The sequence below is a fragment of the Molothrus aeneus genome, chromosome 11, assembly GCF_037042795.1.
Source record: "Molothrus aeneus isolate 106 chromosome 11, BPBGC_Maene_1.0, whole genome shotgun sequence".
Taxonomy (NCBI): domain Eukaryota; kingdom Metazoa; phylum Chordata; class Aves; order Passeriformes; family Icteridae; genus Molothrus; species Molothrus aeneus.
Window position 1 is genome coordinate 3,270,389 of NC_089656.1, and position 51,905 is coordinate 3,322,293.

Genomic DNA, 51,905 nt, shown 5'->3' on the forward strand with positions numbered 1-51,905 from the left:
ACTGATCCACCTGCACCTGGGCTTGATTTAGAGTTACCTGTTGGGACTCATCCACATCAAAGTAGAAAGGTTTCCCATGAGTCCCTCCCACTGATGTCACTTTCCAATAATGGGTGGCCTTCTCCTGTTTGTGTTCTTCTTTAATCCTAATGCTCCACAAGTTTCAGTCCTGCTCCAGAAGTGTGATGAAACACAGAGTACCAGAATCCCTTTGCAGTGGGAGGCCAAAGGCCCAAACCAGCCATCAGCTGCAGGGGTGGCACATCCTAACCAAGCCCTCTAACATGCACTCGGGCAGGGCACATCCAGAGGACAGCTGAGATCAGTCTCCCACATTCTGTATGAGCCTCCCACAGACACAACGTGGAAAACCTTATTCACAAGTTTATTAGCAATTAACAAACAATCCCATTAGTCTCCACATTTCCTTTTGCTAAGCCAGCCAGCCCACTGTTTTATTTAACAATATACAACAAACAGGTTATTCTTCCCAGTAACTGTTTCCCAGCTGCTGTTCATGGAGCCCATTAAGTTCAAAGTTGAATTATGTTTTAATAACTCTTGTAAGTTTTGGTTTTGTAAGGTTGGTTATATTTTAGGGAAAAAAAAATTGTGTAAATAGATACAAAAATGGAGTGAGACTGGGAAGACTACCTGCTATCATGGGGAATCTTGATATTTCTTTAAGCTTGCTTTCTTTCCATATATCAAAGATCACATTCATTTGAAAACACAGTCACAGCATCCCTTCACAATAGCATATTAAATTTCCTTTTTTTCTTCCCAAAATACAAAACTCAAATTGCATTTTTTGCTTCTCTTTTTTTTAGAGCATAAGTAGCAATGAATGAAATAACTCATTCCAACAACTTCAAGAATTTCTGTACATTTCAGAACATGAAGAAAATAAGGACAAAAATAGCAACAAAGGAGAATACATGCAAGCTTCACTGCATCCTCTCTATGCAGTTGCTATGCAGCAATTGCCTTCCGACAAAGAACTTTGGCTTTTTTGCTTTCTAACGTTTTGTCACTCAAGTAGATACAGTATGTTCAAATCCAAAACAATTTAAATGAGCTTTCTGCTCCAAGAGTTGCCTCAGATAACTACTAATTAGAACCTGCATGCCCTCTGACTTGCTCATTTTGAAACTATATTAACAATAGGACAAAATACACAATCTAAATAAGCCAACAGCACCACAAACAGAGAAAAGTCCTCTCTTCACCCTCATGCAAAAACCACAGTGTAGCAGGCAGGCACTCAGCCTGAAAAAAAATAGGAAGAAAATAAAGAAAGAGCGTTTTTTGGCAGTTAATGTGGGCAAACTTTGTCACTGCTGTCTTTTCCAACAGGTCTCTGGCTCACTGCTGTTTTACACTCCAGTGTTCTGCTATGGATGTGGGCATATTGAAAACTTGTGTTGTAAACAGCCACCTGCTCAATCCTTCACCAGTACTAAAACACTTAAAACTTTGAAAAGGAAAGTAAATTATTATGCACAGCCTGGGAAAAGAATCAGTAAATCAGTGTTCTTTATATGGATTTAGGGAAAGAACTTGTCATGGGACAAATGAGAAAAATTAAGCTCTCTACAGTGGTCCAGGAGTACAATCCTAAATTAAGTGACTAGCACAGATTTCTTGGCTGCAGCCCTTGCCCTTTAATCCATAGATGAAATCAGTCTCATGTGGCAGGGAGGGACTGTGCTGCAGCTGCACAGCCACCATCCTCCTCCATCACCACCACAGCTGCACCCAGGCTACACTGCCCACAGGGTTCTACCTGCATTGGGCAGGACATTCTGGCAGAGATGCCACAGAGGAGCACCTATGAAATTAATGCTAAGCTTCTTGAGAAAAAGGCAAGTGTATGCCTTATTCTGCTGCTTTTATAGAAAGGCTTACTGATTTTCAGAGGCTGAGGTTTCCTAAGTTGATCTACTGCTCTGTTTCTGAATGAACTGCCTCACTAACCACTTCTAAAATGTCCTTTTATTGAATGACTATGTGATTTTTATAAGAAGGTTTACAAGAAGAGTTATTTTTGGACTATATAAACAGTATCACTGTTCTCCTTTTAAAGACCATGAAATATATACAAAGACTGGGCAAAGTCCCAGGGCAAGGTCCCCTCAAATGGACATTTTTAAGGTCCCTGCATGGGCAGGTAGCTGAGTGTTGGGTCTGGTGTGTCAGAAGCCCCTGGAAGTACCCCCTGCCCAGCCACAAAGGCTGCCTGATCCTCCTGGGAGCAGCCCCACACAAAGGAAGGGGCACAGTGCTGCCCTCAGGGATCAAACTCACAATCCAGGCTCTGGTGCTGAATTGTAAGGTGGAATAGACAATATCCTGCCATCTAAGCTACACTGAGACGTGGCAACTCATTCATGGTTTGGCTGCAAAAGGTTTCACTGGGATGAAGCTGGGATTTCACCCCATGGTTCTCCAGGGCCAGCTCTTTTAGCCTTGTTCAAAAGGCACCCGAGGTGAATCTGGATAGCAAGACAAGATGCTTTAAGGTTCCTCTGCTTTTCACAGCTTTAATGGTTTGTTGAGTGCCTTTCCTAAGGAGACATTTCTGGTACCTTTCTGTTAGGTTTTTCCTTATTATTACCTGTTAAATTGGTATAGTCACTTAGTTGTTCTTCTTGGCTTTCAGTAAGGAAGAACAACTACAAACCAAAATATTCCTATCAGCAGGCAGAGTATACACAGGTACAAATGTCTAGCATTTTCCCTGGCAAAGCCCTATAAACTGGCCAGAATACTTTTTTTAAAAATCCTGCAGCTACTGATCAGTTGATTTGAAGATTATTAGAGTTAATTGAATTTTAGTATTCATTTCCATCATCCCATAGCCAGCAGGCTCTGTTGCTCACTAATCAGTAGAAGAGGGCTGACTGGGATTTCCATCTTCCTCACAAACCACAAAGATAATACACATATTTCAGAGCAAACCAGCACTTTTACCACAGCCAAAGAAAACAAGTGCAGTGTTATACTTCTAAGTGTCATTCATATGATCGCGTGGGTTTTTTTGTAAAGGTTAATTAAGCCTAAATTTCATTAAGTTCTTGAAACTCAGTACAGTTAGAAACACCATTCATTCACATATTTCTTGACTTTTGTACTTTTAAAAATGACATTCAAACTATTTTTTTTAGATTTTATAAAAGAAATAGGCTATCATAGAAAACTTTCCCAAAATATATTATTTTATCTATATAAGTCTAGCATGTAGAGACTTTCAGAGGTACCTACTAGACTATACATGAGTTTCTAAGAAACAAAGCTATGAAGCAATCAATTAGGGCAGCTAGAAGAAACAACTAATACATCAGGTTACTTTTGAATACCTGAAACTTTGTTTCCAGTCTTTGTATATATTTCATGGTCTTTAAAAGGAGAACAGTAGTAATGTTTATATAGTCCAAAAAGTAACTCTTCTTGTAAACCTTCTTATAAAAATCACATAGTCATTCAATAAAAGGACATTTTAGAAGTGGTTAGTGAGGCAGTTCATTCAGAAACAGAGCAGTAGATCAACTTAGGAAACAAATCTCAGCCTCTGAAAATCAGTAAGCCTTTCTATAAAAGCAGCAGAATGAAGCAGCAGTATAAAGTAAAATCACTTACAATTATCAGTTTTCTAAGAGTAATCCACGGATTTTCTCAAAAGGCTTACCAGTTGTCAGGTCATACTTTTCATTGTGAAGACAAAGAAAATCAGATTGGTGTCACCACAGAAACCTCCCAACTTCCTTCACTGAGGTGAAAAACCAGACATTGCCTGTCCCACCCCCAGTTTCCACTGGTTGTTTGTCCCACCCCGCCACAACCAGCGTCCACTGCCTCGCTGTTTGCCCCACTGACGCACGTTGTCAGTTACCACAAAGTCTTCAGAGGAAATGTTTCTAACCTGTGCACTTTCAGAATAGGTCACCTACACGGGGGTCTTCTCTGAAATGGCCTCAGGAAGGTATCTTCATCTTATAAACATCTTATAAACAAGGTATCATCTTAGAAACAAGTAACGAAATGGGCATTCCCATCAATAAACCCTTGGCTGTTACAACTTGAGGGAAGAGCCCAGGTGTCCAAGCTACGATTCAGCTTTTTGATACCACATGAGAGCAAACTTCATTCACTGATATTCTTGTGAAGGCAGTTTGTTCACAGAGCAAAGATTTGCCGAACGCAGATCCCAATATTTAAGCTCCATCCTCTGTGTGAGGAAAGAAAACATTTCTTTCCTTACGTTCCCCGGCAGATAACCCAGCTGTAGCTCGTCAGCAGCCGCTGCCGGCCCGGCGAGCCCCGCGGGGCTGTGAGGGACACGGGAGGGAGCCATGGCAGCCCCTGAGCCCCGCGGGGCTGTGAGGGACACGGGAGGGAGCCATGGCAGCCCCTGAGCCCCGCGGGGCTGTGAGGGACACGGGAGGGAGCCATGGCAGCCCCTGAGCCCCGCGGGGCTGTGAGGGACACGGGAGGGAGCCATGGCAGCCCCTGAGCCCCGCGGGTGTGAAGGAGCCGGTGTAGGGTCCCTTCAGAAGTGTCAAACAACGTAGGAGGAAAGAGCGGAGAAACTTAAGTAAAAAGTACGGAAACCAGCCAATCTTGGGCATTGCGGTCTTAGGTTTAACTCTGGCGGTCCCGATGAAAAGCAATAAAACGTTTGTTCTGTACGTTATCGCACCGCCTCAACTAACAGAGCCCAAGAGGAGGCGGTGGCCCCGGAGCCCGCGCGGGGCGGCTCTGCCAGGGGGCCCGGGCACGGCGCCAGGCTGGCTCGTGGCGCCGGGCAGGACCCGCTGCCCGACACGCCGAATGTCCGAGCGCAGCGCTCGGCGCTGAGCCCTCGCTGCACAGCGCTGGCTCTGCTGTCCCCGCGGCCCCTCGGGGACGCACTGGCAGGTGCGGAGGGCGGCCGCGCCCCGAGTGACCGCAGCCCTCAGGGGTCCCGCGGCCCCCCCGTCCCGGCCCGGCCCGCGGGGCGGCGCATGCGCGCGGGGCCGCGGGGCAGAGCAGCGCGGGCAGCGATGGCCGGCGGGGAGCAGCGCTTGCCCGGCGGCCCCGAGCGGGTGGCGCTGAAGAAGGAGATCGGGCTGGTGAGCGCCTGTGCCATCATCATCGGTAAGGGCACCGCTGACAACCCTGACACGGGGCTGTGCTGCCGCTGCGGCGGGGGCTCGGCACCGGCCGGCGCGGGGACAGGCGATGCGCGGCTCCGCGGGCAGGTGTGCGGCACCGGCCGGGGGACAGCGCGCCGCTGCTCCGTGCGGCTCGGCCCGCGGCGAGATGGACGGCGAGTGGCTGTAACACACGGTCCGTGCTGAGGTGCCAGCCGGACTGAGCCCCCTGTGCCCAGCCGTTCAGCGAACGCCAAATCGCGAGGTGTGCTAAAGTCTGTCCTGATGCCCGGTGACCTGCTCAGGCTTCTGCGGCGCTCGCTTATCAGGCTAAACCAGTTGATTATCTGAGATCGGGGCTCTGCAAAGTGCAGGTGGCAGCGTCGGCTCTCGGAAGGCAGCGCTGGGCTGTCCCGGAGCCGCGGTGGCGGCAGCGCCAGCTGGCAGCGGTGCTGTCCCGCAGCAGCAACCGTGGCTGGCAGCGGTGCTGTCCCTCAGCTGGCAGCGGTGCTGTCCCTCAGCAGACAGCGGTGCTGTCCCGCAGCAGCAGCCGTGGCTGGCAGCGGTGCTGTCCCTCAGCAGACAGCGGTGCTGTCCCTCAGCAGCAGCCGTGGCTGGCAGCGGTGCTGTCCCTCAGCAGACAGCGGTGCTGTCCCTCAGCAGCAGCCGTGGCTGGCAGCGGTGCTGTCCCTCAGCAGCAGCCGTGGCTGGCAGCGGTGCTGTCCCTCAGCTGGCAGCGGTGCTGTCCCTCAGCAGACAGCGGTGCTGTCCCGCAGCTGGCAGCGGTGCTGTCCCGCAGCTGGCAGCGGTGCTGTCCCTCAGCCGACAGCGGTGCTGTCCCTCAGCTGGCAGCGGTGCTGTCCTGTCCCGCAGCTGGCAGCGGTGCTGTCCCTCAGCAGCAGCCGTGGCTGGCAGCGGTGCTGTCCCTCAGCTGGCAGCGGTGCTGTCGCCAGCAGCCGTGGCTGGCAGCGGTGCTGTCCCTCAGCTGGCAGCGGTGCTGTCGCCAGCAGCCGTGGCTGGCACAGCGGTCAGCAGCAGGACTGAGCTGCTGCTCCCATAACAGATGAAAACTGGGAAATTGGGGCAGGGTGTGCTCAGCTCTGACCCTCCGTGTGCTCCATCACTGCTGGGGATGTGAGGGCAAGCATGGGGCAGGAAGATTCGCCCAGGTCAATAAAAGCAGCCCATACTAACGCAGTCAGCCTCAAAACCCCGCAGGAAGACCCAGCCGTTCTGTCACCAGGACCCGGGGACAAGGCTGGCAGTGACAGCTGTGTCAAGGTGCAGGGCAGCACAGGGAGGGAACAGCGGGCACAACAGGACCTGCCACATCCATGGGGATGCACTGCTCAGTGGCAGAACTGCCTGGGACACCCCCATGTGTCTCTGATTGATGTCACCAAGCTTGAGGAAGAGGACTTCACTGCATGCTTCCTATAGGTGATCATAATGCCCTGCTGCAATTTTATGCTCTTAGTCATGTATGCCTCTATGTCCAATGTAGGTGGATATGGTCTTGCAAAAAAAAAAAAAAAAATCAGTGCCATTGAACAGGATCATTGTGAGCAAGGCTGTTATATGAAAGGAAAATATTTCAGTCCATTCCCCTAGTGAAACACTGAAATCTGTATCTGCAGTTTTTGGGGAGATTTGTTCTACTTATCCAAAAATACCTTTATTTTGAATCCCTCAGTAAATTTAAGGGGGAAATCTCGGTTCTGGATCTCAGTGGAGCTCAGATGACCTTGTGTTAGAGGGAAGTTTTGAGTGCTGCACTTTGCTGTAGGTAAGGCACTTCCAGGATTAGGAATTCCCTGAGTTGCTATTGGCCCCAGGGAAGATTTATGGCATCTCTGTCATTTATTAGGTATGACAGAATGGTACCTTGAGACTGCTACCCTTCTCTCCTAGTCAACCTTTCATCAACCTTATTTGCAATATCCTGCAAGCAGAATTCATATATGTCATGCCTGTCCAAAATAAATCTTGTGAAATAGCCTCTCGTCTAATCAGGGACATTTGAGCAAGGAAAAGCACTGACATTCTTGATAAAGTGTAGTACTCTCAAGTGGTCTAAGTGTTAGAGAAGGTTATCTGCTTTGCCACATAAAGCATGAAAATTCTTTTGCAAATTTCCCCATATTTTCATAGAAGACATTTGAAACACAACCATAGGATCCTATTTTTTAGTTTGATTTGTTTGTCTGCAGATGCATGAAATTACATCACGTATCAAAGACTTCTGTAGCAAAGTGGTATGTAGAAGGCATAGACTGGCTTTGTAGGTTTCATTGCATAAAACATGACAGCTTCAAATCAGAGGACACTGTGAATTACACCAGATAGGCTTGCAAGCCATTACTGGAGTTAACTAAATGAAATGTTATTTAAGACTCCTTTATAAAAAAAATAAACTAGTTGATCCAAGTTGTTATTAGGCAACCAATTAATTCACAAATTTTCTGTTTAATAGAATTTAACCTAGGTGGAAGATTTATTTCCAAGTGATTGAATAGCATGGAAAAAACAGATGCAGTCAGTGTGTCAGAGCCTGTGGAACAGACCGAAGGACAGACCAGGACTTTTATGTCAGCCATCATATTGGATTGCCTGGTTTTGAGTGAAGGAGGGAAACCCATTTCAAGGGTTTAGACATCAGATTCTGATGCATCCCACAGCAAAGTCATACTGAGAACACCAAGAAAATCAGAAATCACTTTTGAAAAAACCTCATCTTGCTCTGTATGGACATAAGGATTATGCTTTCTTATTTTTCTTTAAATGTTCTTGCAGGTACAGAAAATATATGAGCATATTTTTATATTATCAAATAGAAATTTGATGCTGTGATCTGCCAGCATTACACTAAATGTTCTGGTTTAGCTGACTGTTCTACAATTCTAATCAGCTGCAGGATGGATATAGAGAATTATAAACTTCTAGTAATTAGGAGGAGGAAACATGAGGCAGTATTTGAAAAATACTGTAAATATGAATTTATAAATACATGATTAATAAGTTTGTGGTTGCCTTCTGTACACTAACTCTGCTTGTTTAAAATAAGGTAATCGATGAGTTGCAGAGCTGGGGAGTCAGTGCTAGGGAGGAATCAGCAGGCAATGACATGGAGTGAAAGAGAAGGCTTGGGGGTGGAGCACACTGTGTTTGAGAATATTTCAATAATGGCAGGATGCAGACTGCAGAATTTGCAGTCTGCTAGCAGAGACTCCATCAGAGTTGCAACCAGGAGAATAAAAGCAGCCTCTGTGGGGACAGCAGGTTAAACATCCATGGCTGTTAAGCTCAGGGAGGCTCAGCCTGCCCTGTGGTACAGTCACAGACTGGTTCAGGGAGCAGGAAGGGCACAGACAGCCTGGATCCTGCCAGTTGTCCTGAAGCTCCCATGCCCTGTGCTAATTCCCTGGAAAACAGGTCTTCCTTTTCAATCCTCTTGACATGTTTTGAATTGTAGGGGAGTTTTCTTACTACTTTCAGAACCGAGTATTTATCAACACAAATTGCTATGCTATCTTACTGCACTCACAAAACTCATCCTTTCACTTCTTTATCCTCCTTTTATAGAGGTTGGAAAGGCTTTGCCATAAGAAATACTAGTTCATCTAACAAAAAACTATGCAGGAAAAAAACCCCATAATAAACTACATCAAATTAGGACTACATCCTTCCTATATCCACCCCATAGAACAGTCTCCTGATCTCTTCCAGCAGCCTAGCTTTTGTACAACATAAGTCTATCTTTCATTACTTCATTTATATTTTTTACTCGTTTACAAACAAGCCTGATTAGAGAAGAAGGCTATTTCCAAAGTTTATTTCACACTGAGGCAGAGGACAGCTCTTCTGAATATCCTGATGTAAATACAGGTACTGAATACAAAACCTTTTAACTCTAAATAGAGACTGGGAGTTAATGACTGTAAAACTGAACAGTGTTTAGTAGCAGTAACAAATCTTTCTGGCAATTCATCTCTGTCACAGAAAGAGCACTTTTGGAAAGTGCCTGAGACATGCTGTAGAAGCACCCAAACTGCTCTGTCTCAAATGTGGTTATGTACAGTGAAAACAAATGATCTAATGCACTCACATGCACTGCAAATCAATCTTGCCAGTACTTAAATGAAGTGATACAGCTTAAAAAGTAGTGACATACACGTGTTATTATGTCCTAGGTAATAACATATAGATAGAATTGTTTGAAATCCACACTAGATTTATTTGGCAGAGGCAGAAATCAATGCTGTATTTAATTGAACAGTTATTTCATGCACATACACATAGCTGGCTTCACATCTCATTTGTAGAACTGTGTATGTAATTAAGATTTTTGAGCACAGGCATCTTAGCTATACAGTGCCTTCCTTGGAGTCTTGCCTGTGCAGATAAAAAGCAAAGTAGAAAGTTCCATGACTTGATGTAATTTCTACCACATTCCATTGTTCTTTAGAAAAGTACAAGAACTAGAAAATTCAGGCTGATTAATGTCTTAAAGCAGCCTGGTTCCTTGGGTCTGAACAACAAAATTCACCATTCATATACTAGAAATGGATATTTGACTATATACACAAATTGTATATAACACATGTAAATATATACATTTATATTGTATATAACACGTATACATATATAACGTGTAAAAAGGGTTGTTTGACTGTTTAATACAGCTCAAGCAACATTATATAAAACAAACAGTTAAACATCTCTTAAAGCCTTTATTTATGTGGTTGTAAAACTGCATGAAAGTAGCCATAGGGTCATACTAGCATTGTGATGAAATCTGTTGTATACTCATGAATGATTTAATATCAGGTTATATGAGACTGACTAGAAGACTTACAAATTCAACTACAATGAAATATTTCAGCTAAAACTAAATACATCTCCTTATTTTGCTGAGCACAGGCAGGCAAGTTATCTGCATCAGCTGACTTGGCACTGCTTAAAAAATGCTTGCTGTACTTACTCTGCTCACACATGAATTTGATGTAAGATCCCTTATAAACTGGTTCCTGATTCAGGTCCAGTGACAGTAACAAAACTATGTTCAGCTGACCAGTGAGGTGTATGTTCAGTTTTTGCTAGTTCTGAAAGTAACTTTCTGGAATTTATCTGTCCAATTGCCCAGATGACAGCACAGGCTTGCTTCCATCCTAGCTGAGGTCATTTAAGCACCCTGTGGATGTCTCAGCAGAATGCCCACAAGCTGAGAAACCTCCTTCCATCAGAGATGCCTCCTTAGGCAGAGTTGTCCTGGCCTGAAGTGCAATTTACTGCCCACACCATGGTAATCCATCAGGAGAACAACTGAGTTGCCTTGGTTGTAATTATAATTATAATTGTAATTATATCTGCCTGTCATCATACTTACATACAAATAATTGCATATGCATGTACATGGAAGTTTTATTTGCATAAATATCACTTCCCAGTGCAGCACTCCAATGTGATTTTCCTCCTTGTCAGTAACAAAAACCATTTGCCAGCCTTCCTGTGTGTCAGTTAGCTGTCTCCTTACTGCTGTGCCCCTGCCATTCTGACATCCCTTCAAACCCCACAGATAGTCTTTGCTGGCAGAAATCTAGGCAGAAACAGGATTCAGCAAGCTGCTAGCTTAACACTGGGGAGAGGGAACACATGGAACTGGGAACAGCCTTCATATTCCCCTTTTGCAAGTGGAAATGGATAGGTATTCATGCACAGTGCTTGCTGTAGCCTCTCTGGTTATGTTTCATGTGCCACCATTGCTTAAGTGGACTGGGTTTTGGTCATTGAATCAGATCCATCTGTTCATCAAGTAACATTTCAAATCATTAGGAGATCATTACTAGTCAGACCCAATGGACTTCACTGGAGCAGTACCCAAGTTACAGAACTGCAGCAGAAAGAAAGATGTACGAAAAAAATAAAAAGCAGAGAACCACCACCCACATTACTGGATGATTTTTGCTGATTTCTGTGATCCTGCCTGGAGTCACTGAAAACAGTGTTGTTGCAGCAAGAGTTTTCTCCCTCTCTGGATCCATGTGAGAGCATTTCACTTTTATAGCTAACTCAAGTTTCAGGACACACTTTTGTTTGGTGATTTGTGAGAGTAATACAGATTACACTTCAGTGCTTCTCTCCCTCAAAAAAAAAATGTTTCTAGACACTTTGGAAAGGAGTCAGCCTTCTTTATCTGTTACACACCTTGCTAACTAAGATTTTGAGCGTTTAGTTCCACATGGCACTTACTGATGTAACACACAAAGTATTTACAAATGCACAACTGGGTTTTTTTCAGGGCAATAGTTCAGGATCGAGCTCTGGACTGTAATTCAGTGTCTTGTCCTCTCATAAATGCAAATTATGGTTTAGTAAAGTCAGCAGTCAATCTTTGTTTGGGATAAATGGCACATATTCCTTACTAGAAACCACAAAGACACTTTTGAGGGACTTGTGAATGATTTTTCCATATAGCCCAGAGGCTTAGGCTCATATTCAAAACTACTGAAAATTACATGTCCACATTCCATATGTACATTTAAGCTGCTAAGTAGCCATAATTTGGTATGGCACCCAATAGGAAAAAGGGTTCAAACTGCTGAGAAAGATCCAATCCTGCAGCTGGAAAAAAACAAAGCTGGAGATCACAGAATCACTGGGTTGGAAGAGACCTTCAAGATCAGCAGTCCCACCCAGCCCCAACAGCTCAACCCTGGCACCCAGTGCCACATCCAGGCTTTGTTAAACACACCCAGGATGGGGACTCCACCACCTCCCTGGGCAGCCATTCCAGTGCTTTATCACCCTTTCTGTAAAAAACTTTTTCCTAATATCCAACCTGTATTGTCCTTGGCTCAGCAGATGCCTGTCCAAAATGCAAGTTACATTTATGGCATGATATTTTACATATTCTCACATTCTTCAAGACTGTTCCAACATACAGTTCTCCATCGGAATTGTTTGGGGTAGCCTTTCACTTGAGTTTAGGGAGATGAAAACAAGCTGCAGTTTCACTTGACAGTAAAAAAACATGGCAAAGTTCAAATTAAGGTTGGTAAAAATTCAGGGAGATTCTGCAGCTTCTCTGGGCTAGCAGCTTACCTCTGAGACTAAACTAACTTACAGAGGAAGTCTAAAAAGGAGCTGTAATTAGAAATTCCTGGGGGGAGGAGAGCCCTAAAAGCCTTAACTTAGATATATATTTTTTACTGAATATTTCTGGAGAAAGAAAAGTGCTTTATTTGTCCACAGATGTGCCTTTCTGCTGTCTATATCGAGGAGAATTCAGCATGTGAAGTCCCACATGTACAGTATGAAGAGAAAAAAAAAAACAAACTAAATTTGTATTTTTCTGCAACAATTGCCACACAATTCTGTCTCCAAGTCATTAGCTATCAAGTATTCATTGACTGATGGTTTTGGTTTGAGTGGATTTAGTGTGGGTGAGTTTTGCTAGTTTTAGGGGGATTTTTACATTCTTACCTTCTAAAAAAGTAGGAAATTCTGATTGAGACAGAGTGACTCTGATCACAAGGCTGAATCAATGAGCTCTGCAGTGAGTGCCAGGAGTTCAGATACAACAGCAACTCCTTCCTTGACAGATGAACTAACAAAGGTAGCATCCTTTGCTAAGTGTCTCACTCCTGATCTGGCAGTACAGTGCCTGCTTTCAGCAGTGCCATAAATCTCCACTCGTGTTCCCTTTTCCTGTGCCTTGCAGCTCATTTCCTTCTAGCATAATGTAGCCTTTTCTGTTGAGAAAGTCTGCTCTGCTTTGGCAGGCTCACAACAAGCAGAAATGGTTTGGTGGAGGTTTAGCTTTTTTTTTGTTTGCAGCTTTTCATGTGCCAAACTTTTCCTTTTGAGACCCTGTTTTTTGTTGTACTGTGGGGGGAGTTTCTACTAGCTGCCACACTTTTTTGTCATCTTGATTACAGCATGATAAAATGAGAAGGCATTTGTCAGTACTGAAGTGCCCCAAATATAAAACATCCTAACAGTGTTGTGTTATTCTGCTGGTCCTTAAAAACCCAGGACTCTCCCAAAGAGTTCTTTAGCAGATGTTCCATGGCAAGGAGCAGGGAGCCAGCAATCCAACATGGACTGAGCATCTCAAACCTAATTCCTTTTAAAATGCTTGCAGCCCTGTCTGTATAATGAGAGAGCATAGAGAATATGCAAGCCCTGTTGTCCTGCAGAGCAAAGAGATGTGCAGTGGTAAATACATTTATTCATCCACAAAATCTCTTTATGCAGTATTAGTTCATTCTCCCAATGTTTTCTTCTGGCACTGGCCTTGCAAGTCAGGAGTGAAAAGCAAGATTTGAAGAGTGACTGTCTACAGACTGTTCCCATCTTCAGGAACTTGCAGGTGCTGGTGTTCTGATGGCAGGGTCATGTACAAACCAGTGTGGTGTTAGGCTGAGCTCTTTAAATTCTTCCTTCTACACATGGTTCATCATCTCTTTCAGGCAATAGAGACAAATTCCTCTGGATCCCAGAGCAAGGAAAGTGGTGAGGGCTATACTGGTGATGTACTGGCCTGAGGAATTTCTGTATCATTGAGTCATGGAACCCCTGGAGCTGAATTGCTCTGATTCATTGGACACTTCCTTTAGAATAGTACCAAAACTTACAGAAAACTGAAATAATTTTGCATCTGAAAATCAAGTTGAATTCTTTTTTATCTGATCCTTAAATAATGGCATAATCACACTTCACATGTGGGACCAAAATATCAGAAGTGTAAAACATGCCATTTAAAAGCAGTAAAACTTCAGAAAGGTTACCTCTAACTCCAAGAAATAGGTCAGTGATCTGGATGAGTGGCAGTTTTTCTGCTGTGAAAAACAATAGCTCTTTCATCAGCTATATGAAACTGCTTAATCTAGATCAGGCCAAACATCTTAAAATAGTATAGCACAAAAAATGATGTTTGAACAATATAAAGGCCTTATTTACATCCACAAATACCAGGAGAAACCAAGTTAAGGAAGAATCTCACTCTGTTGAATACACTGGTCAGAAAGCTAAAATCCACAATATTAATGTGGTCTGTGGCAATGGAAGTCACAAGGCCTGTCCATCACAAAATTATTAATTCACATGTTAATTCACACAACACACAGGCATGTTAATTATTGCATATTAACTCTGGGTTAGAAAATCCAGGAATGAGTAGTCAGTGTAAAAAGTTGTTCTCTTACAGAGATGCATCCATACAGTGGAAGACAAAAGCTGAGGTCTGAATATTGAAACACCTCCTCTGTAACACAAGGAGTTTTGTGAAAAGGCCATTGCACTTGTGTACACATATATGACATTATAAGCTACAGGTGTAACAAGAAAAAATATCCTTGCTTGGCTTGTCTCCCAGTTCTTCAGTGTCTTCCATCCTTTTGCTGTTAAATTGTGTAACTATCCTGAGAGGAGCAGAAAAAGCTATTAACTGGTGCCACATATTCCAGGTTTTCAGTGGGGTTGTGCTGTGAGATTGCTCCTGGTCAGGCCCCATGAAGAAGGCTGATGAATCCAGAAGAGTTTCTTGCCTCCCTGCCCACCCATGCCTTGGAAAGGATCAATATATCTTTCTCCATAAACCTGAAGTTAATGACTCTCAAGGAATGAGGACTTACAGCTTTAAAGTGTGTGCTTTTATATCTTAAAAATTCATCCTTTTGTACAAAACACACAAGGGATCATTTTTTCTTAGGGAGTTGCAAGAAAAGGACTGACAAGAATGAAAATGTGGGGTTGAGTTCCTTGTCTGGATTATTTCAAAATTCTTTAGCAGCTCTCCTGAGAGCTTAATAGGACAGATTTACTTGTTTGCTTTAAGGGAGGTCACCTCAGACTATATTTCATTTTGATTTCCCCATGGCTCATTTTTTTCTATGCCCAGATTTTGTCCTGTTTTGATAGCAGATTTATTCTTTGGTATCTGGGGTTTCAAGTCTTGTTTTATCACTAACCTAAACCAACTCAGACAGTTCTGATGTCCTGAAAGGGATAAAAAACTGTATCAGAAATGTCATTCTAGCTCTCCAGAAATACAGGTTTCTTTTTTCTGATACTTTTAAATGCAGTCTGAAAACTTGAAAAACCATACATTTTGGAAACCTACATAATGAATTCTTTTTATTAGAGTCTTGAAAATAGTAATAGCCTTAGTTAGTACAAAAGAGCAGAGAGCATCCAAGCTTGTTAAGCTTGCAAACACTGTACTTTGACTCAAGTAAATTTAAAAATAGCTGAATCAGTATTTTAAAGAATAAAGGAAAGAAGTGTTTGATTCTGGTGCTGTCCTCACATGCCTAGCTTTTAGCTTGAAAGGGATTTCCATGTGTGTGATAGAATAAAAATATTTGTAATTTTAAAAAAAGCTGACAAAAAAAGCTGACAAATCACATTTTTTGTACTCCTGCTAGTAGATCTTGTTGCAATTAAGCCATTTCTTATGGTAAACTCTGCCAGAAACCAGTAGGACACAATGTCTCCATGTTTTTTGGTTGTGGACAGGGCCAGTTCCCTAGCAACACAGCAAGATTTAAGCAGACTTTACAAAAGGTGCCCAATCCTGTACATATTACAAGTGCATAGAGAAGGAATAGCTCTCCTTCACATGCTTGTGCTCCTGACAGGAAATTAAAGACCCTTTTCTTAACTGGTCCCAAGTCCCTCAAATCCTGCTGAAGGCAACAGGAGTGAAGGACTTCATTGCCTCATGGGCTTTAAATTAAATGAAAGTAGCTGGATGCAAACTCATTAATCCTTGATTGCCCACATACCTGAGCAAGGCTGGCAGTCAGGGAATGAGGCTTGCTGTGTTCAGCTTGCACAGCAGAGAGCAAAGCCAACAAGTGTCATCTGTTCTCATGAATTGAATTTACAGGGCCAGTCCCATTCCCCCATTTTACCCCAAACCCAAAAATGAGCACTCTTGTCACTGAGCAAACACAGCCAGGGACAGGAGCAGCATCCTGGCTGCCCTTTGCAGCTGCTGGGATCATCCTCTATTTCAGACAGGGAAAGGGCACACAAAGGGCAGCAGGAGCAAATTCACTTTTAGCCACCCTCTGACAGACCCTTCCTGAAGAAGGTTCTGAATATACCATCTACTGAAATGTCTTTGCTTCCTTTTGAGGCCCTCTGAAATAGGCTGAGCAACTCTTGGCTGAGCTGCTCACAAGCACTAGAACTGAAAAACCAAAAACCAAGCAGAAAACTTCTGTAAAGTGACATTTATAAAGAACATGCTTCAACCATAAGTCTGATACTTTAGGAAACCAGGGAAGAAGAAAACAAGACAGATCTCCAGTCTCTTGCAAAGCTGGAACAGAAGGTGTGGATTATAAGCAGGGTCCCACACACTGTGATGGCAGGGATGTTCAAGTCTGCGTTAACATCTATTTTGCAGGATTAACTAATTTAATTCCATGTTTCTGTGTACTCAGACTATTCTTTGAACAAGTTTTTCTGTTCAGGGGCAGGAGTGACATTCTTTTGATGAAGTTTTTGTACAGCTGGTCAACTGCTTAGATAAACCTGTTACATAAAGACATCAGTGAGCAACATGAAGTTCATCATTCTCAAGATACCTAATTTCAAAAGGTAGTTGTGATATCTGCAAATACAAGATTCATACATGCATAAGAATATTCTATAGAAATGTTGCTAACTCCTGATCATATCACAACAGGTCCTTAAATTCCCAAATCAAAGATATTTAAGAACTGCAAGGAAAGCTGCCATTTCTTTTGGAAATCCAGGAGTTTCTAGTTCTCTGCAGTAAAATTGTCTAAACATGTTCTTTAAAATAAATTATATATTTAAAAATAAAGTCAAGATACAAGTCAGCACTGGTTCTAAGTAGATGAGGACAGCAACACAGCATCATAAGTGGTGTCTGTCAAAGTATATACTGAGCTGGTAAGTGTTTGTAAATCTCATTTAAAGTCAGGTTGAGCTGTTTACCAAAGTGCATTTTGAGTTAAATGCAAGCTTTAAGTCAGGTATCATTGTGCAATAGCTGTTCACACCCCAGGAACATAAATACCTTTTTTTTTTCCTACAAATTCCACTTCAGTTCATTGACCATAGCCTATCTTTGTATTCCTTGATAAAACAGAGATAAAGCCACTTAGAGATGTGAATGCTGAGATTACTGTGCTAAGAGATAAAACTAACACAGATTTACAGGCAGAAGAATGTAAACTTGAGAGATTTAATGATTTCCATTTAAGGAGGTGTGAAACCTGCAACAACCCCAAGCTTTGCTAAGAAGTTCATGTCTTGTTTACATCGCATCCAAAATAAGAAGGTTGTGTATGATCCTAGGCCATGGCAGTAGACCTTACAGGAGACTCTCAATCAATTCTTTCAATAACATGAGCTGTAACACAGCAGTTGATGTATTGGGATGATTTCTTATTGCCATTTTCATATAGCTTTGTTTTAAATATGTATTGCCAGGAATTTCAGTTCAGGAAGGCACTTGGAACATTTTAGCCTTTTAATATTCAGGGTAATATTGAAGAATAAGCTTTGCCTTAAAAGTTTAGCATCCTGAAGTTCCCATTATACCCCTTCAGAAATCAAGGGTCAAGTGATGCCTGGTTTAGAGATGCTCTTGATGGATCCCAAGTTTGCAGAAGCTGTGTAAGCACAGTCAAAAATCCACCAACTAGCCAGAGTCTGAGGACACTTCTGCTGGGCTCATCTTTGTGGGATCTGAGCAGAAGGCATTAAACCCAGTAATTTGAGAGGAAATCAGAAGCAAGAGTGGCAATTAGTTTTTGCTTTATTTGCAGCTGAGCAATCAAGTTCAAGCTGTGTTTTTTCCCCAGACCTGCTCATTCCTGTCATGCTGCCCCATAAATCCCCATGGTGTCCCTTGGCTGGTGCAGGGCACACATGGGTGTTTGGCAGCCATGGCTGAGGGTTGCAAGGACACCAGCACATGCAAACAAAGTTTTCACTTGCAAGGAGGAACATTTTTCACAGCAGAAAGCTGCAGAGGTAAGCAGGGAGTGTGGAGCAATGGGGGGGTCAGAGACATGTGCCAGCTTCCAGGCTGCTTTCTTCCTCTAGAGCCTACACTTGTCTAACAAAAAAATCCTTCTGTGTGCTGTGTAACTCTCCAAATTGCATCCTGATGTTTTCTTTAATCTTTCTGATTTGGCCAATGGCACATCCTTGAGGACTGACAGCTTTCAGGAATGGACAGCAAGAGGCTTCCACACTGGGCAGCAGCTGCTGATGGATTTTCCAGACTGAATAATCTGTTCACTGTGATCAATCACAATGAGCAAAAAGAATAGAGTTAGGGGGAGAAAAAAGGGAAAAATCCAGCATTTTCCATAAAACAAATAATGCTTCAAAGATGGTGCAGGGGTGTTTACCATTGGCATGAGTGGGGCTGAAGAGTGGCCTGCTGAAGAGCTGTGGCTGTCCCATTGTCCTTGTCTGAGCCACAGCACTGCCCAGCACAGCTGAACTCTTTGGCTCTTTTCACAGCTGAGTTGGTGAGCTTTACAGCAGCATTTTGGAACTGCTTTTCTTCTTGGTAAATACCAAAAATCATTGCAGGTGTAGAGAGCCCTGTGAGAAATGCAGCTGTCACTTGTGGGATTTCTCAGCTGAGGGACAAACATTAAATCAGCTGAATGGGCTGGCATCTGCCCCCTAAGCCACCACAGAAGGACCATCTCCACTGTCAGGTGCTTTCCTTAAAATCAGAATTTATCAGAATTTATCAGTCACACAGTGTCCCTCATGTCCTCCAGCATGCTTGCAGGGCAGAGCTTTACACACTGCCCATTTCTACATCAGGGGATTTAACAACACATTTCTGCCATTTGCAGGTAAAATTCCAGTCAGGATATTGAGATGCAGAGAGCTCAGAAAGCAGATGTTGGACAGATACCAGGGGCCAAAGCTACATAAAGCTGCAGTGTTTGCAGAGCACTCAGTGCGCAGAGCTGCACCTTCTTACCAGGGCAACCCAGGCATTGTCACAGGGATCCTCCATACCCCTCTCACAACACCAAGGTAGGCCTGGCACTCAGTTTCTCTTTGGAAATCAGTAGGAGGGTTGAAGCCACTCTCCTTTACTTCAAGGGTCACAGTAGCTTCTTTATGTCCCACAGTCAGGGGGGAAGTTTGAGCCTCTGTTCCCCATAGGTGCCGCCGCCAGTGGGGATGCAGTGGGAACCACCAAGAATTACTGCTCTGCAGCTGTCTGTGGGCTTCCCTCATCCTTACCTGGCAGCACTGCCCTGCAACAAACCCTGCTCAAGGCCCCTGATGCCAAGGAATAAGGCAAAAGAGGAAGGTGCAGTATGGAGCTGAGCAAAAGCAGCAGGTTGTAATCCCCTCCTGGCACAGCTGTAGTGCTGCACAGGCTGCTCTGAGTGCAGCAGGCTGTGGGAGCTCACAGTGACAATATCCCACTGGAAAAGTCTCCCAGTCGCCAGGAGAAGGCTTTTTCTGATGTTTCTGCCTTATCATTGCAGCTACAGAGAAGGGCAAGGGAGACTGAGGTTTCCTCTCCATGGTAATGAAATGCAGCCCACATACGCCAAGGCTGGCAAGAGAAGAGGAGAGCAAGTCAGAAGTTAAGGAAGTAGAGAAGTCAGACCAAGTACAAGAGTCAGAACAGAGGAGCAGGAAATAAAGCAGTGGACTGTGTGCCTGAAAAGAGGAGACAGAGCCTGCAGCCTGTGAAAGGATTAGCAGAATAAAAGGAGTTTCAGTTTAGAGCAACAACAAAATCCTATCATAGAGGCTTTGAAATAAACACACTGTAACAGTGTTAATCAAATAAAACTGAATAAAACCATTTACTAGCAGACATCTGTCATCTTTATTATTTCCCATGTTCCTAAGAGGTCTGATCCCCAGCACCTCCTGGGGATTTATCTGCCTTGGTGCAGATCTGTGCTCTGCACACACCACCTGAATGTCCAGCAGGGCAGGACTGGCACTGACTGATAGGGACCACCAGGTTTCCTTCTCAGTTGTAAGTCCTGCAATTTTGGACCAAAGGACAAAAGGATTTGTAAATTCTTCAATCAAACCTAGTGTATGCTCACATATGTACTCAGGAGAGCATGATGCTTGCCACCCAGAGAACTGGATCAGAGGTTCCAGTGCTAGTTTTGGTTATTGGAACATCTGCATTTGACTCAAGTACTATAATGAGAATGTCCCCACATTGTACCTCCTTTGGTGAGGTCCTTATGGTACAGATGTGCCCTTCCTACAAGTAGTCAACACATGCCAAAGGGACCTGCTTTGAAAGCTGTTGTATTTTGTGAATACCATGTTACCAAAACAGAGGCTTAAAAGCTTTCCTGATTAAGTTTCTCTAACCTGCTTCTGTTGAAGAAAAGTAATTGACAAATTATCACTAATTTTACAAAATTAGACATTTTAAACCACCACATTTTTGTGGGTTTAAGCTGCTGGGTACTTGGGCAGAGGTTGGATTACTGAAGGCCTGAGCATGGTCAGTCTCCTGAATAGCAAAGCACTGCAGTGCCACAAATGCATCTTGCAGGATTAGGGTACTGCATTCCTGTAAGGCTGCCTTCCACTGCCAGTGGAAAGGGAATCCAAACAAACCCTCATCATTAAGCAGTTTATATACCTTAAGCCAGAGCCAAATGTGTGGCTTACTACATTTAGAGAACTATTCAAATGGCCCCAGCTATATTAAAGGTCCTGTGAAGAGTGAGGTTAGCACAAATTAACCTTGATTGCTCTTCTCTAGATGGTGATTTTTTCATCTAATTGCAGCACAGCTGCCTAGCACACTCCCAAAATCACAGCAATGCAGCTGCCATGCACAAGGTGTATCCACTTGCTAGTTCTGTTTATCAGTGGTCTTTGCAATTTAATAACTCCTATATTTTCTTACAATAACAGATGAGAAGGCAGAGGTTGTTCTCTCTCTGGGGAAGGATACATGCCATCATCCTGCAGACTGGATGATTTCTGAGAACAGCAACCCAAAAATTTGGCACCCACAGTAACATTCACTAAAATTCAGGATAAGGATGATATTCCATCCTTGCCACAGGTTCTTCAGATAACAGGTATTTCCAGCCCATTTCCCACCAGATGGGCAAGTCTGCTTTTTCCCTGTCCTTTGTGCAGCTGGGCAGGGCACAGCTGTGCCTTGCTGAACAGATATTGATTTTTAATAAATAGAAATTTAAGTTATTTACAGCTCTCCACAGTACCTCCTGCAATAGCAAAATCTAACCCCAACCACTGGAACAGACTGTTGCACACCTTGAAAGGCTGCATCAGGTATCATTAGTGAAGTTATGCCTGCAATATTTACTTTCCTTAACTCAGTTTTCTGTTCTATCCACACCTTCATTGTTAGAAAGTTTTGCTTGTTCAGGCCCTCATGGACTACACCTGCATATTAGTGCTCAGAAGGTAAATGATCTTTATACATCTAACAGAAGTTAAGGAAACCTCTTCTGTCAGTATTTGAAGCAGCCTGATTTTTTAAATCTTTAAAGTTGTGTGTAGTATAATCAGATTATAAATTCTTAACACAGTAAAATCCAGTTGGAATGCTGGAACAGCAGTTTATAATGGCTGGTCATGTTCTGGCTTGCTAGGAATTTTAACATAAATATTTGAAGTCAGGTTTTAAGTTTAATTTTGTTAAATACTAATCCCTGTAAACATTAAATTATCACTGTTATTTTTACAGCCCTTTTTGAGGTCTTTTTTTTTTGCAAGCACATTAGCAGAGCAGCCATAATTCATTTTCCACTGATAGAGAAGTTCCATTTTTTTACTTGCATATGAAATTAAATGGCTATTATTTTAATTCCAGGCCTTCTAGAGCCTTTTATTCTTTATCTGTTTTTCATTAAGAGTTTTCTGAATGCTATTTAAAAGCAAAAAACTCCAGGAAATTGCATCAAATACCTTAACTGCCACATAGCCTAAATCCATGTTTGACTAGAGGTTAAGAAAACGCACTGAAGTGTTTGATGGTTTTAATTCCATTGAGTCCCTCCAGCCTAGCAATTTTTTAGACCTGTTCTCTTGATTCAGAATTTCATTTAGTCTTTGTATTCCAGTGGGGGAGGAGGGGACACTTCAATCCTTGTACTGGATGTGCACTTGTGTGCTGCATGGCAGCCTCCTCTCCTGGCACGTGGCTGAGCCAGAGCTGCAGCTCAGCCAGGGCAGAGAGCAACAAGTTCATTTTCTGTGGACAAACAGAGCCATTGGGACTGTCTGTGCTGCCACAGAATTTCCAGTTTGCACCAAAATTATGAGCTGTGCATTTTACTTCTTGACTGGCTTTGTGTCTGTGTCATGTCCCCAGTTCACAAAGGGGCAGTGGCAGTCAAAATGGTCACTAACAACCTCAGCTGGGAGTGTTTAACTCCTGGGAGCCAATTAACTGGCAATTAGCTGCACCAGAAGCTGCTTAATTTAGCAGATTTCTGCTAAATACATACATAAATAAATATCCATGATGAGTTACATTATTGACATAATCCACCTCATATTTAATTTGGATTGAAACAGTTTGCAAAGCACAATTCCTTTTGATTAAGCTTCTTTGTTGCTGTTGCCAAACAGGATTCTCAATTCTTTACAGTATTTTCTACTGAAAAAAGAGATATTTATTTATAAATCCTAGGCAGGATGCAAAGCTTCAGCATTTGTTGATAAGAGAACTTTTTGAAGCAGTGACACAGACTGTCATCCTGTTGGCCTGGGCAATGTCCACCTGGATGTGGAGTCCTGAGAGGATGGGAGAACTTTTTGATTATTATTCCATTCTCAGTGCAAACTGCCTGTTGAGGATACAGTATACCAATATATCAAGAGAGAGCTGAAGCTGAAATCAGGTTTGTGGTGGTGTTCACAGGGGTCCCAGGGTGAGGGAAGAGATGAGGATCTGACTCCATGTTTCAGAAGGCTGATTTATTATTTTATGATATATATTATATTAAAACTACACTAAAAGAATAGAAGAAAGGATTTCATCAGAAGGCTTGCAAGGAAAAAAGTGGAATGGAATGATAACTACTGATCCATTCAGAATTTCAGATGTACAACAGATCTTTAAAGAAATGTGCATGCAATAAAAAGGCATGAGTGATATTTTTCTTTGCTAGCTATACAGGAAATTGCTTGGTTTTATCCAAGAAAGACCAAATATGGTCTCTAAATATAATAAATCCATTCTTACAGAACTGATGGATGCTTTCAACAAGCTGAAGATCCACTGTTTTTATAGTCTGTGTGTATTGTGTGCTGCAGATAAATAAAAGATGACCTAAGGATTTTGCATACTAAGTGAATATGCCAAGTATTGCCAAGTCCCTTTATTTTCTCACTAGCACAGGGTTACTGTTTTCCTTCAAGGTGCAGTTCTTGAAGTGTTTTGGTGAGAATTCAGCTTTTGTTTAAGAAATGAGTTTTAGTTCTCATAGTTCTAGTAAAAGACATCAAAACCCCACATCTGACCCCAAATGCACTCTCATAGTCCAAAAGCCAAAGGCAAAATGAAAACACTGCATTTTTCAATAAGCCAAATGTCCTAATTGTCACACCATTACCCCAGTTCCCAAATGGTTTAGCTCCACATGAAGTGCTGACCTCAGAGCAAAACCACACACTGCATGTGTGTGACTGGTCTGGAAACCCTATCCATGGCCAGGTCACAAAAGATCCTAAACACAATGACACAAACAACTGGAGATTTGAAAGGATGGGGGGTTTGGCATTCTCTTCACAGAAAACCAGGCTTGGGACCCACTTCCACTGGGGCAGAGATGGAGCATGGCTGACAGGAGAGGCTGGGCCCACTCCACAGCCACGCTGCAGCAGCTGCTTTGGGTTCACCTGGCCCAGGATTCACAAGTTTGGCTGCTTGGGCTGAGCAGGCAGCTCACAGAGAACAGGCTGGGCTCCTCATCTGGGACTCTGTCTGAGCAGGAAACAGCCAGAACTTTCTTTCTTTAAGGAGAATACCTGAATACCTTCTGGGTGCAACTATCTGCAGGAGCAGGACAAGGACCAGACACATTTCTGGATAGTTCTTCCATGCAAACATTCTACTAATTTTACTACCAGCACTGCTGGATGTGTTACTTGACTGGAGAGATAAAAAGACACAGACATTTTTTCCTTTTTTTTTTTTCTTTTGTATTCCCTTCCCCCATTTCCTATTTTTCTAGGATGTGGAAACTGCTCTCAACATTGTCCTCCCCCAAAAAAATAATCACGACACTGGATAAGATCTCAGAAGTGATATATATATATATTTCAGGATATTTTGCTTGCCTTCTGACTCATAATTGTTGGTAACATAATTTTTAAACAAAAGCTGAGGTTGTCATGGTATTTTTATACCAACGATTCCATATTATTGTGAAAAGGAGGAAAAAAGGCAACAAACACCAAGAAACAAGAGATGACAAAATACAATGCTATGTATGGGAAACAGTGCATATTGCATTTTCTCACCCCTAAAGCTGCTCACCAAATTCCCTCCAGTTCCTGCTGACCAAGACCTCCTGAAAACTGCTTCTCATCAGGCAGTTTCTGACATCTTCATTTCAGCATTTCAGTATCTCCACCATACCTATTTTTAAACATGTCCTACACCAAGTGAAGTGAAGGTGCTTTTTGGGCACATTTACCACATTCATGGCAGATTTTCATAAGAACATTTTGTTATCAGAAGGGGTGTAGCACTTCCACTCCTACTGATATGGCTTTTGCACATGTTGTGAGTGCAAAGTAATATGAAATCCATAATGACTTTGACTTTGGAAGGTAATATTTCCTTATTCTTTATTCAATCATGAAGGATGCTCATTTTTTTAAAATATGATTCACTACTTAATTTACAAAAAAAAAAAAAAAAAGTAGTAGAATATTTGTATGAAAGAACTATCCAGAAATGTGTCTGGTCCTTGTCGTGCTCCTGCAGGTAGTTACACCCACAAGGTATTCTCCTTAAACAAAGAAAGTTCTGGCTGTTTCCAGCTCAGACAGAGTTGCAAATGAGGAGGATTGCTTTGGCAGTCTCACCATAACAGGAGGCCACAGACACCTCCTCCCTGCAGCCATTTGGATTTGGGAAAGAGCCCCAGTGCCAGTTCCCCTCAGTGCCCACCACCCAGGATGCCAGGGATGAGCCGTGCCCCTTCCTGGGGGCAGAAACATGAAACACAGAGAGCTCTGACAGTGCTGAGTGCAAGCATTCAAAACCCACATCATGTTTATTTAGCCTGTGTGCAAACCCAGGGCACTGGGAATATTTCTGTGTCTGCCCCAGGGCAGCACTGACTGACCCTCACTCATGGAGAAAGTTTCCCAGGCTTCAAGATAGACTGGAACCCACAAAAGTGTGCAATAGATTATAGAGAGCAGTGTAGGTGAATCACTTGGTGAGAAATTGAGGTTTTGGGATTTTTAGTGTGTTGTGGATGGAAGCAAGATGGAGGACACAGGGTGCTGTCCTGGGTTTCTTCTTCATGCTTCTTCTTCATGGGTTTGGGTGGCATTTTGTAATTGGGCAGAAAAGTCCCCATTGTGGGCTCTTTGGGATCAGTTATTGGGTTAAAAGGGAAAATAATCCAGGTGTCAGCTCTTAATTGGATAGTTTAGTCTTAAAAGACCTTGGAACAAGAGATTGTTGGCTATTTTGTGCCTGCTAATGAAAAGCTGCTGAACTCACAGCAGTGAGACTGTTTTACTGATAAATAATGAACACCTGAGTCTGAACAAGAACTACCTCAAGTGCCTTCAATCCAGACCCAGAGAAACCCACAACTGGTTCCCCCACAAGCCTGCACTGTGCCACATCACTGCCACCACCTTTGCTCTGCAGTTACAGCTCACAGGAGCCAGCTCTCTTCCCTGGGCTCCTCACAGCATGGCCAGGTCACGCTGCTTCCCCTGCTGCTGTTTGTCTCTGCATTCCCCACCCTTCCCAGCCCCTGCAGCTCTGTCCATCCCCCACAGCTCAGCCCCTGGCCAGCACCACCAGCACAGCTCTGCAGACCCCCTGGAACCTTGGATTTCTTGTCCATTACCAGTCTGAGGGATGCCAGGCTGTATTTGGATTGCATCCTTCCCTCATGTACAGACAACATGGAAAGCTGACCCAAGGGACAGGGGTGGAAACTGAGAGCCTGTGGAAGGATGAGCATTTGCATCTGCTCTTTGCTGCCAAAAATAGCAGCAAACCTGAGCTAAGGTGAACAAGGGTAGTGAGCAGGAGGAGATGGCATGAAAGGAGCCAGTGGACCCATTTAGGGGTTGTTCTGTCTTTGGGCATTTGCTCAGTACTGGAGTGGCCAGAAAGGAATATGATTCCATCCCAAAGAGGAAATGGAAACCTATCTATCTTGGTAAAAAACACTATGGCTGAACTTCAGCATGCTCCCCAGAGTACCACCAGCTCCTCCCAGCAGTGCAGTGTGTTCAGGCACGTTGATCTGTGGAAAATGCAGGTACACAGGGATGTATGCTGGCAGGTAGAAGATCATGTTTAGGGGGCTTTTATCACTTAAGGTCTTTCTCCATTTGCATGAGTACAACTGTTAAACTGTGGCACCCAGCAATACCAAAGACTCACAAGGCTTCTCCTGCAGACTCTTCCCCACCCTCATGGCCTCCTTTGGGCACTCTCCAATGCCTTCATGTCTTTCTCATGCTCTGGTGCCCCAATCCCAGCACTGAAGCTGAGGCTGCCCCAGCCCAGAGCAGAGCAGAACAATCCCCCCTGGCCTGGCAGTGCTGGGGCTGATGCCCCAGGACAGGGATGTCCCTGCTGTCCCCAGGGCACTGCTGGCTCAGCTCCAGTGGCCACTGGCCAGGAGCCCCAGGGCCCTTCCTGCAGCTGCTCTGCAGCTCCCAGTGCCCCCACACAGCCAGGGCAGAGCCCAGCACTGCCTGAGCTGAACTTCACAGGGCTGGGATTGCCCTTCTGTGCCACTGAGCCAAACTTCACATGGCTGGGATTGCCCTTCTGTGCCACTGAGCCAAACTTCACATGGCTGGGATTGCCCTTCTGTGCCACTGAGCCAAACTTCACAGTGCTGGGATTGCCCTTCTGTGCCACTGAGCCAAACTTCACAGTGCTGGGATTGCCCTTCTGTGCCACTGCCTGAGAACTTCACAGGGCTGGGATTGCCCTTCTGTGCCACTGCCTGAGCTGAACTTCACAGGGCTGGGATTGCCCTTCTGTGCCACTGCCTGGGGCTCTGCAGCCTCTCTGCCCTCCAAGGAGCCGACAGCTCCTCCTCATTCAGTGCCATCAGCAAACTCCCCGAGGGCTCCTTTGGGTCCTGGCTCCAGACCATGAGTGAGGGTGTTGGGCACAGGCTGAGGGTGCAGCCCTGCAGAGCCCCAGGGGTGACAGGCCCCAGTCTGATGTCACCCCAGCCACTGTCACCCTCTGTCACCCCAGCCACTGTCCCCCTCCGTGCCCAGCCCTGAGCCAGCTGCTCACCCATCATGTAACACAAGCTGGTCACACATGAAAAAAGAGCACCTGGAGGTTTCCAGCACTCCTTCCCTATACCCAGCACCACCTCAACTCACATCCATCTCAATTGTCTCATACTGTCCATTATTTTAGCCATGGCACATTATAACTTTACATTTTATGGGTGATCACTAAGCAGCACAGGTATTGCAAGTACAAAATGCTTACGGATTTTTAACATTTCAGACTTTGAGATTACTTTTTCAAGCACAATCATAAATCCATCCTTGGTGGCAAGCACACCTTTTGGGCCCATCATTATAGACAATGCTACACTCTTCTTTTTGACCTCCCAAACTCCCTGAAAATTGGCCTTAACTTGTTCAAATTCCTCTTAGGAGTGGATGAAAAGTCTTCATTACAAAGTCACTTCTAACTCCTTGGAGTAATATGCTTGGGCATGGCAGGTGAGAGTTATACATGGATCCTCAGCTGAGACTTCAGCAGAGCTGAGCACACATTTACCATCTTTGATTGCTGATAAATGGCACCACTTCTGCCAGGGCACAATCAGAAACAGTGCAGTCATACAAAATCTGAAAGGGGAGCACAGGGGTGGCACAGCTGTGCTTTTTATTTGAGTGGGGGCTCTGGGCTTGTTTCCCTTCTTTTGAATAAATAAAAGCCAACTATTTACTTTCTTTTACCGACTGCTGGCGTGCTGTCCTTTGCAGGTAACATCATAGGCTCTGGGATCTTTATTTCCCCCAAAGGAGTTCTGGAGCACGCTGGCTCGGTGGGACTGGCTCTCATCATCTGGGTGCTGGGCGGAGGCGTGGCTGCCCTGGGCTCGCTGTGCTACGCTGAGCTGGGGGTCACCATCCCCAAGTCAGGAGGGGACTACTCCTATGTCACTGAGATTTTTGGTGGGTTGGCTGGGTAAGTACCCCCTCTCTATGAAGTGATTTGAAAGCACATTTCTGTTGTGTGTTTGGTGTGGGAAAGCCAGCTGACTTGGAAGAGATGACATTTGTCAATAAAAATGCTTCAGCAAAATCGATCTTTCTGTTCTGTGTTAGAAACACCAAATTGTCCCCACACTGAGCTCCCAGTGCTGTTTCCCAAGGGAAGGTGACAGATCCTTTCTCTTCCCTCAAAGTCCATGAGAGAGGAGGTGATGCTGTGCCTGAGTGATGTTCCTGTGTGCAAGCCATGAATGATCAGTGCCTGTGTGGAAGAGTTTTACCCATCCCAGGCCAGGCTGGGGCTGCTCACCACAAATAAAGCAAAGCTGCTTGACTTGCTGTCCAGAATCACCAAGTAAATACAGAGAGGGGGGAATGCTAACTCAGGGAAGGATTTCTCTTTGAAAATAATACTGATGGAGTAGTGTGGCCATGTGAGGAAGGGACAAGTGAGAGGAGGTTATCTTTCTTTAGAGTGTACACTTTTTGATGGATTCAACACAATTAATTAAGCTGTCAGCCTGTCCTCACAGACAACTAGAGAAGCACCAGAATGTTCTGAGCAGCTCCCTCATTGTGAGCAGAGAGGCCAGACCACATGCTGGTGGTTTAGTTAAGAAAAATAAGCACCAGTACAGGAAACTAGAGAAAGAGTAAGGAAAGAACCCCCATCAAAGCAGAGTATTCCTTCTCAGGTGAGATGGAAAATGAGCTTATAACAGTTGAGCTGGCTGCTGAGCAAGGACAAACAGGCAGTCTGTCACCCTGTCCCAAAGGCTGTCCTCTCATTTCTGCCTCAGCTCAGTGCCACACAGGCACAGCCAGCACTGCAGACATGCCTGCTCACAAGGGGCATTTCTGATGCTTGCCAAGCTTCAGCCATTGCCTTCTGCTGGCTCATGAACTCTGTGTTTCTTTAGTTGATGGAATCTCTCTGACTGCTGTCCTGCTTTGCACAGAAAATTACATCACAGAACAGATGGAGGCACCAACAGCCCTGGCTTGGCTAACCAGATCTCAGCTCCACTCAGGTGTGTCCTCTCATGGGGCAGGAGCACAGCAGAGCTCAGCAGCTTCCCCAGAGCCTGCTGGCAGGAGCAGGGTCTGCAAGCAGGGACAGGCAACTGAGAGCACAGAACCCCACAAGTCCCATCCCTGGAACATCACTGTGAAGGAGGCCAGCAACATGAGAGGGCCACAAAACCAAAGGGATTCTGCTTTCTAGGAGAGAAAATGAAACTACTTAGAAATCAAATACAACTAAAATTAAATTTAATTTAAATTAATTTAAATTGTTCCTCAGCTCCTTCTGCCACATTCAGAGAACTTGCCTGGTCCCTGCAAACACCAAGCTGTGCAGCTGCTGTAACAACCACAAAGCAGCTGACTGATCACTCCCCAGCATGTACCTGGGGACAGCCTCACCTCCCAAGGCAGGAGATTCTGCTTGGGCAGCACTTACTTGGTGTCCAGGCTTGTAATGCACAAGCAATATCAAAAAAACACATCCTGCCTGTGTAGAGATGGTAGCTCTTAAGAAAATAAATAGTCACACAATTATGACAAAGGGTTGCACTAGACAAAGGCCATCAGGCAGGTTTTGGTATAAAAAGGGGGACTTGGGTCATATTTTCCAGTAAAGCCAAGCTGGGATTGTGCCCCGCTGCCCTTTGCTGAGCCACCACCTAAAGGCTGCAGCTCTGGGAGCTCCAGCACCCCCAGCTCCCCACCTGGGAGTGCCCATCCAGCCCTGGCAGGCTGAGCTTCAAGGGGCTGCCCTGTGCCCCCCTGGCACAAAAACCACTGCTGCTCTCTTTGATTTAATCCTTCTGCAGCTGAGCACATCAAACTCAGCACACAAAGCTTTAGTACACCTGCCTTTCCTGTGCATCTGACTGCCCCAGTGACCAGCTGGATGTTTTGGTCTATTCAGAAAAAGGTGTTTGTTGTAAGAGCACAACTGTACCCACCCAGACCACAACAACTCCACTCCTGTTGTCTTGTTCCTGTCTCCCAAAATCCTCCCATTTATTATTTTTTATATATCTATGCAGGTTTTCCTGCACAGATACAAGGCACAAGGAAATACAATTTGATTGTGGCAGCCACTGGAGTACTCCATGCCCCAGCTTCTGTGTCTGGCACTACTGACAGCTGGATGCATAACTGTTTATTGAAAAAATCACATTGTTGGGTGTGATGTGAGGAGCTGAGTGCAGTAACAGAGGCAGGACAGGGCCATCTCCTGAGCTGGCAGGAGCTGTGGCTGCAGAGCAGCAGCCCTGGCTGGCTCAAGGACAGCATGAAACACTGCTGAAAAGTGCTGGTGATGGCAAACCTTGGCTGGGGACAGCCCTAAGCAGGGACACTCCCCAGCTCCTCTGGCCAAGGGAGGAGGAACAGGTGAGGAAGGCTCTTGTCTGGTACCAGAGGGGTACTCCTCCTTTCGTCTCTATTTAGGAGTCATTTTGGTTTTAAATAGCATTTGTGTGTGAGCACAAACTGCAGGGAATGGCCACAGCCTGTGCTGCAGGAGCCCTCTGAGCACAGCTCTCCTTGCATGATGTGGGCCTGCAAGTCTGTTTGAGGAAAAGAACATTACCCCAAATGATAAATAAAGGCCTTAATAGGTATTCTTGCAGAAGAACAAATCCTCCAGTGAGTTTCTGATCAATACACCCCCTTCTGAATGCTCAGCAGGAATGCTGCAGCCACCACAGCAGAGCCTGCTGACTGGACATTTATCCTCACCAAAATCAGTCAGTGCAGGGTTTGCAGCCAAAGCTTTGAAAAGTGTCACTCCAAACTGCAAGTATAACATGCTTCAAATATACTTTCATGTTTCTTTTTTGTTATTGCAAAATTTTGACTTGTTCCAAAGGCAGGAAGTCACCCAGTAATGTAGGATGGCATTAATAGTGCCAATTCAAACTGGCTCCAGCTTAGAGCAGTTCAGTTTTTCCTGAACTGCACTCAGGTGAGTTGTACCACAGCACCTGTTTCAAACTGTTTTCTTTTGCTAATGATGCACAAGTAGGGTACACTGGAATTTTAATTTTCACAGGCTGCTTTGAATCCATAACATATCTAATTCTAGATCCTTGTGGGAGCATAGGCACATCCCCAATAGATATTTGAGAACCAATTTCACCAAGTCCACTAGACTATTTAGGACCCAGGTGAAACCATGTTGTTTCTTTCTTTCCACAGGTGAGGCAGTTATTATGCAGAGGTATCTGCAAAAAAATTCAGTTTTGGTCCAGGGATGGGGGGCACTCCACATGACTGCCACATCTGCCAGGGTAGCAGATGGCAGCACTCACTCTGGGCTGTTTCTAGGACACGGGGAGGGGTTCTGAGTGGACAGGATCTCCCTCATATCCACACTGATGGACTGTGGGCCATGGACTTCACTGAACTTTGGATCAGGCTCAACAACCAAACCCAGCAGAGCCCATCCAGCCAGCAGCTGGAATACAGGCACAGAGGTTATTTCACCAGCTCCTTCACCACCAGCATGTGCAGGAGCTCAGATTTCTCATTGCAAACTCCGGTGCTCAGAAAAATAAAACCCAACCAAGCAACCAAAACCAACCAACCAGTTAGATCTTTTTTCTTTACATTCAGCTGTCTCATACCTGTTATAAAGATCTGATCACTTCTCAGTCAGCAACAAGAGAAGATTTAACTTCTCTTATTTTTGTGATCCCAGACACTGAGTAACTATGAAAGGCTGTAGGGTTGAGTTCCATCTCCAGGGCTGTAGATCAGCCCTCAGGGCAATAATTCTGCCACTTTCCCTCTGAAGAACAAAGTGATTCCAGGTGTGCCACGCTGTGTCCTCTCCCATATCATCTTTCCATGATCCATTTTCCCCAGGAGCAGCCATTCTCAGCTGGGCCCCAGCTCCTCGTGCTGCCCTGGCAGCTGCTGGCACTGTGAGCACATGGCCCCACAGCTGCTTGTTTAGGGATGGGAATGTGATCTCAGTGACCAGCAAGGAGATCTTTTTCTCAGAAATGGGTTTTTATAAAACCTTACCTCTAGAAACATCATAAAAGTGGGCCTTTACCTTAGGCAAAGGTTCCTTCTTGTTTTGCTGCCATCTCTCTTTTGAGCTTCACATTTGACAGTGCAACTTTGTCCCCCCCTAAATGCTAAAATTAGGCATTTTCTTTAATTTGTGTTATCACACAAATGCATTTCAGTTCCATGATTGTCATTAATCCATTCCCTTCTAAACCATTTTCTACCCAATACCAGCTACCCCAAATTCCATATTACAGCCTAGAAACCAGGCCAATTTTGCCTGAAATAGTCTTTTCAGAGTCATTCTCCCCACTGAATGTTTTACACAATTCCCAGCCTACATATGTAGGCTAAAAATGTGTGTAAAATTTGTATGGGTGAAGATAAACATGACAGGGAAAAACTGGTGGCTTCTGCCAGTCAAGAGCCACACAGCTCAGGCAGCACCATCAGAATCCTAATCATATTCAGCAAATTGTTATTGTAGTCTTAAAGTCCTATTTATGGTCCTCAGTGTGGACCAGCTGAGTTAACTCAGCAAGGAGGATCTGCAGAGCTGTCCCAAGCTGGGTGCATCATCAACACCACCAAACAGCACAAAGCAATCACTGGAGAAAACTGCTCTGAACCACAAGGAAAAACATTAGAAATTGAGGGGGGGAAAAAAGCCCCAAAAAGGGATTCACACAACAAAATGAAGAGACAGAAAAAAACTGTAAAAAATTACAGTGGCAGCTGGGAGGGTACCCAGCTCTGACATTGGTCTGGTTTACCAAATTAACTGTGGTAGCTGTTAATTGCCCCATCCTTCTCAGGAACAAGAAGGCAAAGTGAAGGATGGGACTGAGGCATTTTGCAGCTCAGCTGAGGAGCAGCCAGGCAGCAGCTGGTGACACAGAGAGGCTCCCTCACTGAGCTGTACAGATTTCAGGGCTGGGAGCAGGGAGAACACTGGGTGGGTGCAGCCCCTAAAGAGCAGCCATGTAATATAGAAATTATACTGTCATATTTGGAAACATCATCTCAAATCCTCATTTGTGTCATGCATCCCTGCACATTATATTTGTGCATGTATGTAAAAAATTACTGTGTGTGTGTCTGTGTGTGTATGTACCTGACAAGAAACACTTCACTTTCTTGCAATGACTACTTCTCACTGTACAAATAATAATACCTTAAATATTTTTAAAGACTAACCTGATCCACTGCTGTCTTTTAAACCTTTTTTTTTCCTTTACACAGAATGAAAAACCAAAACATCTCGCACTTTATATTTGCACAATACCTTGTTGGGTGCAATCACCTGAAGGCAGGCAGCCAGCCCAGCTGTGTGATCCATCACAAAATACTGCAGCACTGGCCTGGGTCACAGAGCCAATACCAGGAGTGACAAGAAACCCCCCAGTGACCAGCAGGGAGCTGGTAGCAGTCCCAAAAGTGCGGCTGCTGCAGCCAAAACCCCTCAGAGGTGTAGGGACTGCTGTCTGCTGTGGTGACATGTCAGCCCAGGAGCAGCAGAGCTCCTTTCTAGACAGAGTTAAACCAAAACACGCCTGCTGGTCATAATCCTCACTCTTCCACACATTCCTAAGGCACGTTTGCTTTCCAATGTTTCATTTAAAATCCAGATTGTGCTGAGCACAGGGGAGAAGGGCTGAGGAGGGCCCCAGTGGTGTGTGTGACAGGATGGAGGAGCTCAGCCCTGACACCCTGTGCACAGCTGGCTGTGTGTCACCTCCTCCAGCACAGCACCAGCACTGCTCTCTTGTGCTTTTCCTTGTCTCTGCAGGTTTCTGCTGCTGTGGAGTGCAGTGCTTATCATGTACCCAACTAGTCTGGCTGTCATTGCATTGACCTTCTCCAACTATGTCCTGCAGCCTGTCTTCCCCAACTGCATTCCCCCCTATAATGCCTCCAGGATCCTCTCCATGGTGTGTCTATGTAAGTATTTGCTTTTTGCACGCACACAAATCTTGCCCTGGTTTTACAAGGGCCCACTCCAGCCAGGCTGGGGTCAGGGCCCCAGCTCCAAAGGCCAGTGGGGAGCTCCCAGGAGAGGCACTGGGGCTGGTGTGGGATATTCTGTCCTGGAGGGAGGCACAAAGGCACCCAAACCCCTGTGGGTCCAGGGAAAGTGGTGGCAGGTGAGCCTGTGGGATGGGGCAGTGCTGCAGAACCATCCCATGGGCACCAGGGGCACCTGGCACAGGTCACCACCACCCTGTGAGCCCTTCCTGTCCTCTCTCACACACACATGAGTGTGCAGAGGCAGCATGCAGCCAGCTCTGCATCAGCCACTGCTGGGGCTGCCAGGAGCAAAGCTGAGCTGCAGGGCTGCAGACTTCACTGTTCCTGGGAGGAGGCAATGATTCTTGCACACTTATCAGAACCCAGGACATTCCTCTGGCTGCCCTGCAGGACTCGAGACCCTGGCAGGGGGCTCGGAGACCTTGGCACCTGTGCCTTTGATTTTAACCCATAGAAACAATTACCAACTTTGTGTGAAGAGTTACAAGCCACAAAAGTTTGGATGACATGATAGTGAATTTATCACAAAGTGAAAAAGTAGAATTTTAAAGTTTTTAGAATGGGGGTTCAAGAAGCAAAATAGAAGAATCTAAGCATGTCCTGTCTTCTTCTTGTCCTATATCTTCTGCTATGATAGTGACACTTCTAAATTAGTTTAAAATAAAGACAATCTGTCTAACACAAGTATTAAAAAATTATTGTAAATAAAGTACACGTAGTTTTTAGCATAAAAAGGTAACACCACCCCAGGGGTGGTCAGTGTGCCTCAATCTGACCTAGTAACAAACCTCCACAAATCCAAAAAAGAATGTATTAGATTAAAAAAAAATAAACAACCTTAAAAACCAAAAAAACCCAACTTCTTCTTTGAGTGCAGGGCTGAGAAAAAAAGACTTTTAATACCTCAAGAACCATTCCAAAAACTCAAAACCCAAACACACTGGGCACTGCTCAGGCACAGGTATTGAGCTGGGGAGAGCCCCTGTGGCAGCACCCAGGGGCTGGTGGCTGCCAGGGATGCCCCAAGCAGCTTGGGAAAAGCAATTCTCATCACCCTCCCTGCTGGCCATGCTAGAGCTCCCTGCAGGAACACTATCACCACATTTCTCTTCCCAGAGAAAAGCAAGGGCACAATTCTTCCCAAGAATATTGCTGGGATTCACATTCTCGGAACCTCAGAGAAAGAAAAAACAATTCTTATCTCATTTGCTGTGCCTGTATTGTGCCAAAGTAGAATGCAATATGGAGATTGTTTACCCAAAGTGATGGTGTTTTGTTTCCTTGGCCTGTCAGGGCCAGCTGTGTGTGTGTGTTGGGACTGTGGGCTGACAATCATGGGATTCTGAGCAGTTGAGTGCTTGGCAGATTCAGTTTAGATGTAATATAATATAGTATAATAAAGTAATTAATTAGCCTTCTGATAAGATGGAGTCCTCCTCATCATTTCTCCCTGCCACAGGGGTCAGCCTGTTTCCACAGAACATGAGTGTGGTTTGCACTATTTTGGCTGTATGTTCTCAAATAAACACAGTTTCATCCCACTGAACTCAGCCTTTTGCTCTGCAGTGCTCCTGACATGGGTGAACAGCTCCAGCGTGCGATGGGCAACGCGCATCCAGGACATTTTTACAGCAGGAAAACTCTTAGCCCTGACCCTCATCATTGTTGTGGGCTTCATCCAGATCTTTAAAGGTACTCTGTGAGATACTCTAACATTGCTATGGTACTGTTGATAGACCTGATTTTTCCCACTTATTGCAATGTTTCCTCCTTACAAACTGACCTGAAGGTGTGCTGGGTTTTGCCAAGCTGTGGGATTGCACACTGACACAGCTGGGGAAATATGGCACAAGGGAGAAATCAGCTGTGTCCCCTTTAAAAAAGTCCCTTTCCAGCCCACTGTGTAGGATTTGATAGAATAAAGGAGAGTAGCTCACAATGTTTTGGAATAGTTACTTAACATTTTTTATCTGTTGTGCATTCCTTAATTTGAAGTGCTCTGGATGTAAAATGAATAATGCTTTGCCTAGAGCAGGAAGATAACTGCTTCATTTCAGGCACTAGTCCAATTTCCTACAAAAAGTTACTTATAAACTTAGGTGGAAAATGTCTCACTGATTCAGCAGTTATTGGAAAGCCAAAAGTACAAAAGACCTATAATATTTTTATCATGTATATGATGCATCATATAAAGGATGAAGAAACGTGACATTTACAGAGAGCAGAAAACTTGTTTCCTCAGTGGTGCTAGTCCTGCAGTCTTGACAAAACTTTCAGGCCCATAGACTTTTTCTTTTCAAGGATATCTCCTAAACAACAACAAACTCTTGTAAAAGAAAATGTCATTAAGGGCAGGCAGGAATTTGCACTGCCCAGGATACACCCTCAGCCAGTGCAGGCTGCCAAAGGGTCCCATGAGTTGCTGTGGCACAGATTTGGTGAAGGAGAGCAGGAGGTGTCTCACCAGGACACTGTCCTGCAGAAAGTGCTGCAACTGCTGTGTCAGCCCATGGTGGTGTGAACAGCACGAAGGCTCAGTTCTAATAAAGAATAAAAAGCAAAGTCTTACCTATTTAAAGTCTGTGAGGTAGGTAAGCATGGCCTAACATCTGCCTTGCACTCTCTATGCAGGAAACTACAAAGAGCTGACACCAAGCAATGCATTCAGATTTTGGATGACTCCATCTGTGGGGCATTTAGCATTAGCTTTTCTCCAAGGCTCCTTTGCATTCAGTGGCTGGAACTTCTTGAACTATGTAACAGAGGAGCTGGTGGATCCCCGCAGGCAAGTACCCACCTGATGCTGCTCTCCCTGCAGTGCTGAGACATTGGAGCTCTCTGGGAGCATTCCTCATTTCATGAGAGGCTGCAATGTCATTCCATGTCTGTGGGACTGGTCTTTCCAAAGGAGAGAGAGTTTTGTTTAGAACAGATAGCAGGCAAGTTGCAGAAACACTGAAATTAGGTATGAGCTGAATCAAAGCAGCCCACAGACAAGGCAGGATCTTTATGTCACTGTTCAACCACATTCAATCTTCCAGAGCAGAAAAATTAACCATGGCTAAGATACCACACAAGCATCTACAGGAAGAATATTCTTTGACATAAAATAATTGAATTATCCTGGAAGTTGCTTTGCTTTTTCACCCAAAGCTCTCCACACACACCTGAAAGGGACGATCAGTTGTGCAGTGCAAGTGGCTCACTCTGCCAAGGCAGCTCACCCTGGGTCACTGCTGATCCTGGCTTGGAAAGGGCTTGGAAAGGATTCATCACAAGCAGCCTGAGAAGGCTGGAGGGAAAGGGAATTTTAGTTCAGCAAAGCTCAAATGTTTCAACATTTCTGAGTTAATAAAGTGGAATGGCAAATGTCAAGAGCAGCTCTTGGAGCATTAGTTACTCCTGGGCATCCAGTGCACACAGCAATTAAACAACAAGAAATGTAAGATGTTACAGCTTGGATGGGAAGGAATTAAAGCTACAGCCTTATGAGCATCTCTGCACACCAGTGAGTGGCAAAGTGTGTGTCCAGAGATCTTGGCAGGAATAAAGAAAATGTGGTAGTGTGTTTCCTTATTAAACAACAATATTTTAATGGGCCACCACGATTTCAAAGCTGAATAATAAAAAAGTTATTATTTAAATAAGGTAAATATGGCCTTAGTTCAGAAATAAAGAGAGAATGGAGTAAATGGCCTTTTTTTTAAATTATTGTTGCAGCCTTAGTGGAGAAATTAGAGTATTAAAAAAAATTGGATAACCAAAACCATTTCCTCCTTTTACTAAATCTATTCAAATTCACAAGGTTAAACATGCTCTCTAAAACCTTTTATTTCAAATCTGACACACAGAGATAAATGCATTCTGTTAGAACACCTCAGGTGTGCAGCTCTAGGAAGGTCTCTGGGTTGGAGATCAAGCACATCTGTAGTACTGTAAATTGAACAACCAGACCAGGTTTAGGGTACAAAATGGGCCAGGCCAGCAGCTGAACAACAGGACCCCCTTCCTTTTCAGAGCAGGTGAAGGTAAAGCAAAGCAAGACATTTTATTCCACCACAGTGCCTGTCCCCAGGGCCTTTGGGAAGTGGATGTTTCATTTTTCAGTCCCAGTCCCCATCAAGAACCCCAAGGCAGCTCATGGCATCCGTCCCCTGGAGCTCCCTGCACACACAGCATTTCAGTTCAGCCTTCTCCAGCCTGCAGTGGGCCAGAGAGCTGGGGGAAGCTGTGCTTCCCTCACAGACACACCAAGGCACCCACCTGCACACACAGCATCTCAATTCAGCCTTCTCCAACCTGCAGTGGGGGAGAGAGCTTCCCCCACAGACACAGCAAGGCACCCACCTGCAGACACAGCATTTCATTTCACCCTTCTCCAGCCTGCAGTGGGCCAGACAGCTGGGGGAAGCTGTGCTTCCCTCACAGACACACCAAGGCACCCACCTGCAGACACAGCATTTCATTTCACCCTTCTCCAGCCTGCAGTGGGAAGCTCAGCTTCCCCCACAGACACACCAAGGCACCCACCTGCACACACAGCATTTCATTTCAGCCTTCTCCAACCTGCAGTGGGAAGCTGTGCTTCCCTCACAGACACAGCCAGGGAACCCCCCCAGCTGAGTGACCCCCAGGTTCCACCCCACTGTCGTGGTCTCGCTGTGCATGGTTGTAATTTCTTATCTACCCTCCCAATTCTCTTATCAGGAACCTGCCTCGTGCCATATTCATATCCATCCCATTGGTGACATTTGTGTACACGTTCACCAACATTGCATATTTCACTGCCATGTCTCCCCACGAGCTCTTGTCCTCCAACGCTGTGGCTGTAGTAAGTAAAACCATTCCCTGCATGTACCAACACACTTTGATTTCAGTGCTGTGCTTTGCAGTGTGTTTCAGTTTCTCTGCCTTCTGTTGCTTTAGACATTTGGTGAAAAGTTACTGGGCTATTTTTCCTGGGTTATGCCAGTCTCAGTGGCCCTATCTACATTTGGAGGAATAAATGGATACCTTTTTACCTCATCAAGGTTAGATGGAGTACAATTTTATGAACATTATCTAATTTGGGGAGGGGCTGTTTTAATTGCATTTGCTAGAGAAATGCTAGCTAGACATTTTGGATGTTGTAGAGCATGAGTTTGTTGTTGGGTGTGTTGGATACAATCAATTATGAATTATTCTGCTTCAAATCAGCAAGTGTAATATTGATTCATGAAATTTCCTGCAAATTAATCCTCATGAGTTATTGAAAGTATTTGCAGATGTGGAATAATTCACAGTAAGAGCCAAACACAGCTTTAGCATGGAACCAAAGTAATTTTATGTCAATGAAGTTCCAGTAGCTCACAGCTAAACTGTGCTTTGCTCAAGGAGGAGTTGTAGGGCCTGGTGCTGCACTCAGCTACAGGCTTTTTAATGCTGGAAAATCACCTTTCAAGCAAGATGCTTTGCATGCATACTCCTGATAGCTGGGCCAGAATCTGTAAAGTCTGTAAGATTGTAATCAATAAAGTCTGTTTATAATAACTGACCTGTCTTAATTTAATTTAGAAGTTATAAAGTTTTTTGAGGAAACAGCTGAAGTACCTTGGGAAAATTATTTATCTCAACATTTTCATGGGTATAATGAAATGCAACAAATTGGAATGCATATATAACAAGCTACACACTCAAAAGTGAAAAGCTAAGGCATGTTAAACCTTATCCAAACCCCTTTTGGCACTGTAAATACCCACACAACCTTCAGAGCCATCACCCCTCACTGGGTAAAGAGACAATGCTGGCCAGCAGATGGTCCTTGGAGGTATTTTGGCATCTCAGAGCAGGTCTGAGATGTTCCCAGGTGACATTAGCTGTTAAAGGCCTTGTACATTGCAGGGTTCAGTTTAAATACCTTTCCCCAGTCTCCAGCTGTCCCTGCAGCTGCAGCCACAGCCCCTTTCCATCAGAAAACCAAAGCAGGTGGTTGAGATAAGAGGTTTTATATGACTAGGGGCTGGAGAGGCTGTTGCACACCCAGTGGATTCATCATTACCTTTCTTATTTCCAGGCTGTGTTTCTCTGGTGCTCGGGAAGGCCACTTGCCAAGTTTGCTGGCCATGATCCATGTCAAGAACTGCACACCCATCCCTGCCCTCCTCATCTGTGTAAGTTCCTATCCTTGCTCTGTCACCTGCTTTTAGAAACACTGAGCCACACTGAGAGGTGAGCTGGAAAAAGCCCTGAGAGGTGGTTTTACCCCAGGAGAGGAGCAGTGGGTCACCCTGAATGGCAGCTGGTAGGGGCCAGCTGAGCAGCTCCAACCAAGCAGCCTTCAGCCTCAGAAATAATTCCTCCTCCCAGTCCCCTTGGCACCTGGAGGGTTTCCCTCATAACCTGAGTTGCAGTGTAAGCTCATTAACTCTTGTTCTGCAGCAAGAGACAGGGACTGGCTTTTGAAACAGATATATTCATTTAAGAAAAGACAAGTTCCTTAGGCCAATTTTACCTGCTTCCAACCAGAATTTGGAAACCTCCATGGTCCAAACCCCACTCCAGCAAGGCTGCTTTAGGTCCTGCCTCCAAAGCCAGAGATATGGGGGGTCCCAGGGAAAGGACAAAGTGCTCCAAAAATTACTTTCAACAACCAAGACACCTTGTGAGGGGTAGCCAGGTAGCTCTCTGAGGGCCACAGGTATTTCTTTGCAGAAGCCAGAAATTAAGTAGGGACAATGATTCCAGCAGGGAATCTGCTGCATGGCACACCAGGCAGACAAGAGGTCACCTGCAAAGGCCAGACACCAAGGGCCCAGCTGTCAGGAGTGCTGGGGGTCCAGCTCCTGCTGTGCTCCATGGGAAAAAGACTCCCCTCACTTTTTAGACAGTGGGAATTTCCACAATACTAATGACTTAGGGAAGTTATTATTTGAAACAAAGAGCTTAGTATGCTTTTATTGATAGTGCAACTGGAATTTGTGAAGGGTTTTACAGTGGTATAGAGGATGACAAAGAGGAAAATTATTTGTACTACTGCTGTCCATGGCCACAGGGCCCAAGCAAAGGAATTCCCAAAGGACATTTGCTTGAAATCTTGGCTGATCAATGGCTACCAACTGCAGATTTGCCACTGATATCAAAACCACAAGGGTCTGACCCCAGATGCACTATAAAGATGCATGTTTACATGTCTCTTGGCTCTAACAGCAATTTTGGCACAATATACCCATACAAAATTTCACCAAATAAGCTTTTTTTCAGCATAAAAGCTCATTCTGCTTTTATGACAAAATATGGATTTTGCTGAGGCTTTATGGCATTCCTGGGGCTTAGTGTTCCATCACAAACATCTTAAAGGTTTGGGGTAAACTGCCCTGGGCAACCATCATGGATGGGATCTTGTGTTCTACAGGGGCAGAACTCCTTTGTCCTTAAAAATAGAGCCTCTGACACTCAGCTGCTGTTTCTCTGTAGAACAGCCCCAAAAAGAGCATACTGCCTGTTGAGCTGGCTGATCCATGCCATGCCACCCCCTTGAGTCACAGTGCCAACCACAGAACCAGCATAGCACATTAATTCATCATCTGGATGTGTTTTAATGCAGCTCAGTGCACATCAAATGCTGCTAGGAAATATTTATTTCTTAGCAAAAGAAAGATACTAATAGTATAGTGTAGGCAGCTACAACAGCAAACAGAGCCACACCTTAGGCAAACCTAATTAATCCATCAGGTTCCTTATCTCTTCTATGGAATCACACCTAGCTCTCTGCATGGAAAGCAGCTTGTTTGTACATCAAGAATGGCCACTTCAACACTACCAGTGAGACCTTTATTTTTACTGATTTCCTATTTTACTCCCAAAAATCAAGGGGCCAAGCTAAATATAAAATTTGGGCTGCAGATTTTTTGCAGGATGGTGGGGAGTGGCTGCCAGCCAGGGGGCTGTGGCCAGGCCAGCTAGAGGGCAGCATCCCATTGTTATCATCTTATTGCAAAAGCTCCATACCTTCTCAGCGAGTTCTGATGGGCAACTCCTCACAGCTCTTCTTTCTTCTTCTTTCTCCTTCACAGCACAGCCAACAAACTCCAGCCCTCTTCTCACCCAGCTAACCCACTCTTTTATAGCACTCATCCTTATTGGACACAGCTATGCCCTGTTATGGGCAGACCTGTTCCTAATCTCTGGTAATTAGTACAGCTGCAGCTCCTCAGGGGTGAGATTGCCTTCTGCACTATCTTGATTTTCTTACATTCTCTGCCCCCACACCCCCTCTTCAGCCTCAGGGGATGGTACCCACCCTGTGAGTGATGTGACCCACCAGCAGCATTGTGCCACTCCCAGTGCCATCCCTGCAAAGCCCTCAGTGGCAGCAGGGAGTTGTGTGACACATGTGACACAGTGCACACTGCAGGGGAGAGCACAGACTGTGTTATATGGCAGTGGTATGAGATGGTGCCCAATTTTAAATCCATTTTGTGCTCAGACAGTTCAAGGTGTTGAAATCCCCCTGCCAAGCCTGCAAGGCTTTGGAAAGGGGAGCAGAGGGACTAAGAGGGTGTTTGGCTGTGGTTTTTTTAATTCCTTTGCTGGAGGTGCATAAACCTTCCCTCCTGGGAGGAATTTACTATTGAAACAGCTAATTAAGAAAAAAGGGAGCCTGGATCAACACAAACCAAACCTTGAGCACTCTCTGGAGGGATTTGGATATTTAGTTTCCCTCAGGCTCTGGGCTGCAGTGTTCACTATGCTGGTATTTTGTGCAGGTGAGTGCTCAGCCCCTGGGGTATCAGAGTGGGTGGGGGGCTCAAGGAGCAGTATTTATTTATTACATCAATACTGTAAACTCTCCTGGGCTTACAGTATTGATGCCTTTTTGCTGGTCCTAAAATCACAAGCTAGGCACAGGTGCTGACAAGGAGTTACCTTTACAAGGACCATTAGGTGCACAGCTTGGTGGAAAGCAACGAAGATGCACATGTAACAAAGTGCATACAATTTCTGTATGTTTAGCAAATTAGCACAATGACAAGAAACCCCAATTAGAAGCATAAATGATGAGGTAATCCCCCCTCAGTTCAACCCTTTTAATCCCCCCCCTCCTCAATTAGACAGGAACTGAACTTTGTTAATGAAATTGTGTCTTGGAGAGCTGGTTTCAGCCTTGGCTTCCCAGAAAATCTAAACTTGGACCCCCAGCTTCGACCCACAGGGGAATTTATTTTGTCTTTCTGTCTAAGCGAGTAGGTAAAAAGCTAGCTATGAATACTAGAATAGGCTACAACACTACAAATGTATGTGTACAGAATATAGAGAGAATATAAAAGCAAAAAAGGTGAAAATCAATTCCCTATCAGCATTAGGCAGACATAGAGTTCAAAAAGCAAGCAGAAGCATGGAAATGTCCACCCTCCATCTGCCAGTTTCCAAACAGTAGTAATGCTCATAAGATTCATGATGCTGATTAGCTGTGACATGAGCCAGCAGGAGGAAGGGCAAACCTCTAATTCTTTATAAAATACAGAGCACCTGCAACAACACAGTGCCTGAAACACAACATGTAAAGTCTAAGAAACCCTTTCACCTGGAGTCCTCACCACAAGGTTCAACAGCTCTTAAAACACTTCACAGAAAAAGGTGGAGTGGGAGCTTTGCCAGGCTTTCCAGCCCTGCCTGCCTATGGCAGCAGAGACACCTGTGCCAGCAGCCCAGGGTATTTTTAAATCTCTGGCTTCAGCATGCCCCAAATCGCCCCAAATACCCGTTTAGCCCCAGCCCTGGTGGCACAGCTCTGGGATTAGAAACAGAGACACAGAAAGTAGCACATGCCCAGCAGGTGCCACAAAGGGATTTTTAATGCTTTAATGGGATTTTTGCTTGGTTTTGTTGTTTTTAAGCTACCTTTTCCAGTAATGGCTGAAGAAGGCTGTGCTCCTCTTGTTGCAGTGTTTGGCCACACTCATCATCATGCTTGTTGGAGACACCTACACACTGATTAATTATGTGTCCTTCATTAACTACCTCTGCTATGGAGTGACAATTATTGGCCTGATTGTTCTACGCTGGAAGAAACCCAAAATCTTCAGACCTATCAAGGTGACACTGTTAAAGCTCAATCTCTTGGTTGCAATGGGTGGGGTGGGAACACCTGCCAGACCATGTCCTAGAGTGCCATTAGTGTCACAGAAGGGTACACAGGCAGATCTCTTGTGAGCTGGTTGGGATGGGCAGAGAGGAGAACAGTGGTGGAGGGAAGGGGGCACAGGCTGGGGGGCTGGAGCCTGCCCTGCCTGCAGCCCCCCACAACCACCCAGCCCCTGCTCTGCTCTCTCCTGGCAGGTGAACCTCCTCATCCCCATCACTTACCTGGCCTTCTGGGCATTCCTGCTGGTCTTCAGCCTGTACTCTGAGCCCATTGTCTGTGGGGTTGGACTCATTATCATTCTAACTGGAGTGCCAGTCTTCTTCCTTGGAGTCTACTGGAGAAATAAACCAAAGTGTGTAAATAGGCTAATAGGTAAGGCAGCACCATGTGCCCCCCTGCCCTCCCTGCTGGGCAAACCAGGCAGGGAACTGCCTTAGGAGCCTGGCCACCCCTCCCAGCCATGGCAGCCCCTGGGCACAGGGTGGGCACAGCTGCTTTGCTTTGGGCACCTATTTTGTACACTCCTGAGTACATTTAACTCCTCTCATGCCTCTGTGCCCATGCACTTGTCTTGCTCACAGCAGCCTGCCCCAGCAAATACACAGGGTGTCACTTTATACACACAGAGACTGAATGGGCAATCACCCAGGGACTGAGGAGTTTGTGGGACCTCTGCCCTGCCTCCTTGCCCTGTGCCACCAGCACTGTGCACCAAGCCCTGTGTGACATGATGAGCTATCTCATACTCAAATGGTTCTTACAAAGACTTACATTACCCCTCATATAAAATTGAAACTGCAAACAGTCTTTTCTGTTTTGGTTGTGCTTGGTTTTTAATCACTCTGCTCCAAGGTGAGGACTTTCAGACAAGCACACTGCAGCCCTGTGCTCCCACTGGAGAGTTTCTGTCAGCTGCACCTGGCTGCAGTGCCAGCAGCTCCCCATGGCCAGTGGTCACTGCAGCTGGGCTGACACAGAGCCAGGAGGGCTGGCAGCCATTCCATCCCATCCCAATCCCCATTGCCATCCCCATCCCATCCCATCAGCCTGCCATGGGCAGCACTGGCAGCTCTGTGAGGGGCTGGGGAAAGGTGTCCCTAGAGCTGTCCCACCTCCATTTGCCCTGCTTCAGGAGCACTCTGCAGACTGAGCTGGAGGGAGAAGGGTTGGAGGGGCACTCAGGGGACAGCAGGGCTGTGCAGCTCCTTCCCACGGGGCATTGCTGCAGGATCTCATTTTTGTTTAGAAGCCCCCATTAACCCCGGTGATTTGCTCCCTGCAGAGTCCCTGACGTGCTGGGGGCAGAAGCTGTGTTTTGTGGTGTACCCTCAGTGTGGAAGTGCAGAGGAGGAGCACTCCCACTCCTCCTCCTCCCACTCCTGGAGGCTGGTGAGCGACACAGCAGTGAGGAAATCACACCAGCGTGGCCTTTGAGGCTGAAGTGGCTTCTTGTTTACATGCTGATTTTTGAAAAAAAAAAGTTTTTCTGGAAAAAAAAAATTGTTTTAGAGCACCAATAGTGAAGCCCATAAATTGAGCTACATCCTTTATGGCCTCTGTAGCTTTTAGTTATTCCCTAAGAAAAAAAAAAAAAAAAAAAAAAAAAAAAAAAAAAAAAAAAGAAAAGAAATAAAATGTAAAATAAGGAGCTGGTTGGGTTTCTTTTTTTTTTTTTTCTGGCAGCGTTCTTGCTCAGCAGGGGAAAGCAGCACAGACACAGCTCTGGAATACTGATTTTAGTCACCATGAGGGTCCACCAGAGACACAAATTTAGGAATTTCAAAACTAGGGCAGTTCCCAACACAAAATCAAAGCACAGAAATCAAAAGGAAGCAAGGAGACCTCTTGCTGTCCCTGGGTGGGGTGAGTGCCCAGGAAGGTACAACCCATAGGATCAGCCCTCCACACACCTGGGGGAGCACAGCACCCCCAGAGCAGCTGCACTGAGCACAGACTGCAGAGTAAAAGCCACAGCACCAACAAACACCTGCACGCTCCAGCATCATTCTGGGACACAAGAAAAAGGTGCTCTAAATCTCAAGTATCTCAGTTTTGCAGTGATCTAAACCTCAGGTATCTCCTTTTTGTAGAGATCTAAATCTCAGATATCTCAGTTTTACAATGATCTAAATCTCAAGTATCTCAGTTTTGCAGTGATCTAAATTCCAAGTGTCTCAGCTCTGTAGTGATCTAAATCTCACGTATCTCCTTTTTGTAGAGATCTAAATCCCGAGTATCTCAGTTTTACAGTGATCTAAATCCCAACTATCTCAGTTTTGCAGTGATGCAAATCCCAAGTGTCTCAGTTTTGCAGTGATGCAAATCCCAAGTGTCTCAGTTTTGCAGTGGTGTAAATCCCAAGTGTCTCAGTTTTGCAGTGATCTAAATCCCAAGTGTCTCAGTTTTGCAGTGATCTAAATCCCAAGTGTCTCAGTTCTGAAGCAGTGGTGTAAATCCCAAGTGTCTCAGTTTTGCAATGATCTAAATCCCAAGTGTCTCAGTTTTGCAGTGATCTAAATCCCAAGTGTCTCAGTTTTGAAGCAGTGGTGTAAATCCCAAGTGTCTCAGTTTTGCAGTGGTGTAAATCCCAAGTGTCTCAGTTCTGAAGCACTGATGTAGGGGTGGAGGGGGCTCCTGCAGCACCCAGGGGGCTCAGCCTGCTCCAGGTGCCAGCTGGGGGATGGAGATGTGCAGAGGTTTGCAGCAGGCTCAGCATGGAGCTCAAGGGAAACACAGGAGAGGACCCTGATGCTCCTCCTGTGTCACACTGCTCCAGAGACCAATTCCCCTTTCCAGCTGGGCTCAACCAAGTATCACTCACACATCAGATGCTCCTCAGAAAGTGTTTTGCATATTTTATTTGTGCCATACACCAGGGAAAAAAAAAATCATCCACTTAATAAATAGATGGAGATTTGCTGCTGTAGCAGTATGGCCACTTTCACACCAGGGAATCTTCTAAAAATGCAAAATGTGAGAACAGCACTGAGCTACTATTCTTTCACAGTATTTGAAAACAAAACCTATCACATTCAGTAGCCTTGGTAACAGCCATCTGAATGTAATTTTAAAAGTATCTTTCCATAGCCCTGGCACAAAAATCAAGGATTCATTATCTTAGTTAATTATTCAGAAATACTTTTGTAATAAAATAATAATAATATCTGTATCTATATATTAAAATTCTATTAATCTCCATCTTTCAGATGGTAGACACTAAAAAGAAACACAGCTTACATTCTTCTCTTTGTATAAAGCTGTTAACTGTAAGAGATTAAAATAGATATGTAGCTAGAAAAAATGTGTGGCTTTGTGTGTATATAAGCACACATGGAAAGAAAGATTCCACATTTTAAATAATAGCATGAATATATAGTTAGTTAATGGAAATCATAAATATTCAGCTTGCTTTTAAAAAAAAAGATCAGAGCAGACTTCCCTGTGGCTAAGCAGCTCCTGAACCTTTAACTCATATCAGAGGCCCTCATGATTAAATCTCCTTTTCCAGAGCTCAAAATCCACTTTCTGAGCTTTAATTTCCAACAGATTAATTCTTTCAATACCTTTAGTAGCTAGTGGGAAAACTAAATTAATTACAGCATCAGAAATACTGATTGCTTACAGAATTGCTAAGTTTTGGCATGGGTTTATTTTTGTTTGTTTAAACAATTAAGGTATGGAAATCAGCCAGCAAGGAAACTTTGCAGCTCTTGAGACGAGTCTGTATGGTAATGAGAAAATATTAATAATAGTAATAGTAGTAATGCTGCAACAGCTACCAAGGCTTTTCTTGGCTGTTATATAAGGAAATCAAAAGCAAAATTAAAGAACAAATTCCTCATAATTGTTAATTGAGTTTGGCTCAAGTTTTCCCTGGTTATACTGACATGCTTTAAAAGTAACAACATTTGGCCTTGAATCAGAAGGCTTACTTTAGAACAGGCTGATTTACTAGACCTCATCTTTGAATTACATGCCAGTCCCCAAAAAGTGTTCCACAATGTCTCATTTTTAGGAACAGCTTCATCTCTGCTCCCAGCATCACATACATTAAAGGCTTTGCAAAGGTTAGTGCCTAACGTGTAGAATTTCTAACCACAGAAATCAATGTACAGAATTAGAAATTTAAATTCATATGCTAAATGAAATTTAGCAGCACACTCAATCCATATAAGAGAGATTTTTCCCAAAGGCAAAGCAACTAGCCTCAAAGGAGACATAATTACTGGTATTTTAAAGCCCACTGAACAAAAAACCTTGAAACAGCTGACACTACCAGCATGTTGAGAGTACTGTGATACTTGATACAGAAAGGCAATCTGCTTCCAACAGAAAGGAGTTTCAATAAAGCTTGAATGGCAATGCAATACTATATAAGCCTATATATTTATGTAGCATAAAATACTAGGGGTTGTAATGCAGAAAATACTCTGGGGAGTATCACCTGTAAGTCAGCCTAAGGCAAAGTCAGTAAAAAATGGATTGGATTATTCTTACCTGATTTATCACAGGATTGAAAATGGTGGCAACAGGTACATACATCAAAGCTACATGCTTTGCAAGAGAGAAGTGGAGAGGATAAAATTCCAGGAGCTGGGTGGGCATTGTTGGGAAGCACAGGGAGAATGAGGCAGAGCTTCTGCTGGCTTGGCCACCCTCAAGTGTTTTCAAAAACTCGATAAAGGAATTTATTGTCTTGCATTCCCATTAGTACATAAACCAGAAGAGTTTGATCTCAGAAGGAACAAGGGATGAGACTCACAGAATATTCTGAGTTGAGAGGGACCCACAAGGAACATGGAGTCCAGCTCTGAAGGAACAGGCCCATGTGGGGATTGGGTTCAGAGTTCTGATTCAGGCCAGAGCCTTCCTCCAGCCTAAGGACACAGGAGTCCCTGTGTATTTAAAAATACATTTGACTTGGAAGCACCTTTCCTAAAGATGGATCCAAAACCATGCAGAGCAGGTTGCAGTTGGATTGAGGGGGTCCCCCTAAGCTGTGTGTTCGCTGATAGCAGCAGGCAGGCAGGGAGACGCCACACGGCTGCTGAGGGCGCTCATCAGCTGAGGGTTTATTGCGGTCCCACCCGGGAGCAGCGGGGCTTCTGAGGGAGAAGGGAGGGAGGGAGAGACAGGGAGAGCCGGGGAGAAAAGGGCCAAGAGAGAAAAAGGGCCAAGAGAGGATCTGTGGGGTCCCCTCACAGCCTAACAGGGAGATTCAAATTGGGCACGGAATAAGCCTTGGGCCAATGGCATTACAGATCCACGATGCTTCAGGGGAGGATCACAGGCTGCAATAAACCCTACATTTTCGAGGGGTGAGACAGAGCATAGCATTTAACTAAAATGTAACACCACAAGAGCAGATTTCATTAGCCGGGCTCCATCACCTGTGAAAGCACAAGCCCGGGTGCAGCTGCCAGCCTCAGGCCAGGCTGCTGGCCCCAGGGGAGGCCACCCTTGCCTGGGGAGATGCTGGGGTGAGCTGGGGGCCCAGGACAGTGCCATGGCCACAGCCCAGCTCCAAACAGCTACTGCTGTGAGAGAAACTCCCTGAGAGCTGAGTTAAACAAAATAATTCACCGTCAAAGAAAAGACAACAAATGGACAACCTCCGGTGCAGCTGCCAGCCTCAGGACAGGCTGGTGGCACCGGGGGAGGCCACCCTTGCCTGGGGAGGTGCTGGGGAGCCCAGGACAGTGCCATGGCCACAGCCCAGCTCCAAACAAGCTACTGCTGTGAGAGAAACGTGCTGAGAGCTGAGTTAAACAAAATACCTCACCTGCAAAGGAAAGACAACAAATGGACAGCCAACCAGCCCCCAAGAGACATGCTGTCCCACCCTTCATAGTCAGAGGCCTTTGTCAAGGGATTTCTCACATTTCACTTACTGCTAAAGCTTGGGAAAAATCATTTGGTTTCCAGCCCCTTTGTACCAAGAACCAAATCAGAAATTGCTCACAGTTATTCACCTGCTGAGGAGTTCTGTGAGAGATATTGAAAGAAAAATGAAGGGTAAACTTTGCTTAGAATTTGTCTTTTCCTAAAGCTTTGGAGTTCAGCGAGTTGTGTCCTGTGTCCACCCCCAGCTGTGAGTACAGGCAAACCAAACTCTGGGTTTTAAACCTCCAGTCCTTGATCCTTGACACTTCTCACCAGTGCTCTATCTTCAATGAAAAACTTCTGCACTTGGAAAATGGAAAAGGAAAGTCCAAGAAGAAGGATTAGAAAGTGACTAAAAAGATGGTGAGAGGGCAAAACCAAATTTGTCTTAAAGTCCTACAGCAAGACACAGGGATAGAAAGGAGGGAGATCCAGAGGGCATCATAAAGCAGGGACACATAGAATGAAAGGGAATAAAATGTAAACCTCCACCACTTACCTCAGCCTTGGTAAGAACATAAGAGCCAGCATCTGAAGAGGGAAGAACAGCTCACTGAGGTGTTTGCTAGGGTGACAGACTGACAAAGGGCAGGGTACCAGGTGTGCTGCCTGCAAGGCTCAGGTTCAGACAGCTATTTGTACCAGATTTTAAATCCTGGCGAGACTAAAACTCAATTTTTACCTGGGAGACTAAAACTCAATTTCCAGCCAAGTGCAAAAATCTTGAATATGCAAAAGCAGATTTTCCTTTCAGAGAAAGGTCTGATTAAAAAATACCCAGTTCCTTCAGGCTTCTCAAGTTTGTCCCTTGGTTTGTTGTAAGACATATCTATTGTACTGCACTGGCTGTCAAAACACTCAGATACCATTTACAACTCTATTTCCATCTCCTAGCTTATTCTCATTTCAGCCTCACATCAGGGTATGATGGTATGGTTTGAAACATTAATGCTTCTGCCCCTGTAGCTGAATGAGCATTTCATGGCAGAACAAAACCAAGCACAGCAAAGCCAAGCCTTTCTGCTAGGCTGGAAGTTGGTATCCCTCTGCATCAAGCTGGGTTCTTCCATCCTTCATAACCTGGGATCATCACGAAGGCTGTCAAGTTCTCTTCAATACAGATACAGATTTATACAGATTTCCAAGTCTGGAACACAGTCAACACAAAATAACTCAGCCTTCACCTTCTCCTGAAAAAGAGCAGGACAGAGCCAGCAGTGGCTCAAAGACATGGGGAAGGAGAAGCATCAGCAAAA

The 51,905-nt window shown here is 44.8% G+C and overlaps 1 protein-coding gene across 2 annotated transcripts; it reads left to right on the forward strand.

Annotated features, from left to right (window-relative positions):
* Window positions 1–5,003: 5,003 nt before the first annotated feature.
* SLC7A10 (solute carrier family 7 member 10) lies at window positions 5,004–46,351 on the forward strand. Of its 2 annotated transcripts, XM_066557206.1 has the most exons (11): window positions 5,004–5,136; window positions 28,356–28,560; window positions 34,405–34,556; window positions 36,210–36,335; window positions 37,275–37,428; window positions 39,351–39,474; window positions 39,570–39,673; window positions 40,696–40,792; window positions 44,568–44,717; window positions 44,961–45,138; window positions 46,049–46,351. In XM_066557206.1, exons 1-11 carry the CDS (start codon window positions 5,004–5,006, stop codon window positions 46,198–46,200), a joined length of 1,575 nt encoding a protein of 524 aa, XP_066413303.1. In that variant the 3' UTR covers window positions 46,201–46,351. The 2 variants fall into 2 exon arrangements, with proteins under 2 accessions (XP_066413303.1, XP_066413304.1); XM_066557207.1 differs by lacking the exons at window positions 39,351–39,474; window positions 39,570–39,673 and having other exon boundaries at window positions 5,038–5,136.
* The last annotated feature ends 5,554 nt before the right edge of the window (window positions 46,352–51,905 follow it).

Bases quoted from the DNA above. Each gene is read 5' to 3' on its own strand.
- SLC7A10 (XM_066557206.1), top strand. From the start codon at position 5,004: ATGCGCGCGGGGCCGCGGGGCAGAGCAGCGCGGGCAGCGATGGCCGGC. The intron at 34,557-36,209 runs GTAAGTATTTGC...TTTGCTCTGCAG, and splicing joins CCTCTCCATGGTGTGTCTAT to TGCTCCTGACATGGGTGAAC. The intron at 37,429-39,350 runs GCAAGTACCCAC...TTCTCTTATCAG, and splicing joins GAGCTGGTGGATCCCCGCAG to GAACCTGCCTCGTGCCATAT.